We start from the raw sequence: 70,448 nt of genomic DNA, 5'->3' as shown, positions 1-70,448 counted from the left end.
AGCCGGGGGAGCTGCTGCGGCAGTGGGGCGGTGGGATCCCGTCATCTGCAAGAGGAGCTAGTCCCCAAGTGCCTCACCTGGGTCTGTGTTAGCCCCCATCACGGGAGCCGCAGCCCCTTCTTTTCCCTTTGTCCATCCCAGTGTCCATCCCTCCATTCCCGTGTCCCCCTCGCCAACCACGGAACAGCACAGCCCCTAGCAGAGAAGCCCCCAGGGTCTTGGTGGCCTCTGCCGGGTGGCAGCTCTGAGGAGTGGGGTGGCTGAGGAGCAGGGGATGCACTGGCTCACTCCTGCTGTAAATGAAGTTTTCTGTGTCTTTATATGGCCTTGTTACAAGCTCCAGTGCATTGCCACCTCAGTGCCAGCCATGAGAGCCCAGATGATGCCCTGGTTCTCCCACACACAAACTTCCCTCATCATTATCCTGCAAGCAGGCATGCCGCAGCTGCATGCCCCTCTGCTCTGCCATTGCTTCCCAACTGCTCAGCCATGGAAAAAGCTTCAGAGCAAACAGAAAGGAAAACATAACCAAGGAAGTGGTTGCACAGATTGGGCCATTGGGAGCTGGTGGATGTTTGGCATGAAGTTGTTTTTCACTCGTGAGGTGTTTGCATCCTTATAAACAAGCTACTGAGAAAAGAGAGGCTGATCCGCAGTCAGCTCCCGCAGCTGGGAGCTCCTCCTCGGTCTAGCTGCAGGGAGGGGATGGCAGCACCTGTTTTTTTCCAGACTGACCCACGATGTCCAAAAAGTACCACAGTTAAAAGGACTTTGAATCTTTCAGTGACTCATGCAGGTCACAGGCAGTGGCTGTGTCTAAAGTCAAATCTCCTCACAGGCTAAGATGAGCTCTTTGGTGTAGCCCTTCCTTTCTGGGTCTATTGCTTCGAGTGTGACCAGCCATCCCAGCCAAGGTGCAGGGTCTGATGTGGGCTGGGCAGGGGAGCATGGGGGCCTGCATGCACCTACCCCACTGGCCAGCCTGCCTCATTGCCTTCCCTGCCTGCATCCTGTCAGCTGCACCCACAGAGGGGGTGAGTGCAGCTCAGTGGGGCTGAGCTGGGGATCCCAAGCTGAAAGCACGAAACATTCACCCTTGTCCCTGCACTAAAAGGATGTGGCAGCACAGGGGAGCAGTTGTGGATGGCTAAGAGGAGCAGCCACGTGGCAAGAGCCAGGGATGTGAAAAGGCAGAAGCACTAACACCTAGGCAGATCTTCAGTGGAGAAGCCAACACACAGCAACATCCCCTGTCCTGGTGGCTGGGGTAAAGCCACCTCATGAGGGGCTGATGCCAGTATGGACTTATGGAGAAACATGTTGCCATGGGAGTCATCTGCATGTGGCTGGGTAGCGAGGGTTTTACCTGGCTGTGGTCCTGGGAACACAGATGTCCTTCCTCCCTTGCAGGTGACAGCAGAGATTCAGTCCTCTCCTAGGCACTTTCTGAAGCAGTAGAACACCTGGGCAGGCAGCCTTTGGGCTGGCATCACAGCGATGTCAGCTCTCCAGTTCCATCCCTGGGCAGGCTCTCTTACTTCTCTGTCCAGTGAAGCCATCACACCTTGAATTTCATTACCATCACTTTCCTCCCATCAGCATCTTGTGATTGATTATGTCTGGGCGCAAACCACACTCCCACAGCTGCTGACAGAATCTGGCAGGGCTGTGTTCCCTCATCAGACATCATCCTTGCCTCACTGGGGCCAGGACAGTGGGGTGGCATCCCTGACTACCAGCTCCACCCCAGCCAGCTCACACTGTGGGTCATGCCTCAGGCATATTTCCCATTCCAGTTCAGTTTCTCAGATGCTGGTTAACCTGGCTCCAGTGGATTCCTTGCAGGATGGCCTCACTGTCAATCCCTGTGGGGAGCAGCTGACACCTCCTTCCCTTGGTGTGAGCTGTTTCCTTCCTGCTGTGCCACTGGCCCCACACTCCTTGTGTCCAGCCAGGGGCTGGGGCTACTGCAGCTCTGTTCAGCTTGCCTGGGTGGGTCAGGGACTGGCAGAAGTGTCACAGCGCTCTCACCTCCCCAGGGCTCCCCAGGGAGGTGTGAGAGCAGGCTGGCTGCCCTGGCCTGGCTCTCCTTACAAGGGGAAAGTAGATAGGCGCCAGCTGGTCGAGCAAAATTGTTTGTATTGCAGGGTGAGGCATTGTGCTCAGGTTAAGCCAAGCTAAAGGGTCCTAGTGGAGTGGGCTGTCCCTGACACTCTTGACATCAACACCCTTGTGGGCAGCCAGCACTTCTACCCTGCCAACATGAAACCCGGCAAGCAGTGGCAGGGCATGGGGCCACATGGGGGACCATACGTGGGAACCTTCAGCTGCTGTGGAGGGTGGCAAGGAGGCAGGAGTGCCTCATCCCACAACAGGACCAGGTTTGTGTAACCTCATTGCAAAACTGTTTTTGCAGGATGATTCTCACAGAGCAACTTCCATGGCACCACCCAGCCCTCTTCTATACCCACCACCAGGGCAGGAGTGCTCTGCCAGCTCTTTTCTGGCAGTATTTAAAGAACAAAACAACCCCAAGCTGCTGGTGGGACCGGGGACTCCCAGGACACTCCTTGTGTGATAACCAGAGGCCCAGTGGCTCCAGAGGCTGGAGAAACACCTGCTTGATGGTGCTGGGCTCTGGCTCAAAATAGACATTGTGGTAAAAGCACCAGCAAGAGGAGGGCAGCTTTGCAGGGCTGGAGGCTGCAGCTGCCTGAGCCAAGCTCAGGCAGGAACATGCAGCTGCCCAGTGTGTATGCAGCATTCTGGGAAGAAGGTATCATCTCAGCCAAGAAGGTGATTATTACCCCTCTGTGTCTCACCCTGAACTTCTCCTGGCTCCTGGAAAGCCATTTACTGTCAACAAGAATGTTCCAAGCTACTCAGAACCTGAAAGCTCAAACAGTTCAGATGAAAGTTGAAGCCATCAGAGGGCTCTCTGGGAGCACACCAGAGATAAGCTTTGAGTTAGTCAGAGCTTGCTCAGAAAATAAACACAACTTCCAGCCATGCAAAGAAAGCACAACAGTTCAGGCTATGCCTAATAACAGCAGGCAGGGGTTCCACTCCAAGCTGCATGTTTGCACAGGAAAGTTACATTTCCTCTATTTAATGTTTTCCATTATTACTGTTCTTTGGATTTCTTTCCCGTCTTGAAAGGAGTTTGTGACCACATGCTGCTATCAGCCATTCATGGTGGAAATGAAAACACGGGGTAAAAAATAGCAGCTTAAGAATGTGCTTGCAGGTGTGTCCTAATCACAAACCTTCTTCCCATACTGCAGGTCTAGGAAGTGGACTTTGCCTTCAACACCCTTACCTGTGTGTGCTGTGCAAAGCAGGGGAATTTGAGCTAAGGTGCTAGGGATGGGAGGAAAAAGCCCATGAAACTGGAGGTTTTCATTCTGCTGAGATGGCCATCAGTATGAGCAGCTCCTGAAAAACCACATGGATGTCATTTCTTTTGCTTCCTTCTTCCCTTCCCAGCTAACATAACCTCTGCTTAAATCCTCTGTGGGAGGGAAGGAGGGTGTGCATACCTGCCTGGGACAATCCCAACCACCTACCTTACCAGGCTTTGCTGAGGGCCTTCTCCTAAAGCAGGCAGAAACTGTGTTAGCTCCAGCGGTGTGGAAGGAGCTGCAGGCTCCAGCCTCATGGCTGGGAAGCACTGTCTACAGCACAAGGCAGAGCACAGCCTAAAAATAAGCAGATAGAATTTGATCCAAGTGGAATAAATTAAAAGCCAGCTCTATTTCTAAGAGAGCCTTTCTATTTATGGACCTTAGGCAGACTTCCTTCATAGAGAAGGCTTCAGCCCTTCTTGGCTTCTCTGAGGCTACACCAGCTCAAGTCTCCTGTACTCACAGTTTAGTGCTTGAAGCTTCATGTCCACCAGCCTCTGTGTCCTTCCCTTGCTCCATTGAGTCCTGCTGCCTTGCATTGTTCTTCTCACCCCAAGACCTCCATTTCTCTCTCAGGGCTGGTGACTCTGTGCATTTCATCCCTCTGTCCTATGTTCCTGTTATCAGCTGATGGTGAGGATAGCTCAAGGAGAAAACTAAATGCTGGTTTGGGGGCACTGAATGCAGAAGTATCTGCCTTTCTGCCCAGGCCAGTATCTGCTCTCTCAGGACCAGTGTGAAGCAGTGCTCTGCTGAGAGCCTTTTGCCATCTCATGCTCAAAGAACCAACCAGTACTGATACGTATTCTTTTCTTCTTCTCATTAGTGCAGGGATGCTGGTGGCTGGGGGTATCTCTGCTGCTGCTGGATATCAGTTTGCTGGAGACCATAATTACCCAGTCAAAAAATCAGGTTGTTTTGTAAGGGCTGTGGTCTGCAAGGTCTCCCATTCCACCCCTGCCCATCAAGGACACATGCACTTGGCCCTCCTAGGGGACAAGACAGGCACTTAGTCCCCGCTTCTGCTCTGGCCCAGCCTAAAATGCCATGGCTGAACAGCACATAGAGGTATGCACAATTCATGGACAGCTGGGCAGGGGTCCCAGGGAGGGATGGAGGTGACTGCAGCATCTTGCAGCTCTGAGAGGAACAACAAATGTCTCCAGACCAGTCCAGCCCCAGCTGGGAGCATGGACACCCCATCACAATAGTGTCAATGACAAAGCTCCATGCCCAAAACATCCCAGAGAGCAGAGGCACCATGCCACCAAGCACCTTCTGCCTGGAGTGGGGAGGTAATGAGACACGGGGAAAGTAAGGACAGTTCAGAAAATTCTGGTGGTTTATGCTGATTAGTCAGTTCCACTGATCAACATCATCTCCCTGCCTGACTTGGTAGAGTTTCTGCTCCTGCCAAGTCATTACAACCACCCACCTGCAGAAATGGAGCTCTGCTGCCTCCTCCCAGCAGCACACCACGCCATGCTTTTGCCCTGGGCCACCCATGTGCCCCCGCACCCCAGTGCCCACTCCACCCTTGGGTGCTGTTGCTCTCCTGCACATGGTGAGGGCGTGAGAGGACAAGGAGAGGCACAGCCCCTCGAGATTCACCTTCTCCTCTGCGATCAGGTACCTCTGGAGTCCCACCAGCACCTGCTCCTCCAGGCAAATTCCTGCAAGAGTGGCTATTCCGGAGTCACTGAAATAGCTGCTGCCTGTATGGGAGATGTTGCAGGAGCTGAGTTCTCTTGTTTGAAAGAGAAACAGGGTGGGAAGGAGGCAGGAGCAGCCCTTTGAAGCTGCCAAGCCAGTTCATTTGCAGGCTCTGCATCCCTTGTTCCACTGACGCAGCTGGGAGTGCCTCTGCTGTGACAGGGCTTGAGCCTGCCGCAGGCAAGCGTAACAGCAGCCCCCGAGAGAGGGATCATCCTGTGCTTGCTTCACGACTGAAGGCACAAACCCAGCCCAGGAATCTTAGCCCACAGCACAGTAAGGACATCTGAAGCAAAGACCTTGCAGTGAGCCACCAGCTTCATGCGCTGCCAGGAAGCAGGGCAGGGGTGGACAGCCTCAGAGCCTTGTGCAGTGGGCTGGGGAAGCACATGGCCAAGAGCCTTTTCAGGTGAGCAGCCTAATGCCTGGGCTCCTGCTTCATTTTGTGGGCAGGTAAACAACCAAGCAGGGAGAACTGGGTGCCTACAGTGAAAGCCATGGAGAGCTGGGGGTGGGAAGCTGCTTGGCATTAAAGGAGGTCTGGCTGCAGATCCCTAGCAGGACAGTGCTGATAGGGCTGACACATGCCAAGGCTGAGACAACAGAGATGTGGCTGAACAAACCCAGAAGGGGTGAAAAGAGGCCAAGGTGGAAGGAGAGGTCAAAGGAGAGGCTGAGGGATCCCTGGAGCTTCAGCAGCAGCAGAGAGGCTGCAGGACCAGGTCATGGTGTTGCCTACACACCCTTCTCTACCCACCTCCTCACATCTTAGCAAGGAGGATGTTTTGCTAGGGAGGAGTTTGCTGTGGGAAAAAAATCAACTGTGAATACCATGGAATATAAAAGGATGGCCAGGAGTCCTAAGCACTGGTGGCACTGAGGTCTGTCAGCTGAGTCTCCTACTCATTCTCCTGAGAATATGGTGCCCAGGCTCTGGGGCCCCATACAGCCCAGCATGTCCCTCCTCCCCACTGTGCCTGTCAGGTTATCCTGGCTCCAGCAACGTGGGGCTTCCTGCCAAAGCAGCAGCGCCCGGCCAAGGCATGCTCTGCCCGCCAGTCGCTTCTGCTGAAAGCAGAGCTCCCCTCTACGTCAGCAACCATTCCTTCATCTCCTTCCCTGCAGCCACAAGATGACTGCAGCGTCAGAGTGACATCTCCATTATTAATGTGTGTAGATGAGATGCAGCAACAGCTCCTCCACCCGCCCTGACTCACCAGCCTATGCCCCAGCTGCAGGTCTTCACCCCAGGCCATGATGGTGGAGAGCCACCAGTCTTGACACCTTTTAGTTAGACTTCTCTGCCAAGGCTTGGGTCCTGCTCTCTGCCAAGGAGGATCACTGAGACACTCAGCAAGGATGGGAAGGAAACCTGGTCCATGTGGTCTGCTGGGTTGTCCAGTGAGATGTCCATCCAGGCCTCCCACCACAGTGCTGTAGAAGAGGGAGAGAGGAAAGACCTGCTAGGACAGATCAGTTGTTACAGGCAGGAAAGGAAAGACAGAAGCAAAGGGATGTTACCTGTGGAGAAATGTTACCTGTGTCCAGAAATGATCTAAAAAGGGGCAGGGGTAGCTAGGTGATCTGGTTTGCCACCAGCACTGAGTTCTTTAGAGCAGACCAGACAAGGGCAGGCTATGAGGAGCTGCCAGAACCCTTTCCCTGAGTGATGGGACAGTAAGGCAGCCAAGCAAACTCAGGCAAAAGCAGAGCAAATATACAAATGCTAGTAGACAAGTGATGGCTCTGACCGCTCTGACCAGTGCATCTCCTCCCAGGAAGGAGATCTTGGGAGTAATGTTAAACGATGTTTCAAAAATGTCTGGAGAAAAGGAAGCAGAAAATTCAGTGTTGGAAGTGAGTAGGAAAGAAACAGAGGGTGAGAAAGGAAATGCTGCCACTGTGTAAGCCAGGGATGTGCCTACGCTCAGGAGCCTGCACGTGGATTTGGCTCTCCCCATTGCCTCCATCTCAAGAAGGATACGAAAGAGAAGGGAAGCAGGGATGACCCAAGCACTGTAGCAGCCTCTGGAAAAATGATGACAGAGAGGATGTCCTATAGATCTGCACCATCCTGAGAGGCATGTGAGGGTATGGAGGGATGATTACTCATCATCTCTTCCAGTACAGGAGTACAAGCTCCAAACTACCTGGAGGGAAACTGAAAACAAGGAAAAGGAAGTGGTTCTCAGTGCAATGTATAGTTAAACTGTGGAGCTCCTCACCACAGGATGTGACAGATTCAAAATGTTTAAACAGGAACTAGATGAATTCATGGAAGAAAAATCCTTTGGGTTATTAAATACAAAGAACCAACAACTCTTCCTTAAGGTGGGAAGATTGGTGGGAGCTGGGGGACTATTCTCAGGAAGTCTTGCTGTGCCCTTACTCTGTTCTGTAAACATCTGCCATGGGCTGCAGCTGGAGCCAGGATGTTGGCCTAGAGAAGCTGTTACATGGCTCTTACATTTTGTCAAACCACTGCCCTGAGATGAAGCCACAGATCAGGCAGCTCCCTGGGAGCATGGCACACCGTGTCCTCACCCCTGGGGAGCCTGGGCTGCTCCAGTTGCAGGTTCTGCAGGGAGGCAGCCCCACGCCCAGGGCTCAGCCTGGTCTGTGCTGCATACCGGACCAGCCCTGCCACCACAAGATGGTTCTGTTCCCTTTGGTTTGAACAGAACATTTGATAATAATCAGCTGAACTTCACTACTTTTCTTGAAACGTTTTTTGGAATGCCTCAGCACAGGGAACATCCTTCTGCCTGGTCTCCTCTGAATCTCCTCTGGATTTTCAGGCACCCTACAGCCTAAGGACAGCAAACATTTCTGCTGCTAGCAACCCTCTGGTGATGGCCTTGAGACAGAGGAGGAGTAAAGAGCCTGGGAATGAAGGGATACTACAACACAAGTTTTGGTGACAAAAAAAAAGAATCACTTGAAAAAATTCAGTCCCACCTCTTTCACCAGCCCACAAATCTGCCTGCACATCTCCACTCCACTGCTTAAGGCTCACAAGTGTTGCAATTAGCTCCAAGGTGGCAGGAACTAGCTATTTGGACATGGCAGCTGACTCCAGTGTCTTCTGTTTACCCACTGACATGAAGTCTGATGATATGATTTGATCACTGTGATAGCAAGGCAGCCCTGCTGAATTCAGTCTGAGTCTGGAGACTTCAGAACATCATCTCCAGTTCCTCAGGGTGATAAGCAAACCTCACAGCAAGGGCACACAGAGAGATGCTGTCATGTGCCTGGGGTTCCCTGCAATGCACCAGTTCTCAGCAGCTGTGTACCAGGGATGTGACTCCACTGGCTTTAATGGGAAGACCTGACTCTGGTCTGCCTCATCTGTTATTTAGAAGACAGGGTCCAGAAGAGGTGAAACAAGGAGAAATATCTATTTTTAGAAACATTTGTTTACAGGATAGTTTTTCACAGAGTTAACTGACAGGGCTTCATGTGTTCCAGAGACTGAACACACCAGTCACAGTGTGGGTCACTCTGGCAGCTTGGGAGATGAACAGGACACTCTGGGGACAGATAATCCTTTATGAGGTTCCTGTCCCAGCCTGCCATGAGAAACCATCCTGGTACAGCAGCACAGAGATGCTCAGGATATCCAGCACCGTGGCTGGCAGAGAGCTCCCAGCCAGGACCTGTGCCTGTTTTGACTCAGTGCTTTGCTGCTGCAGTTTGTGCTGTGCATCCATGAGATGTCCTGAGTGCATTGCTCACCTTGGCCAGCAGTGATACCAGACCTGCTGTATCCCATGGCTGTATCCCATGGCAGGTCCACCCCTGGGTGAACAACAAGCACTCATTTCTTCCCCTCTGGTCTCAGAGCTTTGTTTGTCCCCTTCAAAAGGGAGGCAGATCTCACATAACTGAATTTTCCTGGGGAGCTTCAAAATGATGTAACTCACCTGTGTCAGACAGCATGTTGGGTGCCAGTCCTAGGAGCCTGGCTCCATCACGCTGGGTAGCATGAGGGGAGCTATGACTCAACCACAGCATACCTTCCCCTCCTTTGGGGACCTGGGGGGACTCTGTGTCCTGCCTACAGCAGGATCACAAGAGACCTTGTGACAGCAGGGGAAGTGCCTCACTTAGGAGAGAGGTGACGAGTCTCGTGCCTGAGTCATATGAGATTTTGATCTGCTCCCCAGGTACCAGTGGTCTTTGGAGACCAGGCCAGCAACACCTCTAATGATTAAACCATCCTTGCTGCGTGACATTCTTGTGCCAGGTGTCAGATGCCACCACACAGATGTGGTCTCACAGACCCAAAGGAGATGGCTGCAGAAGGGAGCCAGGGTATGAAAGCTCTGCACCCAGAGTCTCACATGGTGATAATGAAAATGCCACTATTTTCACTCAGTCTCAGTGCCAACAAGACCAGGCACAGAGCAGTGACTAGCAGAGCTGTGTTCCTGTCATGAAGCTGCACTGGCAGCTGAATCTGGCTGTGGGCTGCCAAAGGTGCCCTCCTGCTCTGTAGCAGGGACTGCTCCCTGCCAGAACCTGCTCCCTTTGGTGGAGGATGATGCAGAGGTAGCTTGTGCTGCTCATGATGGAGCTGCAGTCGGTGCAGAGTATAAAGGAGGATTGCCCCTAGTTGGTATTGCTCCCAAATTTGCATCAGAGGTGTCATGGAAGTACTCTGCTCTTCATGGCACCCAGCTAGTTCCCAGGGCACTCAGGTGACTGGCTCTGCACCTCTGAGCAGCAGGCAGCAGCAGAGTGTGCTGCCAGAAAACACAATGGCCAAAAGATGTCTGTCTGTGACACAGAGCACAGGTTAAGCTGTCCCCACAGGCTCTCACAGAACCACCGAATGGCAGGGGTTGGAAGAGACCTCTGGAGATCATCTAGTCCAATCCCCCTGCTAATGCAGGTACTCCTGGATCAGGTTGCCTAGATTGCTGACACCCAGCTCTGAGCCTGAAACTGGAGTGTCCCTGTGTGGTAGTCCTCACCCTGGCTGGTTTGGAGCTTGGGCACAGCAAGCTGAGAGCTGCCCACAAGATCCTGTAGAGCCATTTCTGTGGCTGCCTACGTGTTGGCTGGAGCATCTAACATGGACACCTGCAAACTATGGCCTCTGCTTCAGGCTGAGCTGCTGCTCAGTGGTGCTAAAGTTAGCCAAAACCCCATCACTAAGAGAGCCCTTGAAAGAGCTTGCTCTCAGGAGCATCAAAGCAGGGCAGCCTGCTCCCTTTTCATCTGCTCACTCTGCTCCTCTGAAGATAAGTGGGACCCACATGATGTGACTGCTGCTCTGGAGATGTGGAGCAGGGCCTTGTGCATCAAGGGGCTGATTGATTTGTTAGTGATATTTCCAGTACTGTGGTGACAATAACATGTGATGAGCCTTTCCCCTTATCTGGCACTTTCCACCCTGCGCTTTTCACAAAAGCTAATGAACCAGAGCTCGTGATGGTCTTTGGAGGAGGGGAGAGAAAAAACTCAGGCATAATCAAACAGTATCTCTCAGCCAGTGTTTGTTTGTTGTTTTGTTTTGTTTTGTTTTTTATCTCAGTGAGAATCAGCTTCTGAATGACATGAAAAGCTGCTCCACTGAGTAGAGAAGATATTCAGGCATGCAGGTGACTGCTGGGAAGGATAAGATACAAGTGGATCCTACCCCTGGGAGGACGTGATCACAAAGGGGCAGGAGCCCCAGGTTTCCAGACATAATTTGTCTGGAATCAGGTGCTCTGCTCTGAGTCCAAACCTAGAATACTTTGCCCAGTAGCGTCCTGGTGCCATGCCCTTGTGTGTGGCTTCTAGGAGATGGGACAGCATTTGGCATCCGTTGGAGCTGGTCTCCTGTGAATCTCCCCCTGGAGAGCCTAGGAAATATCATGTTTAAAAATCAAAGAGACATTTAAAAACAAACTCCTGGAGGGATGAGGCTCCCTTCTGCTGTACCATGATCCCCAGGCTCTCCATGGTGCTCTCAAACATGTTTTTCTTTCCAGTCTTGGGAGGAAGCAACTTGCTTTAAAAAAAAATGGAAGAAACTGTAATGTCCTGACTCCACAGGACTAACTCCATGACCCCTGAGGAGGTGCTGATAAAAGCCACCACATGATGTGCTGTTAGTGATAAAATCACCAGACTCAGCAGCCCTTGATTGGGTCCCTCATCTGCAATCTGCTCGAGTGCTGATCCTCATCCAGAGGCAGCCTCTCATGTTTTAAGATTCAGGAGGTGGGAGGCAGAAGGAGCATCCCTGCTGTAGAGAGGTCTAAGGGACAGAGGGACACAGCATTTACTCACAGCTCTGTGTCATTTCTTGCCCAATCTTCAAAGAGATCCAGAACACCTCAAGAAGGGGGTTATGGGCAACCTGCTGGGATGGACTGAGCTGGGCTGCCTCCTTCCACTGGAAAGCAGCAGCATCCACCCAGCACAGCCAAAGCCTGCACTGGGCCCAGCACTGAGCTGGCCACATCCCGAACTCCAGGCTCTTGCTCTGCTGCTGCAGCAGACACACTGCACCACCTTTAGTTCCTCTTATCTTCACAGACATCCTAAACCACAGCACTTGGCATGTGTAAAACCCATGGTCCCCCAAAACAGTTCAAGAAATTATACTTAGGGGGCAGATTTACTCCCAGGTGTATCCTCCATCACCCACAAGCTGAATCATTTTGTGTTAGAGGAGAGTCACCTCAGTGATTTGGACCTGAGTGATTTAAGCAGTCTCACAGAGGAAATGTGCCTTGGATGCCAAACACCAGGACTCTGCACTTCCAGGGTAATTAATGCAAAAGCACCAGAGAAACTGCTGCTGAAGACTTATCCATACCACTTGACATGCAGTGAATCAGCTGTGCTGTCATTTACATCTTTTTTGGCCCATGAGTTCTTCAGAGTCTCTTGTCTCACCTCCCACTGCATCTGCTCAAGCATGCAAAGCAATTTCAAGTCTGACATCACTGGAAAGTTTGGACCTCAGCTTTGCCCTCATTCAGCAAATTGTCCTTAGCAATTATGCCGAAGGAAAGGAGATGCAGTTTCTCCATCTACCTACAGACACTTGTGGAGCTGCACAGCCTCTTGGCAGTGGATTAGGGGAGGAACCTGCATGAGGAAATCTGGTGGGCTTCCAGAGAGTTGAGGCAAGCTAAAACAAGGCATCCAAAGGGAAATGAGATGAAACTTTTGGGGATCTCATCTCTCTCAATGTTTTAGCCCAGCTGGGTAGTCTGAGCTCTGCAGCAGAGCCAGGGCAATACAAGCAGCCTGCAGACACTGCTGCTTGGCACTAATACGTTCACTAGAGAAACTCTGCAGGGAAGAGTCTTGCAGAGAACAAGTTCATTGGTAGAGTTTCAGCTGTGCACTAACAGCATTTCCTATGAATCACTGAAATTACTTGAAAATTTCCCCTTTCCTGCAGTAGCTGAAGAAAGCCCCTCTCTCCAAACAGCCAAGAATGTCTCAGGCTGCAGAATTCCCCTCTAATTCTCTTGGAAATGGTGCTATTACCTCACAGAGACCTTCTCTTCAGACCCAGATACCTTTGGTTCAATTCAAGTGCTGCAAAAGTGAGGACTGGTCCTAGGCTCTGCTCCAGGCTCTGCCCACTGTGTCCCTTCCCTGCTGGAGGATGAACAATGCACAATGCTACAACCATGTGCTCACAGCTGCAGGTGATGGAATCTGTCTGGAGACAAGATGTGATCAAATGCAAGGGTTTGGCACAAGCAGAGAATGCTCTCCCCAGCCTTGCTTGTCTCTTCTGCCCTTCTGCAGCAGAGATGGAGATGAAATGCCAGGCTCGAGGTCAAACATGACACAGCTGCCATATCTTTTCTGATGTAATAAGGTATGGCCTGTGCTGGCTGTAACCCTGGGCTACAAGAGATGACAATTTCCTGTGGGCTGTGTGTGAATGCTTAGCACAGGCACCCTTGCCAAAAATAATGGTGCCTCTTGCCTTGTGCCAGCACTGGCATTGAAGCTTTGTGCTGAGAGCCAGCCTGGCAAAGGCACCCAGTGTCAGACTACTCTGGAAAAACAGAGTTATTTTCAGCCTGGACCAGATCCCTGGGCTGGCTCCCCACAGCCCAGTGCCTTGCCCTGCCAGCACAGGGGAGGGAGTCACAGGAGGGCAAGGACAAGTGGTATTGGCATGGGTGGCCAGCAGCACCTCTTTGGTGCCTAAGAATGCCCTTTGTGTGGGTGAGTGTCAGGCAGGGCATCACCCAAGGAGCACAAAAGGACCAGATCCCTCCTGCCCCACTTCAATGGCCTGGTGAGCTCCACATCACCCTGCTCTGCCAGAGGCACCTGCTGAGGAAGCAGAGTTTGGCCAGATGAGTGGCAAACCCACCCCATGAGGTGTCTTCAGGCATGCAGACAGGGCTGTCCAAAGGTGGGCTGCCTTACGTGGGGTCCCAGCAGAAGTCTGGTTTGGTTCTTACTAGCACAAGCTGCTCCTCTCCAGCCATTTTCCCAAACACCACAAGCTCTGCTAAAAATAGCTGGATGGAGAATCAGCTAAGGTCAGCACAAAGCCAAAGCCCAGGGGCTCAGGAGGGAGGGCAAAGGCCCCTGTGTGAAGGGCATGCTGATGATGTAATGGTGTGAGCAGGGAATGGGTGTCCCTAGACAAGAAACCTGCTGTGTCTACAAACCTGCAACCCAGATGTAATTTAAACCACAAATCCCTCAGCCGTGACAGCAGCTCACTTGCCCCTCCTGCCAAAGACCAAAGAAATACTGAGCTGACTTTAGCTGCCCAGACCTCAGTGAAACCCCTTGGTTGTGTGTCAGTTGGTTCATCTGCACCTGGGTATTTCCCACTTAAAGAGAGAACCGGGGGCAAAATTGCCATGGTTTCTTCACCTCTTCAAAACAGTTAACACCTTAGAGTGCAGATCAGGCCTCAGGTTGAAGATATGTACTTTGTTTTTTCTTGGCTACACAGAGTATAGCCTCCCTGGAAAGGGGCTGGTGCTAGGTGACTGGAGGGATGAGTCAAAAGACAGAAGACAGTTTTCTTTGTGAAGATCTGGGGCTTCTGCTGATCCCACCTTTCTTATTCCTTTGCAGCAGCTCCAGCTCTGTTGGACCTCACCATGACATAACTTGACTTGTTAGCCTGACAAAACATGAGCATTGTCTCCTGCCAGGTTAGGAGATGCTTCAGTTCAGTGAGGGGTCAGACTGCTGGAGCAGCTGGGCAGCAGTGAGCAGGACTCTGCCGCCTGGTAGGGATGGGATCTGTCAGCTCAGCTCATCTGTGGCACATGACTTTGCCCTTTGTGAAACATATTGCAGATGTGCTCAGGATGTGCATCTCTGGTGCTCCTATGTCCTACCTACAGCAGCAGGAGGAGGAAAGCCCTGGAAGATGACAGCTCCTCTCTGGAGAGGCTCTGAAATGATAATGTGACCTGAACATGAGCTGACCACTCCAGAGCAAAGGAGCTGCATGCCCTCTGACTTTTTCAATCATGACTTTGCTTAGCTTGTCATTTCACTGCTCCTCCCTCCCCAGGAGCCTTTAGACAGGAGCCTGGGATATCCCTGATGCCTAGGAGAATGAGCAGGTCCCTCCTGCTCCAACTTCCCAGCAGCACATATTTGCTGACATTGTTACAAGCATGCAAAAAGGATGCTGCTCCATCAGTGCTGCTTCAAGCACCTGGTCTATTACACTAAAAACACTCCTCTCCTTTGCTAGGAACACATGAAGAGGTTTGGGGATGCTCAGTTGCAACACATGCACAAATAAAGGATGAGCAATGCTGGGATGAAGGAGGGCTGGTCACACTGGAGGCTTGGTCATGCAGCAGGATTTTTGGCCTAATTTCTGGAAAGAGAAGAGAGGAGATGTATTCCTTTCACCTTATCAAGTGATGCAGCTCTAAACTCTTTTACATGGTGTCAGTGTGCCTGAAAAGTAAGGAAAATGATGATGAGCAGGAGCTAAAGAATAGTTGTCCAGTTCATCCCATCATCTTCGGTGGTGGTGCTGCACATCAGCAGTGAATTCAACAACTCTCCTTCTCTCTCCTGGGTGTCTTCAGAGCACCTTTCCAGGCAGCAGGGGATGTTTCTTCAGTGTTCCCATCTGACTGCTCCCTTCTGGTGTTTTAACTGACAGCATGCCATTGTCAACAAGGGACAACCCTTGTACTGTCTCCTGGAGCTCCTTGAGCCATTAGAATCACTAGTCTGGCAAAACATTAACCCAGAGAAAACACCAAGAGAAACCATTTGGACAGATTTCCGTGAGCTTGGAGAGCCAAACCGACCACAGAGGGTCTGACAAGCACCAGAGCTGGGCTTTCGGAGTGGGATGAAGTAGGAGGGGAGAAGGACACACAACTGAAACCACCCTGTATGAGCAGCAGTGAGACAGTCCATAGATGAGGCCAGCTGCTGTGAAACCACAACCTAAAATTCCCCTTCCAACTTACATTTTTCAGTGCATTTAATTGATACAATTTAAAATCCAGTCAGTATCTCTGCGGGGTTTATGTCTGTACAGTTCTTAGTATTATTTGTGTTTGCCTTCAACAATTCCTGTGCTTTCTTGAAGACTCAAGACACAAACCCCAAGGCAGAGGCCATAGTAGGATTTACACAAGGCCAGGACTGCTTTCAGACTGTCACTATCTTCACTGCTCAGCAAGGCAAACCCCAAACATGTGGTTTTCCACAAGGGGAGAATCTTCCTGCACCATGGCATTGAAGATGGAACATCCATTGGACAAAATAAAAAAAACAAGAGCTTTTGTATTGGTGGACTTTGTCCTGACTCCATTTGGAACAATACAGCAGCTGAGACCCACCTCCAGATCTGATCACCTTCTGGACATCTAGGATCCATCAGACTATGAGTCTCCTCCAACCTCATGCTCTGAATAGTGCTATTCCTCCACTGGGTTAAATTCTGCCCAGAAATACACATGCACCTTCCCTCTTCTCTGACACTGAACAAAGCTCTCCTTGCTACTGTGGAGACATAAACAGAGGCCCAGAGTGGCTGAGATGTAAATCTGAGAGGTAGGATCCAATCTGGTGTCCCTAGCTCACAAACATATGTGGTCTGCAACCACTGGAGTAAGGAAATGGGAAACAGGTTGAGATCATCTTGCTGTGGCTCATGGTGGAACACTGGCACACAGGGCTCTCCAGCTCTTCCTTCGTGGAGCAGCCAGATCTGGAGATGGGATGGAGGTTTTCCCCACACTCATTGTCCCAGTCCAGAAGAGTGTTCACAGGTATCCTCCCTGTTCTTGGCCAGGGGTGATGGAGCTGCAGCAGTGTTGGTAGGTCTTTCTTCTCTTCTGTGTCCTGGTTTTAGCCTGGTTTATGATCCAGACTGATCCTCCTTTTAATTGTGCTACTCCCATCCCTCGTAGCGAATGTCACAGAACCTGTAGTGAATGTGTGTTAAAAACAACCAAGACAAAAAAACAAAAACAAAAACAAAAACAAAAACAAAAACAAAAAAAAAAAAAAAAACAAAACAAAACAAAAACCCGAATGCTGGTTGCTGGTCATCTGTTTTGTGCAACACTCAACGAGACTGCAGATGCTTTTGGGAGGATGTGCCTGGGTGCGTCCACATCAGGCTCGGCTTGGCCAGTCCCTGTCCTGTGTGATGTTCTCTGTCCCAAGGCACCGGGATTGTCCCCTGGACGCAGAGCTGTCCCCCGGCAGGCAGGAGGTGGCAGCATTGCATAGTCCAGGAGATCTCGCTCCCCTGCACACCCATGCGTGGTCTATTTACTAGCCAGGAGCTGCAGACCTGTTTTTCCAGCTCCCCCGAAGATACGTGATTCAAGCCAAACGCCTCCAAACGCCTCCAACCCCATCCAGAGCAGCCATTAGAAACAACTAAAGCCCAAAGGCCGCTGAGCGCACGGCAGTCCTAAGCTGTCTGCAGAGCAGCGAGAGGGCAACCGAGGACACAGGGGCTCTGCATTTAGAAATGAGTGTGAGGTTTAAAGATACCTCAATTGCCCTTGAAACTCCACCCCCTGTGTCTGGTGTGTGATGGATCTGTGCTCCTCCGCACAAGATCCACATTCCCTCTGAGTGACAAGGGTGCAGATATTCTTGCTTGCACAAATGCTCCCTGACAGAACTGAGGTGGGAATGAGTTGGAAGCTAGCTTGCTCCTGGGAGCATCGTTTTCATTCTGGTGCATCTGGCACAGTCCAGGCTAATTTTGAATCCTTCACATTTTGTTATTTTTATGAGGGATGTGGAGAGACCTGTAGTAAAACCATAGATTTAAGCTCCTCACAACACAAAGGGAACGTGAAGCTGGTATTTGCAGTTCGGGGCAGTGCTGGTTGCCTGTTTTCCTTTTCTATTCCTCCTGGTCTCTCACTATAGAGTCATCATGTAGCTGACTGAGTCCACCACAGGAAGAAACACAGGCAACTCACAGACTTCCTTCACTGCGTAACAGCCAGATGGACACAAGCCAGGACTTTTTTGTACTTGTGCAGACTGGGAGTGTTTGTACCACAGTGCCTTTACCAAGGTAAAATGCAACACGGTAAGTCCAATATAAGCCTCTGCCACCATGTGGACGTTGTTAAGAGGACTCTACCTTTACATGAACAGCTTTCTACTGATATGTGTTCCTAACCTGGACCTCCTGATCTCACTTTTCTCCAAAGTGATCTTAAAAAATCTGTGCATAGTTCAGTCTTAAAATCAAACTTTGTATTATTCTCATGGCTTTGGGTGCATCAGGCAAACTAGAAGACAGTTTCTCTGACTGCTCCCCTTAAAAGCAGACACCCTGAGTAGGTTTTCCTTCCAAATACATGAGCTACATTACTGTAGGAGCTTTCATTCTCCTGCAGACTGAATCACTTCCCAAATGTAGGCTTGCACAGCAGAAGACGCCACTCTGACAGGGAGTGATGATGACTCACTGGGAATTCACAGTTTCGTGTTCCTGCAAAGCAAAAACTCACAGCACTGAGCAAAGGGGCAAAAGAGATCTCGGTTTTAACAGACAGCAAAGAACAACTCCTGGAGCACAAGCTGCTGGGTCAATGCAATATTGAGGAAAGGAGTGTAAGGGCCATGTGAAGAAGGGGGCCAAAAGATGTGGCCATGATGGATGGTTCTGCCCATGGTACGGTCCTTGTGAAAGGGCCACAGCCTTCTCAGCCTCCTGAATCTTCACCTGGATTGAGAAGCTCGCAGCAAAAGTATATGCCTCTAATTCAGGATCTGCAGTGCTGTGCACTGCAATCTGACTAGGCCATGGCCAAAGGTTGGAAGGATACATCAGAGGGGGCAGGCTCATCAGTGAATGGTAATGTAGTAGATGTCTGTGTGTGCAGGGAATGCACCACCAGTCTCACAGCTCTGCCCTACAAGCTGCCAGGCTGCAGATACCACAGGGCCTTGGCGCTGCCAGGGCACACAGAGACAGGTTGTTGTGGGTTCATCTATCTGTAAAACCAGACCATTAACGTGCATGCAAATCGGGGTTTGGGGTGTGATAAGGACCTTGAAACGGTGTCATCAGCCCACCCACATCCCCATATAATGGAGGCGTGAAGCATGCGTCACGGTGGTGACTCTGACCCGGCCTTATCTCCTGTTCCCTAGCCCCAAGGGCTGCCGCACCCGCCTGCCCAGCCTGGCGAGAAGGTCCCCATCGCGGGAGGCACACAGTTGGGCGGCGGGCAGAACAGACACTCGGAAGCCTCAGCATAAGCCTGACGGCTTCGCAGCCCCGCTGGTCTTAGCTCCGAGTGGGGCAGCCCAGGGCAGTTTGGGTAGAGGCACGCTGGCGCGGGCTACCCCTTTAAACAGCAGGTAATGGCACGTCTGCCGCACGTCTGCCTCTCGCCGGCCTCTTCCGCCCGGCCTCGGGCTCAAGTGGTGCGCATGCGCACCGTGAGCGCGGCTGAACTCTCCCCTCCCCGCCCCCCGGGCTGGGGGCGGGCGGAGAACGACGCCGCTGATTGGCTTGGGGTGCCCTCTCCCCGCCCCTCGGCCCCTCCCGCTCTGCCCCACGCGCAGGCGCGCTGCCGGAAGGGGGCGGCCTTTCTCTGGCGCACGCGCGCCAGCCGTCCCGCCCCGTTCCCAGCGTGCCCCGCGCGGTGAAGAAGCGGCGGCTGCAGGCTGGGGGCATTTTGTGTCCGCGATAGCAGTGGTTGAGAGACAAGATGGCGGCGGCGGCAGCCGAGTGAGGGACCGGCGGTGGCCGGGACCCGGCGGAGCCAGCGGCTTCGCGTTTCCCTTTTCTTCCTCTCCCTCATCTACTCTCACAGCACCTCGGTGGTCGCCTCTTGTCTTGCTGGAGTGCCCCCAGAGCCGAGCGCAGCCCGGCCGGGGAGCGGGACAGATCCGCGGAGGGGGGCGCCCGCCGGAGGGGCCCGGCTGGAGCTGAGCAGCGGGGACCAGTCTTCCTTGTTCTGCCCCCCTCCCCTCCCCGCTTTTCCCTCCCCTGGCCCGTTCCCCTGTTCTAGGGCGGTGGTAGAACCCAGTTTTTTTCCCCCGAGCTTTTCAGCGTCGGGAGGGTCCCTCAGTCGCCTCTCGCCATGGCGAGTAGCAGCGGTTCCAAGGCCGAGTTCATCGTTGGAGGCAAATACAAGCTGGTGCGAAAGATCGGGTCGGGCTCCTTCGGGGACATCTATTTGGCGATCAACATCACCAATGGGGAGGTAAGGGTGGCTGGCGCTTCCTCACCTCCTTGAACCCGTCGGCGCGGTCCCTTTCGTACCTCGGGGGGGAACAGAGATCAGCGATAACCTTCCCGAGGCCAACTTGAAGCGTGGTTTTGCTCCCGGTATCGCTGCTTGCGAGGCATTGGGCGGCCCTGTCTAGCCAGGGTGGCCTAGCCGCCCTCCGCGGGGTGGGAAAGTGAAGGTGCGTACCCCGGGGCTGAGGGGCTTCCCCCGCCGGAGGGCCTTCATTGCTGGCAGGAAGGCATTGCCCTTTCTGATAGCAGAGCTCTACGGTCGTGGGCCCCCACCCAGAAGCTGCATAGTTCGCTTGCGAATGATGGGGAGAGGAGATCACCATTGTGGAAAAACATATTTCGTGTTCGCTGAGCGGCCAGAGTCGTCCCTCTCCTGCCAATCAGCTGTGCCCCCCTCTCTTTCAGCTGGGGAACACTTTATCTCATTTTCATCAACAGTAATAGAAACAAAGAAGATCCCCTGTTTCTTCATTTCTTTTTTTTTCCTTTCCTCCCCCTCATGACTCTGAGCTGTGAAGAAGAAACACCCACGTATGTTCTTCCTCACTTACACGGATCTAAAGACTTTACATCTCTAGCTCAATTCTATGACTTGGGATGGATATTTATGTGCAGATCATCGCGATCGGATTTTATTTGAAGATACCACAAAATGCAGGACATTGAGCACAGAGAGCTTTGCAAAAATTATACCTCAGTGCTTTTGCAGCAGGAATGTGTGGGGTATTTTGAAGTGCTGTGTCCCTTAAGCCTTGGTGGCAAGGCTGTGCTTGGTGGACACTCTGCTCTGACTCCTTGTTCCTTCTCACTGTAGGAAGTTGCTGTAAAGTTGGAGTCTCAGAAGGCTAGACATCCCCAGCTGCTGTATGAAAGCAAACTATACAAGATTCTGCAGGGAGGAGTTGGCATCCCACATATACGGTAGGAAGCACTCATATATGCCAGTACAGTGGCTTTTCTTTAGCCTTGGTGTGAGGTAGGACACCACCATTAAAAAGAGATTTATCTGGGAAGAAATTGGGTTGTCGGGAGGAAAAAATGTTCCACTCCAAGTACTACAGCTAATTCGGTATCCTCTGCACCGGCCCACTGTCCTCTCTTACCCAGACATTCTGTGCTTTGAAAGTGAGATCTTCAGCAGGTCCTGAGTTGTGAGAAATCTTTGTCATGATTAGAACAAAATGTGACTGTTCGGTGAGAGCCAGTGTTGCTGATGGGAGTTTGGAGCCGGTACTGGAAATGGCTGCTTTCTTTTGTTGCTTGCTTGCTTTCTTTTTTTTTTTTTTTTCTTTTTCTCTTTTTTTTTTTTTTTGTTCCAACATGTCTTCCTCCTCCGCTCAGAAAATGGCGGATGGACGTGATTAACCCTCCCCCTTCTCGTGTTGGGACAAGGGACGTGCTCAGGCATGTATCTTTTCCTTTCATAGTTATGTGCTGAAAGGCTTGAGACTGCAGAGAACCTCGACCAGGAATGAAATGGCAGCAGCCCCTCTCTGTTGCCCACAACAGATGCGTCACTAGGATTTTCGTACAGTTAAAGTGCCAACGTTAATCCCTCCCAACTGCTCATTATGTGGCTTCCTTGTTTCATGTTCTGTCTGAAACTTTCAGTGGTGTCTAATAATTTCCTGATCTGGAAGAAAAACTGGTGCAGCAGACTCTAGGAGGAGTTATTTCTCTGGAGACTGAGGTGTTGTACTGGGTTAGTTCCCAGCTACTGAATCTATGCTTCAGAATCGATTAAGTAAAACTTTGTTTTCCTCCACAAAGACTTTGTACAAGAAGCTGTTCTGGTTTTTAAACTTTGTTAATAACTGTTTTTAAAGTTAATGTTTCTTATGTTTGCAGTATTGCATAAAGTACTTTTATTTGAGTTGCAGAAATTATTTCACTATAGATACTAGATCAAACAGTGGATTACATTTAATCTGTCAGCCCTTCCCTGATTTAGTTGTATCTGCACCTTTACCAGTAGTGGGCTGTAGGCCTTTTGTAAGGTTATAATGACGCTATATTCTAGATCATGTATTAATTTTAGCAAAACCTAAATCAAATTTGCACTTCTGAGATTAATAGGTTCCCCTTCCCCCTCACATAAAACTGGCTGTAGCCCTGAATGTGAACTGGAGCTGTATAGTAGAGGACAAAGTGTTGTCTTGGCCATCTGTCCTCATTCACTACAGCCTTTTGCAGGAATAGAATAACCATACCTGAGTTAAACAGTGCAGCTAAAACAGTTGTTTATGTGAAAACGGGATTAATATTTAGACTATGATTTCCTTCATTTCCTCAAATGAGTGCCTTTATTTCAGATCTGAAATGATAGAAATTGAATTTTGGGAAATGTAGTTGTTACATGGTAAACCAGGGATAGCTGGGAGAAGAGCCAAAGCAAGCAGATACCAGGTGTTTCGTCACAAATTCTCTGACTCTACTTCTAAAAAGGCAAACGAATGTTTGGTACTCTAACGAGACTTAAGTGCACATTTTTCAATTTTTGGTGAAACAGAAGTAAACTACTATTGTAAGTTCTTGGATATGGTTAAAATAGCCTGTGAGAGCATTCTGTTTGAAGCTGAAATGCTGGAAGTAATCTTGTATGTTGAGAAACTTGCTTGTAGCTTCAATTACAGCGGTCATATTTGAGTTTTCTGTATTTATTCTTGTATCTGACTTTGTGTAACTGGTAACTGTCTCATCACCACAGGGGAGACAACCTTTCTCGAACACGCATTCACAGACACACACTTCCTCCTCCCCCACAACCCTGCCCCAAATAATACAAGGTGACAAGCATCTGAATAAGAATGGACAGCTGAGGCAATATTTGAAACAGCTCAAACTTACTCATAGACAATTGATTCATTGTGCTGAAGGTTGTGATCTATCTGATGTCAGTAAGTCTTAAAATTTTTCACTTTCAAGTTCTCACATTGTTGATCTTTGTAGCATTTTTTTTTTCCCAGAAAACTTTTTTGAGAATTTTTGGAACGACATTTTTTTGTCTTCAGAAGCAATATTAAATTTAAATCGATTTGTGCCAGATGCTGCTTGGCATGTTCTTTGACTAGGCTTCTGTTACTAGTGGTCTTCTTGCCTTATGATATCTGGTGATGCTTGGAGAAATTGAAAATAGTATTTTTATGTTTATCTTAATCATCTTTAAGAGGAAGCTGAGCATGGTACCCAGCACAACTGAGACATGTTAAAAGATGATATATTTAGTAGAAGTAGAATCCGTGGTACTTGGAATCTAAGGGAAAAGGATTTGGCCTGCCAAATGCCATTCATGGCTGAGGTGCTTAACGAGGATATGACTTTGAATGGGTGACTACAAAGAGTAAGACCAAAGTGAATGTAATTTGAGTCAATTCATTCATTTTTGGCAGTAGGTATGTTGGGAAAATGTATGACTTTGTGCTCAGGACACTTTGCGATGCGTAATTGATAATACACCTTCTGCCATTGTTTTATAATGATATGCTGTCAGGTTGTCAAGCTGTTCTCTGCTTGCTATATTTAGAAAGGATGAATCAAGTTGAAGGAAAGTCTTGCAGTGTATTTGTTAAAATTTCTGTAAGGTGACACCTTCAAACAACAACAGCACAAACAGCATGAGATAGAAAATTAATGAATCATTCTAAGCTTTTCATATTGCCAGGCTGCATAAATTTGATTCACCATCATTTACTTCAGTGCTGCAATTCTGGGAAAACGGCATTCCTCACTTTAGAGTGAGGGACTTGGTCTCTATTTTTCATCTGCATAAGTAATGCAGTGGCCAAGATCAACTTATTAAAAGTTGTGTTATATGGTTTGCTGTACTGAAGTGGTCTGCTGAGGTTTTTTGAGTTACAAAGCTGGAGTAATAGATAAGTTATGCATTACTTACTCATTTTGAGCACCTATTCTTAAAACTGAATTCTGCCCTTTCGATGTGATTGCAGACTCTACAATAAGCACATCTGGAGTGTTGTTTAAATTAACTGGAGCCAAGCAAAATTTGTTTTATAACCTTTAAGATTGATTTGATCGCATTTCTGGCTGACTGCAAGAAAACTAAAGAGCAGAATCTCAGCTTTGAAGTTAGACATTTAAATATTACTTCTATGGGATCAACTGTGAACCTTCACTTGTCGTGGAGGGTGAACAGGGGCCTTGGCCCCCTTGGTTTAGACTTGCAAATTGTTGATTTCACTGCTTATTGTTTCTGGAAGAGTAACAAAGTTTCTGAACTCTTCTGGCATCTCACAAACCTTTGTATTTCTAAGCTGTGGTTTGTTCTTGATGTACAGATTTCAGTTAATTGTTACCTTAATTTTTCCCAAAAGGCTCTTGAACCAAGCTTAACATTCTAACAATCTGATCTGCCTTTCGGACACAATGCAAAGTCCGCAGTATTCTGCTGGGCTTATTCTCATTGTTCTCAGCCATCAGCTGTCACTTTTTTTCTCTCTCTTTTTCTGTGGCAAAGCATTTTTATCTGTAATCTTGTTAACTGGACACTGATCCTGTTAGTTTGGACTATCTGCCTTTATTCTGGAATTCTTGGTTCTGGCTTGGAGGATTGCAACAGAGTGTGTGGTGATTTTGAGTGTTTAGTTCAGTTCATAGTGTAACTGTTAAAGCACACTTGACAAAAGCAATTGTTTGAATTATCTGCAACAGCCACTTTTGATTTTTGCCATTTTTGGTATTTATCAACTATTGTTAGTATTCTTTCAGATGGCCTTTAGGTACTCTTTCAGACATAATTCTGAAAGAAAAGTGAGCTTCAGATTTTTTTTGTCCTGATAATATTATGAGATAGCTTGTTTTTCTTATCAGCAGTTTCAAATGGAAAGCAGCTGTACCGGAACCAGCTGTGGCTCTTGGTGATGTATTAGGTGAAATGTTGCAGTTAGGAGCAGGGAGAGCCCAGTGAACCTTGAAACAGATGCTACATTTATCCTTGTGTGGGCAACACTGAAGAGATACTGTATAGCAAGGTGACTTGAGTTTAGTCATTTGTAAACTTTAAAACCCAGAAGCTACTGACTTAGCAATTTATTTGTTTGTTTAGTTTTCCCTTGCAAACAAGTAAATCTATAAATCCCTACATTTCTGAACTTTTCAGTGCAGTAAGTTCTTGCAAAACATTTTTGTGTTGAGAAATTCAGTATTGCCACCCACATATCACTGTGCAAGCTTCTAAATAATGAAGGATATTGCAAAGTTTCTGGCAGGAAAAAAGAGGCATCCACTGTCTTTGTTCTTTTGGTTGCTTAGTGCCATGTTTTTGGATAATCTGTTAATAACAGGCTATGCCAGTATTCATCTTCACTAAGCAGTTCATGTAATGGAAAAACATGGTCAAGTGTGGTAATCTTGGGGCTGTTCTCACAGTGGACTTTGCCTTGAGCACTTCAAATTTAGATCTCTGTAACAGTACTTAAAAATCTGTAAATACACCTCTCAAAAACCTTCATTTGGAACTGTTTTCCCAATAACTTCTTGGAGCATTTACGAAAAATGAAATCACACATGCACCAAAAAAAAAAAACCTCAACCCAAAACCATCACTAGAAAAATACCCACCAAACCCAGAGACAAAAAACAAACCTCTTGATACTTCCCCCTCAAAAACCCCCAAACAATCTCAAAAGTAGTAGTCAGATACAGTCTGAAAAGTTTTTTCTATCTTCTTTTCATTGGTAAGACTGACACTTTCATCTAGCTCTGAAAGCACTGAGGAAGAAGGTTCTGTTATTACTTAAGGCTGTAAACTGAAGGGTGGAACCACTCTAGTAGATAAGAGGAAGGCTCTTGTTCTGGTAGTTCAAAGTAAAATTGAAAGGTGGTGTTTTAATACATGAAAATGTTTAAAAGCATTCTTCTCTTAGCAAAAAAATCTCCTTCGTGCTTTACAGCAGTTCAAAATTCTGCCTTAACTGGTCTCTGTGGATTTCTTAGAAACATCCAAGAGAGACCACACTTTGAAAACAAATGGTCCATTTTTCATTTTGTTGGCTTTTGCGTTTTTTTCTCCTTTTTTTTGTTTTGTTTTGTTTCTCCTTTGGTTCAGCCATTGCGGAGCAGCTGCAAAAGTAGGAAGTTTCTGTTCAGTGCTACTCTTGTTTGGAACAGGTGATAGCAGAGCTACTACTGAAACACTTTTTCTCCGTGATGTTTCTTGTAGTTACTGTGGATTAATGGCTTACCTTCTGACTTCTGTGGAAGAAATTTGACTTAGGTTCTCCTCATGTCCTACCAGGTGTAATGTACTCCATTAAACAGCCAGCAAAACAGCAAGTCAGCTACATGGAAGTGTATACATGATGTGACACTAAGCAGATGAAATGGCCTTGCTGTGTAGGAGATGAGTTGCACTGGCATACATGTGTTTGTTTTTCTCTCATAACTACAAAAAATGATACAGAATGTTATTTATAGAGTCTATCTAACTTCATAGTATAGGGTGTTCATTTCTGTTTCTTTATTTAGTACTTTGGTGGCCTAATTCATACTCACCATGGCAACTGTTAGATGACATCTGCTAAATATTCCACTTCAGTATTTCAGTCATGCCATATTGTGTTAACTTCATTTACATTTCTCCTAGCTGGCTAACAGGTAAGACGTGCTTTTCCAGCTTTAGGGGAGAAAAACTAGAAATATAAAATGTCAATTTAGACATTAATCTTATGATGGTAGTTTACCTTTCTTGTGTCTTGCTTCAGAATCTATTAGGACACAAATTAATGTATTTTTACAGGCAGACTTTATTTCCTAGTTTGTCTGAAACATCAGTATTTGTCAGGAGATCTCTGTCCTGAGAATTCTAGAAAGTGGGACCAGAAGGGCCTACTTTGGTCCAAATCCAGCACCTGTTCCGGATTACGTGCTATTTCTTCTATGAATCAATCAGGTGTAATGTTAAAACTTCCTAGGCTAGCAGGGCTGTGATCATGATTCTGGTCTTGGAGAGCAAGCTGCTGTGCCTGAAGATAAATGCCTGTAGCCACAGGCAGTCAGCTCCTATTTACTTCCCTTTTTTTCCCCTGTTTTGTTAATAACCTCCTTACTGCAGTCCTCATGTTTCTATAAAGAATAGTTGCATAACTCTGTAGCTGCCTTGCTGAGCTGTTGGAATACATGATTACAGAGGTCACCACCTCCCCATCTTTCTTGAAGTCTCTTTTCTGTCCTTGTTCCAATTTGGATTTCCTTTCCTGAATGTTGGTGACTGGGCTTGCATGTCAGTGCCTTTAGCATTGATACCAATTGCTTCACAGTTTTCTGTGTAGAAAACTTCTACTGCTTAGGATTGCTTACTATTTTTCAGTGATGTCTAATGTTAGAGCTATATGATTATAGGGAGGTCTGTGTTTTCTCTTTAGTCACATCATCTGACTAAAGCCTAGTTCAGAGCTGTGTATATATGACTTAGTGCTTGCAGAAATGGAATACAGTTCCAGAGTGTTCATCAGTTGAGTGTCATTTAGTTTTCTGTAGGATGTCTGAATCCTTTTGTGTTCATGAGGCTTTCCAGACTTGCATATTCACCTTTGTGTGCCTGCTGACTTGTCAAACTTAATAATAAGGTGATCTCAAGTAGTTTTAGTAATAAGTACTTTCCAGCTTGCTTATTCACTATACACTTTTATTAGCATTTTTTAGCCACCTTAATTCTTCTGACAATCTCCATTTTTGTTGTCATACGAACTCTTCCACTTGATGCTTGAAATCCCAGGTGCTGGGAAACCAATTGCATAGGGCTACACAGAGTAGTCAGAGGGTCACATTGTGAATTATGACAGTGGAAAAGTTTATGTAATATTGAAGAAGTCCAAATCTCTTCTTTTTATTGGTGTTAATGTAACTATAAAGGTTTTTGGAAGTCTAAAGATTGAACTATTCAAGTCTCATCACAGAAGCATTGCATTTCCTTGCAGTGAGACACCAGGAGATACTTTTTTTTTTTTTTTGGTATCATAAAAGCATGGTTGCCTGCAGTTCTCTTCATAATTCCAGTTTGCCACAGCCTCCACTTGAGCAGTTGGTGATCAAATTGACAGAAGCCTTTAGTGGAGGATAGGTTACCTGGAAAAGCAGGTTTTGATTGAGGAGAGCTTTCATTAAGCTGGTACAAAATATTCCTGTTACAGTTGCTGTGGTAGTAGGAACAGTTTTTTGTGGGACTGAGCTTGATGTTCTGGTTTTGTATGTGATAAGCTGTAGACCAAATGACTTGCTATTATGCTAATGGTGACAATGCCTTTACTGTCTTCGTGATTTCAGAATGCATGGAATTTGGGACTTCTGTATCAGTGATTAACAGTTCTCCAGTTACCCAGTAATTTAGTTTATCTTAATCTGAACTCAGGATTTTTTATGTGAATTTTCAAAATCCTTTTATTCATGTGTCTAGCTTGCACAGCTTTGATAATCACTCTGGTTTTGTTACCTTGTTGTTGTAATTAAAAGTGTCAATGTAATGGATAAAACTACTGGTTTTCTGCTAAAATTGTCTAAGAGGTACAGTACTCTGAAATGGCCTATGATTTTGTGGCTTGTGTCTGAATTTTGTTAGCTTGTAGCCCACCTCTTTGCTAGTTAACCTAACTCAATTTGACCCTTTTATAGGCAGATACACCAGGTCTGAAGAGAATATTATAATAACAAAATAAAATGTTTCTTGAGTAAAAAAAAAAAAAAAACAAACCAATAAAATAAATGAAAAAGGCAAACAAAAAATCAACCAACAAAACAAAAACCACACACATACACAAATAACAAGCAGCAAATCAAGCTATCAAACATTTTCTCAAATTTATTTTGTCATTGACATTGATTATGAAATACATGGTGGCTGAAATTGACATCATGCCATTTTTGAAAGATGCAGCTCTGAACACAGGGGCTTGGTTAGACATGACTGCAGTGTTTTCTGCTAAGTGCCATATGTGCATCAGTTCTTCACTGGCTTCTCTCAAAGGTTAGTCAAGGGAATTTCAAAGAACACCCCACATGAGTTCAAGCAAACATGCACAATCATGTGATCTGGCATGGAACCACTGTGTCATGTGATTTTGTTGTTCACCATAGACCTACAAATACTGACATCCAAGTGCTAGAAAAATGAACTGTGTGCCTGTACTGGGACAATGTAGCAGGCTGCTAAACATGATTTGGAAAGTTGGTTGGTGAGTTGATCTTTCACATTAGATGAGTCACTGAAGTCACTGTGTTTAACCATGCTTTGATGGAGAACTTCATAAATGATATTTTCTATATTCTAACTGATCTGCAGTAATGTGATCTGTAGCTTTAAACAGATGAGGCAAGGCAGAGTGACGAAGCATTTTCATGTATGTGTGAGCTTGGGCAAGCCTCACAGCTCAAATGAGGACTAGGGTCAATGGGACAGAAACCACTTAGGGAATGAATTAGTTTTCCTAGTCTAATAATTCAGCTTTATGTCTGGAAATAACAGACTGTATGTAACTATACAGAGTCCTGAAGTGAACCATCAAATAGTTAAATCTTTGCTCCACTTTCCACTCCTCTCCCAAATTCTTCCTATTTAAAATGTCTTGCTGCTGTTGTCCCCTTGACTTTAGTATTGGAGAGAGGGCTCCCAAGTGTGCTTAAAACTGGGAAAAGTCCATGGAGCTGACAGACATGTAGCTTATTTGTATTTTGAGGTCCTAGTGTCAGATACAATAGTTGCCCAAGGCTTTGTATGGGTCATTGCTCCATAATAGTAGTTCAAGTTCTGTTGCTGATGCAGCATTAGAACTTTTGATGATCTGTTTGAGACATTTGTACTCTTTTTGGCTTTTCTTTTCCCCCCAGAATTGTGCTCAGTTTCTTGCCATATTGTTTCACACTTTAGCCCAATACTGTTAAGACTTAGATGCCAAAATGCATACATATATGCCATCTTATGTTGATGATGTGAAGATGGGAGTAAGGAGTACTTGCCCATGCTCTTATTTATCATAATATCCAAGGTTTTATAAGAGCCAAGACTTCTAACATTTTTACACAGAGCTGCCAATAGTAGCAGCTACTAGACTTTGAATGGACATGATGCAGCCTTACTTCTTAATCTCATTTTCCCTGGAAGTCTTCCAAGGGAAATGAAAACTTACTTGGATTGTTAGCAAAGTAAATAAAGCACAAAGTACTCCAGTACCTTAGCAGAAGTTTCAGTTGCCAGTACTGAAATGAAATGATGCAGCAGTCATCTGTGAGGTGTTACAGGCAGGTAGATAAAGAGGAAAATTAAATGTTAAAAGGTCCCTTCTTTGTCTTGCAGAGTTGATTCTGCTTTCCACCAGTACAAAATGATCAGGAGATTAAAATTTCCTTGTACGTATGTAGAAATAGGCCACATGGAGGTTGTGCAATCAACCTGAAGTACTGCACTTACTAAGCAGAGAGAGAGGAGCCAAATGCTTTTTTAAATGTGGCTCCCGGGGTAGGCTTCTTTTAATCAGCTTCACTTTTTCTGTAGTGCTGTAACTAAATTTCCTTAGCTCTGCTGAAGATTGATCTTTGATCCCTTCCTTTACAATGCGTTCTCTTGGGCACTGAACCATTACTGTACCGAACAAGCACACTCAACATCTCAATTGGACTTCTGTTTCTTGAAGAAAATCATATTTTGTCTAGGCCTTGATTTACTCCTTAGAATGCTTCAATTCAGCTCATTCTTTAGACTTTCACGCAGCAAACCTAAATTTCGTGTGACAGAATAACTAGTCAGGTAATTTGGTTCAGTTTTCATTACTCTGGATGACCATAATGTTTCATTTTCAACTGTGACCTCTGGAGTTGTTTATAGAACCCTGTCAAACCTAGTCAGCAGTTTGCATGGGTGACTTTGATAGGAACCAATGAGTAGCTTTACAGGCATAGTCAGTAATTCTTGAACTGAGGCTGGTTTGTTGTTGATTAAGAACTTTCTCAACATCTCATTTTGACTCTTCATCTCTGCATTGCATTTTTTAAACATTCTTCTTGCTTGCTCTTGAGGTTGGAACTAGCTTCTGATCACTCCTTAAAAGGGCCTAGCTAGGCAGGTCTTTTTAAAATGCCTACGTTTCATGGCTTGGTGCCAGGTTGCAGTGTGAGTATTAACCTTTACATAAAGGACAGACTTTATCAAATAATACGATCAGCATGCTTTCCTAGTTGAGTCACTTGTAGGTTTTGGGTTTGTTTTTTGTTGTGGTGGTTTTTTTGTTTGTTTTTGTTTGGGTTTTTTTTGTTGGTTTGTTTTTTGGAGGGGTTTTCTTGTACAGTATATATTGAATTAATTTTTTGAAGGCAAAGACTGATAAATAGTACTTACAGTACTGGTATGAACATAAACATTGAAATGTCAATAGTTTTCTTCCATTTCAATGACTGCTTTCAACATTTGTGTTTTCTGCATCCTCTCTTGATCTAGGGCATGAATAAAGGTCCTAGACTGACCTGTAAAACAATGGATATGATCCACAGCTTGTGTAACTGTTGTGAAATTTATAACAGTGCATTACGAAGTGCAAGTACAATTTCTACTGTAATGCAGACAGTGGGACAGCACAGGCCAGTAGTTCCTGAAACAAATCCAAATATAGAATCTTTTCTCTGCAATTTTGTAAACATTTTACTTTACTACTCTGGCTAAGCTTGGAATCCTCTGAGTACCAAGGAATTTATCGGTTTTATCAGTGGTAATGATTGTCTAGACAACTAGGCATTAGCCTCCTGGATTCATTGCCTAAAGTGGAAATAAAATGTCTATACAAATCTTAAAGCCCCCACTACTTACACTGTTTGAGCTTCATACTCTTATGAGGTATATCCTTGTTGTATCTTGTCTGTACCACTGTTCTTGGAAACTTCAAGATTCCTCTGGGAGAGAGCTGGTCAGTGCCTTATCCGGAGGCTGCAGGTACTAGGCCCTTGTCATAAGGACTGGGTGTCTAGCAAAGGCAAAATGCAGTCTTCTGATCCATAAGGTGTTGAATCTTTAGTGATATACTGGTACTCAGCACAGGTCCATGAGGTTTTTCACACACAGCTCTTACTTAACCGTAGATATCTGGAATGTGCAGAAGGACAGTAGAGAATATTCAGGTTCTGTCTTTCAGTGCCCTTTTGAAGTATATAAATTCAGGGCTGAGATTTGCAGAAGTGAAGAGGGTGACTCCATCTTGGTGAAATACTGTGAAATGCTAGACAAGGATTAAAAGGAAAATATGCGGGGGGTGGGGTGTGCTTCTGCTTGTTCCTCCCAGTATTGGTAACATTTAGTTTTTTGCCCCAAATCAGTATCTCTGACACTTAGGGCTGAATATCACTGTTAGGCTGCAGTAACATTTTGCCACATTTGTATTTTTGCTTTTATGAGACTTATGGGTTTTTCCTTTTATGATGTTAAAAACCTGATAGAAGAGCCTTAATCTTCCACTTGGTAGGACACAGAACTTGACTGGCATTTGTTGAATTTGGATGACTAAATGAATGAAGAAATAGCATATGAGTTAGCTTCATGAACTGCTTTGCTCTCTTGCAGAGAAGTTCTATCTGAAAACAAAGCCTAAAGCATGTAAAGATGTTTCTGTGAAACTAAATACAGGAAAGTGGTGGGAGTGGAAGGTTTCCTGCATGTAGACTTTGTACACAGAATGCAGTATGTGGACATGAATTGGCTTCTGCTTTTATTGTATTTTGATTGTCCCTCTTGAGGGACTTGCTGACTTGTGTATTATGTTTTGTCCCTGGACTTTGTTTTCAGGAAAAATAAGATACGGCTAGCCTTGTTTCTAAGTTAGTTTTCAACATGAAAAGTAATCTGCAATGTGCCCTTGCAGCTAAGAGGTCTAATAGTATTCTGGGCAGCATTAGGATTCCTGCTAACACTGGGTAATTTTCTTTGTTGCAGGTGGTATGGCCAAGAAAAGGATTACAATGTTCTAGTTATGGATCTTCTTGGGCCCAGCCTTGAAGACCTATTCAACTTCTGTTCTCGCAGGTTTACGATGAAAACAGTACTTATGTTAGCAGACCAGGTATGTACAAATCTTATCTGAGGGAGTTGAAACCTCTGAAATACTGTGGTGTAGTGTGGTTAAATCATGTGTTTTGGTGTTGTGTACAACTATGTGAACACTTGACCTGCATAGGAATGGAGTGATGATGGCTTCTCTGTGCTGTGGCATAGAAAATGAACATAGACCTGTAGTGAAACACAGCACAAGTACCAACTCCTTGATGCTGCAAATCTAACCAGTGCACCTTTAATGTATTGAAAATGTGGCTGGATTCGCACCCAAGATCAGCTGTCGGGGTGGCATTAGAACATCTGAAGCACTGTCCAGTTATGGTGGTCCTGATATAATGGAAACCCATTGCACATTGTCCAGCTGTGGTGATGGGTGAGCCACATGTAAGTCTGTGGGTCTGTTCTTAGTGAATGTCGCTGTTCTTACAGCCTCCTGTAACTTCTAGTACCAGACCATGACCTAAAAATTACAGTTTTGTTGGTTGCAGTGCTTAAACAGTTCTTAACCGTGTTAGTGGAGATGCCACTCTACCTCAGATTTAATCAAAGCCTCTAAAACTGAGGCACGCTAAGTCTTTTTCTAGCAATTCATGAGCAAGTCATGAGTGCAGCAGTTGAAATGATCAGCTGTGGTTTTTTTCCTTGTGGTTTAATAGATGGCTCGGGTTGTGCTGTCTTTAGCTACTTGAAAGGGTTTCTCAAGTTGAATTTTTCAATGGTAGCTTAAATTTCATCTAATATTATGTAATTGATGTTAGTACCAAGTTGTCACTTAGCCAGATGCTTGTAGAATCCCAGGCTCTTGGCCAAGGAAGCACTCGGCATTTGTATGGAGACAAGGTCAGCAGTCCCTATTCTCGGCTGCCTTAAGTGAGTGGTATGCTTGCTTTAGAGAGCCATTTGCCAGCTCAGTTAGCTAGAGCCTGGATGTTACAGCATCTCCAGGGAATATGCATGGGTTTTGTGCAGTGTTCCTTTGGATTATAAATGCTGATTAGTTGCCATCCGGGAAAACATAGAAGGGGATGTATGATATCAGTGCACAGAACTGCCTTTTAGGGCATTGTCCAGTAGGACAGCTGTCAAGGATATGATGTTGTAAAAATTCAACTTGCTAAAGAGTGTGTGAAAAGTGTTCTAGTATCTGGAAAGCTGTACCACAGAAATGTCTGCTGTGATCTCACATACAGGAAATTGCATGACTGTATGATAGTACAGATGTGCCAGAGTTTCTCTGTGTCTTCGCTGATGACTGTTACTCCTGGATCATGGTAGCCTAGATACAACAGTGCAGGCCACAATCAAGTTGGAACATGCTCTGTGAAAGCTATTACTTGGAAAAGGGATACTTTATGATGAATGCCCAGATAAATAGTAACTGCTGTGGGGGGAGGGAAATGAGCTTTAAAACTGTCTTGTGGTAGGTACAGAAAACGTTAGTTTGACGTAAGAAAAACTACTCTTTAGTGGGACGTTATAGTTAGAACATGAACATTTATGCCTAGGAAATAGTTTCAGGTATTTAATTTGCCGTTTCCTGACCAGGATTATGGACTTTTAACATAAAGATATATTTGAACAGCATAAAATAACCTCTTGGTTTTCATTAAGAATCTTAAGTTGCAGAGGAAAGCAATACTAAAAATTCATGCTTTTTTATTGAAAATTTAGGTGAATTGTATTACTCTGAAATTTTAACTGTTTTGTTGTGGCTGGTTTTTTGTTTTTGTTTTTACAGATGATCAGTAGAATTGAATATGTGCACACAAAGAATTTTATACACAGAGACATTAAACCAGATAACTTCCTAATGGGTATTGGGCGTCACTGTAATAAGGTTAGTCTAAAGCTCTTTGTTTAAAAGATCCAAAGGGAATGGCTGTGGTACTTGATTCATGCTGCAAAACCTTTTTAAAAGCTCATTGCTAAACCTGATGTTTTTGATGCTAAACCATGGTTCTTTGGTGTGAGAACTTGGATTCTCAGTGTCTGCTTCTAAATGCAGTGGCATGCACAGGTGGGTCTCTGAACCTGTGAGATGCACTGGGTTGCAAAATGATCTCTAGACTTGCAACAAGGTAAACTAACCTTAGATAATACTTGGCTCCTTTTCTCAATACTGGAGTTTCATTATTGAGATGACTGTTGTAATAGCATTTTTTCTCTCAATGATGAGGTCAAATCTTATCTGGTTTTGGGGATGGTTTCCCAGGATGAAAAGAATTTGTGCCACCGTGGGAGCTCCTGACCTACCAGTCATCAGGGCATTAAATCTTTCAGTGATAGACTGGTAAAGACCAGCTCTTCAGCCATCAGAATTGTGGATACAACTGATAGCCAACACATAGATCAGTTGCCTTTATAAATAAATGAAATTATGCAGATAATATTGATTGAAAACTGCTGAGTTGCAGAGTGCCTCCATATGTTATACAACAAACTGCTCTCTATTGTTGGGGGGGAAGCAGGGCAGGGGTGGACAGATTGTCGCACTTGTTTGGATGGGTAAACCCAGTTGGAAGTGCATGTTTCCTGTTGAAAACCTTATAGAGACAACTTTTTATTTTTAGTTCTCATAAGTGAAATATACTTAATCCTGCAATTTGTGTGTCGAGCTCGGGCAGACAGGCAGCATTGGCAGTGCATTAAGCATGCTACTTAATAGAAATTAACTACAGGACAAATGTATGTGATCAAGGTGTTTATTGGAAGCAAGATTCCCACTCATCTTCTCTATATGCTATCCAAGAATGCCTCATCTCTTTAGGCACTACTAGTGTTTAAAATGTTTACCTTTGTTTGCCTGTATGAATGCCAACTTCAGGGCCATGAATGTAAGAAGGGGAAAGCTTGATTAACATGAGATAACAGCTCTTGTCTGAAGAGGTGCAGTGCACTGAATGTTTAGGTCCAACCATTGTTGGGAAAGTTTGTAAGTCCAGCTGAAAGGCAGTCTTTATGTAATCTTGTTGCTGTTAAACTTTGCTTGTTCCCAAGTTTCATACTTTCACTCTGTAGAACTCTATTTTTTCCCCTGCTGTGTCGAGCAATTAGGCTCCTTATTTTTCTGGCATGACTTAGAGTATAACTTGAAAACGTCAAATTTTTTTTTTCCTAGTTTTAGTTTCTGGTTTCCAATTGTTCTTTTTGGGCCATTTTTCTATACTTTGCACAGTCATGCGAGGTTGGCATTGCTGCACTCTGTTTCATCTTGATGTGGATTAATGGCCTAGAAATTGCTGCTGTGCTTACTTTAGTGAAGGAACACATTAGATTTGCATCAGCTGAAATGAAAGCCAAAATTGCCTGTAAACCATTATGTTTTTTTTCCCATTAGTAAACTAGTTAGGGAGCCACCCAATGATATGGTGGTAAACACTGTCTGTGGGCATGGGCTTCATTACTGTTGCAAGGTTTTAGGGATTAGGGAGTTACTTCTTGACAGAAGTGCAAATTGGAAGGTTTACATGAACAAAATGAAGGGGTTGTTTCAGTTTGGGACCAAGTGCTGTGTCTAGGGAACAGTTGCCACTGTGCAGTACTTTGTTTCTTTTCCTAAGTGTAGTTTGGGTTTTTTTAGAGATGGCTATGCAGAGTTGAAAGAAGATCAACCATAAAGACTAGAACAGCATGGTAATCTTGTTCCAGTAGCTTCCTGTCAGTTATGTTTTTCTTAAAAAATTAATTGATTTTTTTCAAATTTTAATTCGGTGATTGGGAGAAATTTTGCTCCCACCTTAAAAGATAAATTTTCATCTCTGCTAGAAATAAGCCCTGCATGCTTATGAAAGTAAACTTTAAGGTGACTAAATGCCTTCTACCTCTTCCTTACTGAAGATTTACTTTTTCTAAATGTCTTTTGGGGCAAGGGCAGTTTGTGGAACCAAAGGATGCTTTTGTAAGCAAAACTTCAATTTCCTTTTTTAATAGAGCCAAATGTCACCATTGCTATCCCTGGTCAAGGCAGTGCCATTTTGGAGCGGCTCACAGTTGAAATTTATCTTGTTACATCTTTCAAATTTTCTCCTTGGAAAAAAAAGTAATTAAAAAAATTTAAAAAAAAAGGAAAAAAAAGAACATACATAGTTTTTTTGAAAACTACAGTGCTTGGTGGAAGAAGGATGGCATTTGGCTACCCTGTTCTTTCTCGAACGCCTCGGTGTTGCCTGTCTGCGCCAGCCGTTGTTGCAATGTAAGCAATACTGTTTGATGCACTGCCACCCTCTATTGTTTGTTCAGTGTTTAGAATCTCCAGTGGGGAAGAGGAAAAGAAGCATGACTGTTAGTACTTCTCAGGACCCATCTTTCTCAGGATTAAACCAGGTCTGAACTGTCTCCTATTCCAACCTCAACCCCAAATTCATGTGCTTTATTTTTGTTTTGGTTTTGTTGTTGTTTCTTTTCTTTTTTTTTTTTTTTTCCTGGAGAATGTAGACCTTGCAAAAGCACCTCTTATGTTGGCATTATTCAGACATACTTGGCAAACATGTAACATTACTAAGATGTTTCCCTGTGGCGCTTGTTTAAATTGTGGAATTACTTCTAAACTTGATATTAAAAAGGGCTAAATGTACATGCTTGAGTTCAGATGCAGAAAGAGATTTTAGTTTTGTCCTGTAAAACTGTGTCAAAGGATAGACAAGCCACCCTGCATAGGGCTCTCTGCTTGCCTTTCTGTAGGGTTCTTGCAGTTTCTTTGAATACATGTGGAGAAGTTCTTACTACTGCTTCAACCAGACTCCTTGCCTTGCAGTTTTCCTTCAAAATCTTTCTAAATGTGTAATGAGGACACTCATACTTTCATCCATTGCAATTACAAAATGAAATTTTGTAATCAACAAGCTGTGTCTTGGAGAAGCATGAGCTTGTCTTGTAGTGTTACATGTAGTACTCCTGACTCTTGAAGAGAAGATGAATTGGAGAGAAATGAAAACATATGCCAGTTCTTAGCAGGAAATTGCTGAATATGAATCATAGCTCAGCATCCTGGCCATAGAATCTGTCCGTAGCTTTCCACAGTGATAGTCTTCACGTATTAAATCCCAGGCAGCTAGCTGCTGTATGCAAGCTGACAAGCTTCTGTTGTCTGCTTCTGAAACTTTCTTATCACTTGAGGCAGAGACTTTGATCTACTTCTATAGTTGCTCTTGGCAAAAATTTTGCCCTACTTCTCCAGTTTCCTGCTGATCGTGCAACAAACAGAATTGAGGTGGTATGAGGTTATCTGTGGGAATACATCTGTGTTCCTGCTGGCTGGCATTGGTACGTTCTGTCCTCATCCAAATCAGGTTGTATCTTCCAATTTAACTCTTTGCAAGATGGACTTAATCCTTTGCATTCCACCCATCTAGAGTGGGAAATACAGATTGAGTGTAAACTAAGGAACCAAGTAAACTTCCCTAGAGAAATCAGTTCTGTAAAATATTATCCACTTACTTGTCTAGTGAAAATATGTCTGTGCTGCAGAATTGATTCCTTTTTTGGGTTTTTAGGAGTTCTACCCATACCTCCTGAGAAAATGCAGAATCACCTCATTCAGGTCTAATATCCAGAAATCCTAGCAGTGGTGGAAGAGGCAGTGCATCATTTACTTTTCAAAGACAGTAGTCTTACCAAGTCTTCCAAATAGGAAGCTGTTTGTTAGAAGCACTCTTCTGTGTTACCTATTTTGATTCATGAGCTGTGACTTTGTCCCTTTGTGCCATTAACAGCAAGATCCTCAGGATTACAGAAAGCACATAAAGACTTTGAGTCATTTGAAGTGTTTGTAACTAAATGTGCAGTGAAAATATCCCGACTGATGTATATAGTGGTTGGTTCTCCCTTCTCAAGGCATAGTACTTTGCTTAAACTAATGGGTAAAGGCCCTGCAAAAGTAGCAGTTGGAAACTATACATCAGAGGTTGTCATCAGATTGGATCAGATCGCAAAACAAGGGATTGCATTGGAGCTCAGGCTTTGCTTCTAGGAAAGTTGCATTTGCAGTATATTAATCACACAGAAGCTTTTATACTGTCTGCTTTAGGAGTTTAGTATCAAAATCGTTAATTTCCTGGTAGCTGGGGAACATGTCCATGCTCTAAGTGAATTACTACCTCTAGTGGTAGCTGTGGTGTGTGCAACAAAGACCAGACCCCCATTTTAATAAACTAATGAATGCATTTGGTTTTAAAACTTGGGTTTATATTATCTTGCTCAAAGCATTCTGGCTTTTCAGAGTGACTTTTGCTAGAACACCAAATGTAGAACTGCTGTGCTTGTGTATAAATCACAGCCAGACTTCAACTCAAGCTGTTCTACTCAGACATCTAGTTTAAGAGGGTTTTTCTGTGGTTTTTTTTGTTTTCCTTTCTAGACTACTATAGTTAGAAAACCTTCTTTAACTAGCATTCTAAAACACACCTACCATGCAATTCAGAAACTTTCAGTAGCTTTGATACTTCCACCTTGAGTGTCACAGCACTTCCAGCATGTCAGAACAATCCTTCCTTTCAGTCTTGGATGTAGGTATATCTGCATATTAATCTCCAGTACTTGTTTACATCTGAAGCTGCATCCTCTGTTCTGGAATCACCTTTAAGATGATGCCGAATAGATTTCAACTGAGAGCTTATCAAACCTTGTGTCTTCTTTCCATCATCTCCTTCCCCCACCCAAGTTACTTTTACAAAACTCATTAATCTGCAGGAGTTGTACTTTCTGATCCTGTAGCATTAATTCAGCATTGGAATCAGGAGCTCAGCCTGATGGTTTGTAACTTGAAGACTGGTTGCTAGAATTTGGAATGTTCCCTATGGTCTTCTGTCTCAGTTTTCTTGCCTAGTCCTGAAATCTTGTCACAAGAAGGTACAGTCAGTCTTTAACCTTTGTAGATAGGCTGACTGTTAGCATGCTAATTAGCACACACTCATTTGTTGCTTAGTATCAAATCATCAGGCAAACTCATTTATTAGAAACCTGAATTGGAATCTGTGTACTAGGCTCTAGCTTCCTGCCTGTATTAATATCATCAGCAAGTGTGTCATGCTGCTGTGATAGTGTTCTGGTGGTCCTAAATTGAGCGTATGATTGAAAGCAGGATGTCTTGTTTGCTGTGTGAAGGTTTTGGCCTTATGCTCTGCGGAGTGGCCAGTGTTACTTTGAGACCTAGAGAACAAAACAGGATGTGCACCATTTGCATTACGCTGCTGAGCTGCCATTAACGATCTGTGTGTGTAAGGTGCTGCAGTGTGAGTGGGGTTTTTTGGAGGGTGCTTTCCCACATACTAGTTTTCTTCTTAAATTGTGTGCTGTAGTTATCAAGCTAATGTGATACAGACTACAACAGTAACATAAAATAATCATAGCACTAAGTTACAGATGCTGAGTAGCACAATCTAATCTATTCCACTGGATTGAGAAGGGGCTTGAACTAATTCACTGAGTTTTTTGAACTGGCTAGTCAAAGCTAGTTGTGACTCTGCACTGTTACTTTGCTTTCTCTTAACTGTAGGCTGTTATATTTGTGTGGATGTTTTACAATGTAGCTAATGCCTAGTGAAAGAAGTTGGTGATTTCCTTGCACTGTATAGGAATATAATCTATTTTCATTTTTCTTTAAGTTATTCCTTATTGACTTTGGTTTGGCCAAAAAGTACCGGGACAACAGGACAAGGCAACACATACCATACAGAGAAGACAAAAATCTCACTGGCACAGCTCGATATGCCAGTATCAATGCACATCTTGGCATTGAGCAGAGGTGAGTTCAAGGAGACTACTGCTGTGCTTTTTAAGGCTGCCAGATGATCTTATTTGTAAGCTTCTGATGTGCCTGAACTAACTTTATGTGAATAAGTGTATGTACCCCTTTGCAAGTGCTTTTCTTTTTCACTGCCTATGCAGGCTCCTAATTTGCTTCTTGAAGAGAGTCTCAGTCTTGCAGGCATGAGGTAGATGTTCTCCATGCTGTTTGGCTTTTTTAAAGGATAAGCTATACATTGATTGTGAATCTGTCAGATCATTCACAAATAAAATGGAACACTTTCCTGGTTGTGTTGATACCTATTGATGCCACAGCTGACTAGCTTGAAATACCATTCTGTAGCCAGGAAGGATATTCTGAAGCTGGTGTGTGTCCTGCTCTCTCTACTTCAAGTTAGCAAACCTTATCCTTTTGCCTGCAAGCAAGACTGAAGAATCTTATACTTCATTCATACTGGGTTTCTGGTATACACAGCCATAGTTGTGACCATGTGTATGTGTTTGGATGTATTTATATGTCTGAGCTTTGTTTAATCAACAAACTTTCATTAAGGTTCCTTAAGTGTAGTTTGTCTATTATTATTTAAGCCTACTTGACCTATGGGTCAAGAAAGGTAAATAACGGGTCTCATTTCTGAAATAAGTGTGTTTCATAGAACTCAAGCTGTTCTGGTAAGGAAACAGATGTGCTAGCACCTTGCAGTGAAGTTGGGGAACCGCAAAGAATGATTGCTGTTTAATCTAGTTCTTGTACCATCTCTGCTGGTATTGGGGATTCTAATATAGCTAGAAATGTGCCCTAGTGCATGCTAAAAGCTATTAAACATCTAGATCAAGACAACAATGAGGCAAACAGTTCGGGAATCAAGAGAAACCAGTCTTGAAATTTATGGCAGAATATTTCAGCTGTTGGTGCTGTATTTCAACTTAGGAACATACTTTCCTCTTCAATGACAGCTATTCTTGATCCTTGAGAGGACAGCAATCTTTTCCTTGGTTGTAGGAATGGGGAGAGTTGTCCTGTGTTTCCAAATCCTGAAAATCACTTTTATCAGTATGTGCTCAAATGTAATATATCCATTACAGATTTACAGAAATAAATGCTTCCTGCTACAAAGTTGTGAAATTAAGCATTCAGACAATGAACTGGATGGGGGATGGAAACTATTCATGCTTTTATTGCCTCTGAATTTACCACTGCCTTCTCAGAAAATGTAATTTCATGTCATGGTTCCATACTGGTTTGCTGAATCCTGTTGATTAAAATCTGCAATTCTAATAGACTTAGCAAGTTTTTCAGGCTGGAGTTTGTGGTCTTTGTGTCGTTTTTCATCCCTCTGTCTTTGTCTGCGGTTTCATGTTCCAGCGGAGATCAACTCAGAGCTAGCTGCTGTCAAGAGGAATGAACCGATCTTTTCTTCCCTGACTCCTGGGTGCAGCTAGTGCTTTTTTGGCCTTGTGGTGAAATAGTTTAGGGAGCCAAGCTGATTTTCTTCTGGGATAACTCCCTGAGCTGGTTCCCCAAGGGCCAGAGAACTGTAACACCAGTTGAGGGGGTGACGGGCAAGCATTCTGGTGAATATTAGTAGTTTTATGTTGGGTTGGCTATAACATAAAGTGTCATCTACTATGTCTTTCGTATCAAGAATTGAAGGTAGATCTGTTCAGGTTCTTACAGATTGTTCTCACTTAAAGGGAGCTGGTATACCCTCACCCACAGGTATAATCCTGTTTACAATACCACTGTTAGGCTTTTGCTCCCTGCTAGGGTAGCGGGTGCATAATCTTCTCTTTGACCATTTAAAAGCTTTTGCCTAGATGGCAAAGCAACAGCAATACCTGTCAGGCTCTGCATACAGGAGCTGGGAGGAGAAGATTAAGTTATTTTTGTTTCTCATATTAAATAGATGTCAGCTGCAGAGGGGCAGTCAGAGGTAAAATCTGATTCTACCACAGCTGGGAAGAGGTAACTTTGCCAAGAGGGAAAAAAATTGTGGAGTATTTTTTCCACTTCAGTGAACTGCACTAGCTTTAGTGGTTGAGAAAGCTGAGTAGCAAAGTATTGTGCTGTTCAGTGTGGCTGCAGTGTAAATCTGGAGCATATGCAGTACATACGAGAGTTTCTGAGAAAATTCTCAGTGAAGTCTACGGATGGGTAACTTTGGAGTTCTTTAGCAGCCTTGAAACAGGCTTCTTGTAGGAAGAAAGTGGGGGCACCTCTTGGCTTGGTGCATACACTTTTTTATGTATTGCTTGTCTTCTAAAAATCATGGAGACAGTTGAGGGTTTTTTGACAGAAGTGAAGAAAAGTTACAACCTTGTGGGGCTAGGTGTTCAGTATTGGTCCCAGACTGAGACAAGGCTAAAGAAGAAGTCTTTTTAATGAGGTTAAGATTGATGTCATGTATCTCTCATATAATATACTTCGTAGTTCTTGCAGGTAAAACTTTAGTTTCTATCCAAGCTACTTAAATAAATGGGAAGACATATAATGTTTCATTTTCTATTGTCCAAAGTTTTTGTTTCCCAAATTACTCTAATGTAACTGCAGCTGGTAACTTCCCAAACACAATGCCTGCTGAAATTCCTTGTCTGAAAACTAAATAGGATCTCCTTCCTGTTTTTGAAGACTTGTTATCTGCCTGCCTGTGGAACCCTGAACACCTAGATGTCTTATCTGTATTAGAAATAGACCTTCCTTTGCACCAAAACTTAGGGTTTATTCCTTAATTTTTGTTTTAATTTTGGAATGTTTGCACTATTTGGAATCAAGTATGAAATGCCAGAATTTATAATTCAGTGTGTGCTTTTTCTTTCTGCAGTCGTCGGGATGACATGGAGTCTCTAGGTTATGTATTGATGTACTTTAACAGGACCAGTCTCCCTTGGCAAGGATTAAAGGTAAGTTATGTTGCTTTTTCCCCCCACCTTTTTTTTTCTTTTTTTCCCATGTTTGGGTATTGCCCTTCCTGCTAGTCTGGATATGCAGTTGTATAGAATGTTTAGCTTAGTTCTACGAAGCTGCTTTTCCTGAGGCATGATATTTATAGAAGGTAGAAGACAAATGATTATTTTTTTCCTCTGCTTCTTGAGCAGCAGGCAAAATATGTATTGTCTGATTGTCTTAAATTTATGGTAAACAATATCTTGCATCAACTTTGTAAATTATTGGGGAAGTAAAAAAAATCACATTGTTGGTGGCTTTTTGAATATAGAGAGTGTGGAAATAATCTCTCACCTATGAGGTTCATCTTCAGTGGTACCTTCAGTTTGTGGCACAACAGAACAATCATTAGCTGCAACAGAGTTTTTCCAAGTCTTTTCATGTATGGTAGCCAAGTACTAGCATGGAAATATTTCTTATTTCTTTAGATAGACTTCAATGGTTTGTTTTCATGTTTTAATTGTTCTTCCTTCATGTGAGAGTTGTGTAACTCAAATGGTGTTGCAGCTGCAAGTTTTCTAAAAAGACAGGCAGCTTGTGAAACACTAGAACTCTTCAGCTGCAAATGAATGTAATGGCTGCTTACTGAAACATGCAGGCAGCCCTTGAATAGGGCACTGAGTGGGAATTAATAGAACTTTGGCAAATGTAAATGCAAGTCTGGTCTGTTTAATGGACAAAAGCAGCAGCTAGAACTACACGAGCTGTGCCATGTGATGGAAGCATTAGACTGCGACAAATGGTATTAAACTGTGTCCAAATCTTAATACCAGATTGACCTTCATTCTCTTTGCAATAAGTGTGTGGGACTTGGAGATTTCACATAAAATACTTATGGTTGACCAAAGGATTTTTGTCTTTTTTTTTTTTTTCTTCACTACTGTCCTTGTTAATTTGGTGTTGTGCAATATCTCTTATGTTGTGACCTACATGTTCCACAGGCTGCAACAAAGAAGCAAAAGTATGAAAAAATCAGTGAAAAGAAAATGTCCACTCCTGTTGAGGTTTTGTGTAAGGTAAGAGTTTCCAAATGATGTCATACTGTGAAATGGAAGTTCTGTTCTTGGGAGTTGTTTTTTAAACTGGAGCCAATATATTAGGTAGCCTCACACGCATTTGCTGCTGAATAATGTTTCCCTGGAAGTCACGGGTGCCTTGTGCTTGGCCACCCAGCAAGACTGAATGTAACAGGGCAGGCATTTGCTGTTGTTGCTTGGCATAATTCATGCCACCATCATTGCAGTTCTTGGTGACTGTTGGCTGTGCAAGCTCTCCAGCTGTCTTTGGTTAGGCTTGTTCATTCCTTCAACTTCTACTGTGGAAGTTCTACATGTGGCCTTTTGGACAAATAAAACCCAGGTAGAGCTGTATAGCTTGCCCATATATGCTTGTTTCTGCCTCTTCAAGATTGTTCATACTGTCTTCTGTATCTGAAAGAGGCTGTAGTAGAGCAGGGTGTCAACTGATCTTTAAAGCCATGTTGCAGAATTACTTTTTTCCAACACTGTCCTTCAGGTCTTAAGATTTCTCTTGAACTGTGACAGCCATATGCTTATTAACAAAGGTTCTTGAGAATGCATGGTATGTTTTTGCACATTGAACAGCAGCACCAAGGACTACGCTTTCTAGTCATGAATATTTATATGTCCTGACAGTCTGACAGCATCTTCCATACTCTTGGATTATTAAATCCTATTTTCTTCTTTTTTTTTTTGTAGTACAGCAGTATGCTGTATGCTATTAACTACATGTAGGCTTTAATATAGCAATAAATACGCAAAGTAGGGAATCTTTGAAAAACATTTTCATGTTTTAAATCTTCACATTTAAGAGTGGTAACTAAATTTTTTTCTAGTATGCTCAGATTATCAAGGAAACATGAGTTGGATCTTTAAAGAGACAATTACAACTCGTTTCAGAGACCTGGTTAATAAGAACTAGGTTTAATTAGGATGAATGAAGTGTTTTAAATGTATGCTGAAGGTTTTGATAGCAGAGAACTTGTGACTGCAAAACATGCATCAAGTAACAATTCTGGAGAAGGAATGTGTACCTGGTAACTTGCTGATGAAATCCACTTTCTGAAACACAGAATAAACGAATAACTAGAGGCAAAGTGGAACTTTTACACTTCAGAACCTTCAACCAGTTTTTCTCTGCCATTATAGTCAGAAATAGAACTTTTTGCTTTCTTACAGGATTGTTAGAAGCATTTTGCTGAAAGGCATGTTTAACATTGATTTACAGGGATTCCCTGCAGAATTTGCCATGTACCTGAACTACTGTCGTGGCCTGCGCTTTGAAGAGGCACCAGATTACATGTATCTGAGGCAATTATTCCGTATTCTTTTCAGGTCAGTCTCAAAGTGGAAAAGTACAGAAACTTGTCAGTGCTTTACTGGTTGGCAGCTGCTGAGGGAGACTTGCACTGCAGAAAGTTGCTCCATATATGTGTGATGTAGGCAGTTCTACGGCTTCTTTTATTTCAAAATTTGAAAAGCTCTTTTAAAGACCTGAAAAATACTGTTCAGTGTTAAACGTGAAGGAAAAGATTCCCTTGTCTTTACATTGAATGGTCTGGACACTAATGCTAGAGGATTGAGCCCATGCTTCCAAGTTCTTTTGCCAGAAATTAACCCCTTGGTAGGAGTGTTTAAAGCTTTTTATGTTTGGAGGTTGGTGGTGAGACTAGCAGTGATGCCCAGGAGAGGGATTTCAGTGGAAGGGAGTAGTGCTGTTTCATTGAGCTTGTCAGAGAAACCAGGACATAAACTCAACTTTGTGGAGTGAACAGCATCTTGAAAAGAAGAGCTGGTACTGATCTCTCGAGAGTCCCTTCAGGTTTCTGGAATTCAAAGCAGTTTTTATTTGATGATGTACAATACTGCAGTCTTTCCTTGAAACTATACTAAAAAAAAAAAACAAAAACAAAATGCTGAGAACCTTAGTGCAGGCAGTGGGTAAGCTGGGCTGTGAGCAAATGCTGCTTCTAAAGATGCAGATTTTTGCATAAACAATGAAGAAAATGCTGCCTTATAGTATTTGGGCTTGCTTCAAGAATCCCTTTAAGTTGGTAATACTTAGCACGTAGAAACCATTCATAATCTCCAAAGCAGCTTACAAAAAGAGCTAACCTCTAGTTCTGGGGTGTCAGCAGAGGATTGGTATTGGCAGTAAGGAAATTATGATGTGTCACAGTAAAGTATTTCGCTCTTTTCTAGGACCTTGAACCACCAATATGACTACACATTCGACTGGACAATGTTAAAGCAGAAAGCAGCACAGCAGGCAGCCTCTTCCAGTGGGCAGGGGCAGCAGGCCCAAACCCCCACAGGCAAGCAAACTGACAAATCCAAGAGTAACATGAAAGGTTAGTAGCCAAGAACCAAGTGACGTTACAGGAAAAAAAAAATTACACTAATTTGGACAATGTCAGCAATTTAAGTGTTAGATCAAGGAGGTGGTTTAAAAAATATATTTGGCTGTTAATTTGAAAAGCAAAACCAAAAGACGTCCTTGGAGAATTTGACTACTAACTTTATACCAAAATGTCCTTGTTCTTCATATCATTTCTTCTGGGGATATTGGGTCATTTTAACCACTGCATCTTTTGCTCCTGCATTAACCACTTTCCAAAAACCAGAAACTGACTTGGTGTTGGGAATGTGACATTTTTTTATTTATTTTTATCTCTATATATACATATATATATTTATATATATATAAATATATACTACAATCCAAAATCCTAGACCTAACACTTCTTAAGGGGGAATTCTCATTAACTAGGCAAGGATCTAGAGACTTTGGGTTCTGCTCTGTCCCAGCTGTGTGAAACACAGTGCTGTGGGTTTGCTTCTGTTCTGTATGCTTCAACCATTGGGAACAGAAAATTGTGAATCATCTGGCTTCCTCCAGTGGGATTACACTGAGGCATTTGGTCCAGAATTAAAAGAAAGGACCACTGAGCTCAAAACTTCTTGCCTGAATGAAGAAGTAACCTCAAACTGCTGTGGACTGCCAAGTCACAATTTTCTGAAGTATCTGGATGTTCTGGGGTGGGGCTTCAGGTTCTTCACTATTTTTACTATTTCTAGGTTATGGTTTAAAAGGGAAATGTTGTGAAATGTTCAGGATGTAATTGTGTAAAACTGCAAAAGAAGTTCTTGAAAGCCACTTTAATTTGGTTGTTTTTTTTTTTTACACATTCTAGAAGATTTTTACTTTTTGGGGGGATGTAAATCTGACGATGTCATGAAGCTGCTGCAGCCAGTGACTGTTACAAGCAGGTCTTGTAATGAAACGTTCCTTAAGATGGGCCATGGATAAAATTGAAGCTGATGAGGCTGTATGAATAAGAGTAGAGAAGCTGAGTTTGCTATACACTGAGGCATTGCTAGTACTTGCTACTTTTCAGTACATTCTTGTCTTGACATATCATTTTTATATGTATAAACCAAAATGTTAAGTTACCATGGCAGACCAGGAAGTCAATGTAATGCAGAGATGTTTTAAATAAACTAATCAAAACATTGTTTTTTGTATATTGTGGCAACATTGAAGCATTACCAGGTGGCTTTAGTCAAAATAGCTATTCAAAAATACAGTGCTTCATCCGGAAAAATGAAGTAGTGAGATACCTGCTAGTCTTGCTAGTTTCCTAAAAAAAAAAAATCCATAGAGTACCATTAATGGCAGATTCTTTGAGGCATAGAGTCCAACTTGTTTTGCTGGACCCAACAGGTGTTGCAACACTGAAAGCTGCAAACCAGTTGCTTCAGCTGAAACACCAGTACGTAGCAGAGTTTGTGATTAAGCACCCAGGCTTAGATTGCTTCCTGAAACACAGGACCCACTACTGAACCCAGCCCAGTGCTAGGGGGTGGAGAGATTGGCTGTTAGAGCAGGAGGAAATCTAAGCAAACACACAGTTTTCTTCACAGCATCTTGTACCGAAAGCAAAGTTCTTGAAGGAGGTGATCTGTACTGCCCAGAAGATCGATTTGTATGCACTTGAAATACTGTTCTGCTGGTGAAGTATTCTAAGGTTTAATGTGCTACTCTTGTGACTCAGGCGGTCTCTGACCAAGTGCTATACCATAAGTACAGAAAAGGTCATTCTAATGATTATCTGCCTCCACTTTATAGTCATGATTCAGTGACAGAGTGCAACTGACAAATACGAGTAGCAGGGAAGCTGGCTTACGCTTGCACCTTACAGATCATTTCTGTATCTTGGTGGAGATTCCTCATTGTACTGTCCTTTGGTACTAAGGCCCATTACTATAGCTATGGAGAAGCTGCTTCTGGCAGAACTTTGTTGGCTCTTTCATGGAATAACAGCCTTCTGGGGGAACTATTTCTTCCTCTTCCCTCCTCATCATGAAGAAAAGTTCTTGACCTTTGGATTGATCACACTGTTATGTCAGCAAACCTTTAAAGTAGTGCTTGTCAAACATCAGAGGACTTCCTCAGCTTCCTAAAATAGCTCTTCATCAAAGTGAAGACTCTAGGTTTCTAAAATCCTCCATACACCTTTTTGTGGGGAATATTGCCTGTTAATACATTTTCCTGAAACCAGCTAATTTCAAGCAGGAGGCTGTAGAGTTCATGTGTTGCTGTCACATTGAAGGTTCATGAAATACCCGGTTATTTTTTCCAGAGCTAAGTTAAATTCCCAAGCAGTGCTGTAGCAAAGCCTATGTTGAAGTGGCTTAAAAGGCTTAATCAAATTATACCCCTTTGGTAACCATGTCCAGTTTAACAAGAGTACTGGAAATAGCAATTTACAGGTGCGTTTGATTGGTTAAAATCTTAGTGTACTGTATGAATCGGTGAGGAGGGTGAGGAAATAGTGTCCAGAGACAGGCTGCTTGGACAGTATGCTCATTTTATAGATATTTCACATTAAGCTATCTCACTGAGTCCTATAGATTATTCAGGCTGAATATTTTCTTTGGTTCCAGGGTAGCCTGTTCTGTCAGTGGTCTTTCTTTATATTTTTTTCCTGTCTTTCTCTGGAACCCCATGCAGTGTATTTTGTAACTGCAAGATCAGATGGGTTTTGAACTTGAGAGAGGTGAATTGTTTCAACAGAGCTTCTCTGCTGACTCTGGGAAGCTTAGCTCTCGATCTTGACAGTGCAGCAGTTGTTCAGGTGTACTTACTAATGCTTACAGTCAGCTTCCTGCAGTCATAAAACTGACTCAAGCAGTCAATCTCTAGGGTAAAGTCTATGGTTCTGTTTGAGAGAGGTGTTTTGAATTCACTTCAAAGTAGGGTTCTGTAAGCCTGTAAGAGGTCCCACTAGCATTCACTGGTCACCTGTGATCATGGCAGTGTTTCTTAGACTATTAGTTCGCTACTTGAGATGTAGCTAGTTGACAACTAAATGCTTTTCACTGCTTGCTTCTGCAGCTACTTACTAGAGGAAAAAGTTTGAACACTTCTCAAGTAGAGAAGCTTCTTTGGAGTGTGACAGTACAGTTACTCTTCCCTTGTTGATCACATCTGCAGTATGGTAATAATAAAGCAATCCGAGTATCCCTCATGTAGCATAGAGATTGTATCAAAGTTTTGGGTAACGTCCTGCAGGGACAAGGAGTGATGAATGTGCAGATTTGAGCTGGCCCTGTGTGTAATGAAGATCTTTTAGAGAGATGTCACCATAAACTCTTCATGTTTTTCATACTGGCAGTCCTGTATGCTGAGTGACTGTTTCAAATCTCACTGACAACTGTGGTTGGGAACACTCCTGTGTAGTCTTACACGGACACAGTAGGGATGTTGTGGGTTGAATCCCGTTCCCTGTTGCTGTCTGTAGAACTGGGCGTTCTCTTGCCCCATAATACCTTGGATTTGAGGTATCCTCACAGATAACAGCCTATCATTTGTTAGCATGTCCTTTGTCCTCAGGTTCAGGATCCCCTTTTGATTTGAAACATCCGGGCTTCTAAAGCAATGAGCTGATCTATTTCTTTCCACGCTGGGAGCACACTCCTCTGTTGTTGACTCAGTTTTGGCTGCTTGGATGGAGAAGGTGGCTCAAATGATGAGTCAGTGTTCGCTGCTGAACACTTAAGTGGAAAAACAGCATAACCTCTGGTTGGATGCATCAAGTAACCTTTATGGACAACTTCATGCCAATGGAATGAAGAAATCACTGGGGCCTCTGTGAGAATTAGCTCTCCACTGGGAATAGCTGTCTTAATTCTGGTGCAGGATGTTTTGTTGTTGGGGTTTTTTGTTTTTTAATACGGAATTGCTAGTGCTGGATAAAGAGTTGTCCTTCAGTGCATTAAGGTTGAGCTCAAAGCTATTTAGTCTCTTCTAAAGTATCTTCAGCCAGTTGGGGAAGAGTTGAAGCTGTGTTCTGGGTGCTATCCAGATACTTTTTTTTTTTTTTTAAATTGAATGTCAGGCTGTGTTTAAAACTTGTTTGCACTTGCTTCTCTGGATGACAGCACAAGCTATAGCTGAGGTCAGCTTTGTCTGCACTTCACTGTGGAGAGATTTCTGTTGCAAAAACTCAGAGCTGTTGCTCAGATGAATTCGTACATCAACAGAATACCATGCTGTTTGGAGGGCATCCAGAAGGGAAGCTTGCTTGGCAAAGTAATCTTTGCTTGAGACTCCTGTTAGCTCTGTAAAGCACAGTGCTACTACCTGAATCACCAGAAAGGAGTGTATAAGCAGTCACATGAAGAGAAGACTGGCTTAGCTTGCAGTAACTGGTTGAGATCTGTGGATGTATTCCTTCACTCTCCATTTTCTACAGTGTCTTGAACTTGTCATTTGGAGTGCTGAACTTTAAAGAACTGTTCTTGACACCCCATCTCCCCTGTCACATGAGTTATTTCACTTGTCCTTCCAAGGACCTAAGGCATGCTGGTTTCCCAGTCACTATCAAAGGTCCTTGCTTCTGATCTGGTTGTCTGGTGTCATACATGTGGGCATGTAGTGAACACCAGTTACTGTAAGGTAAGTTACTCTTGTTCCTTTTCCTTCTGTGTGACACTGCTGTGCTGCCTCTCTGAGGAGCACCACTGCAATCAGATGACAGCTTGACATTCAAGGATATAAACATGAGACACTGCAGACAAGTAGAAAACAATCCTATGAAATTACATCCTGCTTCCTAGTGGCAATAGCACATCTTGTTTTCAAACTGTTGGTCTGAATTCCTCTTTGAGGAATGTGGCATCCAGCTGGTGCATGAGCCTGCTTACCAGTGCAGCTGTAGGTGTGTGTTTGAGCAAAAGGGTGGTGGCAGACGCTGGTTAGCTTTGGAAATGGGCACCAGGAACCCTGCAGTTCTGAGCTGGAACAGCATTTTCCCCTTTAATGTCCATAACTGATGTTTAATTCTCCTGCCATGAAGGCTGTTTTTCATTCTCCTCCCATATCAGTAAATTGCCCTTGTGTTTGTTTTGCAGGTTTCTGAGCATGGCGAGGATGGGACAGAGCAGAGCAGATCGGAGCAGGACTTGTCACTCCCCAAATCCTAGAAATTTTAGTTCATACGTACACTTGCCAGTGGCTGTGGGCAACCATTTACTTGGTGTAAAGAACTTAATATCAGTATAAACTGGCTCTGGGCAGTGTCAATGATGCTGCACTTGGAGTTGTAGCAGCTGTAATTGTGAATATTACTGAGATAGTGAAACATGGTGTCCAGTTTTCTATTGCATTTTTTTCAAGTGGAAAAGTTAACTAATGGTTGACACACAAGTGGAGAAAATTGTGCATATGCCAATTTTTGTTACCTTTTTACTTTGAACTACACTGCTTTATGAGATCTCATTGTTTTGGAAGAATGGCATGAACAGTCTTCGGCAACAGTTGTGATAATTGTAAATGCTCACAATTGTGCACTCTTTTCTGGTTATTCCTCCCTGGGTTTTGAAAGTTGTACACTTAAAACATTCTTAAAAGTTGTTGGCTTCTATGTGCAACATACCAAGCCAGCTGACATGGTAGTAACCAAAGATTCCAGTTTTTAAGCGTATGAAAGACTCTGCCTGCTTACCTGTGCTAGAAATAACAGCATCTAAAGTGAAGACTTAAGAGAAACTTAGCGACTACTAGATAATCTTTAGGACTCTGCATTAACTCTATAATGTTCTTGGTATAAAAGGAAAAAAAAAAAAAGCAGCATATTTGTCACGAAATTTAGTTAACATCTTACAACTGAACCTGTATGTAAGTTGCTTAGATAAATGTAATCACTGTAAACATCTATATGATCTGGGATTTTGTTTTTATTTTGAAGCGGGAGCTTTTTTTTTTTTTGTTTACAAGTTCATTAAAAACTAAAAACTGTTTCTGTAAGGAAATGAGATTTTTTTTTTTTAATTTGCCTTGTTAATTCAGTTTTAAGAAATCTACATTACCCTGTTTTTAAACCAAGGTTTGAGGCCATTTTGTTAAGCAAAAGAAGTCATATTTCTTTTCTAAATCATTTTAGATTTAGTGTTGTAACTCTTCCTCATTTTGTTTTTAAATAAATTTTGTATTTTTTCCTTGAGGGGGAAGGGGCAGTCTTGCATTTTTATAACTTTGTTGTTTGAGACCAGCCCTCTCTGTACTGAGATTGGATCTTTTTAAAATGAAATGGCATCTTTTGCAGGCCTGGGATGAGCAGCCTGCGAGCGGTGCCATGTCATGCCTCGGCTGGACTGACTTGTGATTGCTAGTTTTAAGAAAAATTTGAATGGAGTATTTGGATGGTTTTAAACCAAGGCATTTTCTTTCAAGTTCTTGTGAAGTGGATATGACCAGATTTACTCTTGTTCTTGGGGACAGCCTCGCACCATGCAGAGTTCACATTGGTTACTGCCCCAGGCTGTCTCCCTTCTCACTCCTATTCTAGCCCAGCTGAAAGAAAGAAATACTTTTATTGCTGGTAATTCTTTAACAGTGTAATTTATTCCTTTATAGCATGTCAGAATAAATTAAAAAAAATGTCTGAAAATGCTGCCAGATGCCTATTGTGTAATGTTGTTCGTTTGTTAGCTTTTTAGACAGTTTTCTTGCATGTAGCAGATTTCCTGCTCCCAGCTTCTATTTTTACTGTTTGACAAGGTTTTTTTCGTTTTGAAAGCTGTTTCTTCAAGATCATAATACTTGCACTGTGTTCTTATCACACAGTGGTAATCTGGATCAAGGCTGCACTGTTGTGCAGTCACTATGCATACACTCTCTTTACAAGAAGGAATTGCCCTGAGAAGATGTTAAATTTTAGCTGGAGAACATTGTGTGCTAATAAATGTTTGCATAGATAATCTAGGAGCACAGGGAGGCCAAAAGTATGTCAGGCTTCAGAGATATTGGTGCACATTTGGTAACTTCTGAGTCAGAGAGCTCTCTGTTACTTGGAAGCTGGAAGAAGTGTAGCTCATTCTTCTGGCTAGGATGTTTTTCTAGGCTCTTAAGTATTGCCCCATCCAAATAAGGATGCTTTACAAAGCAGTGCCTCATGAAAACTGCTATGTTTCTAAGAACTGGTATCTGAAGTACTATGTTGTGTCCTTATACATGATTTCTACTGTCTAGGCAATGCATCTGACAACATGCATTGGCAGAAGGGAAATGCTTTCTTGGCAGCTGTTTGTGGGGTGGCTGCCTGGAATTCTGGCACAGTTTTTCTTGCTTTGACATTAGATATTCAGAAGTCAGAGGAAGTTGGTTTCAGAAGAAGAAACTATTTCCTCCATCCATGACTTTGAGAAGGGTTGTAAAATATTAGGAACAACTGCCCTTGACAAGCACTGTAAGCAAGAACAGTTCCTAAGCTTGGGGAGTCAAAATGCAGTGGCCTGTAGTTCTTCACTGCAGGCCTTCTATGCAGGAGTGTGGAGTCCAGTTAATCTTTCAGACACTGTGAGCTTGCTTCTGCACAGAAGTGTGAGCTTAAACTGACAGATGTGGTGCTGCTTTGCAGAATACCAGCCTGCACCAGTTGTGCTGACCAATGACCATGATGGCAACCTTCCTTTAAGAGATGCTGTGATACTGACATCCGTTTGCTGTATAATTTACTTGATTTGTAACAAAGACTTAAACCTGAAAGCATTAAAAACTGTGTGGATCTTGACTTCTGGTTGCAGCTCTGCAAAGGTTTTGTGTTGGGAGGATTATCTACTGTCCTGATGCAAAGTCAGAAACTTCTGCAAGCAATCTCAGGCCCTTTGTAAGTAATTGTCATTGCCACAGAGTCCATGAAGCTCCAGAACTACACCCTCATGCTCCCTGGAAAGTGCTAGAATTCAGGTAATGACGTTAGACTGTGACAATGGCTTCTTAGTCATTTTACTAAGCTGTGCACAAAGTTTCCAAGCCATTTATTAACCTTATAACAACTCTGAGAGGCATCGTAAGGCCACCTTAAGATGACTTAAATTAGAGCATGAAGTGCTCATGTGCAAACATGCTGGTTCATTACTTTTAACCTATTTAAGCCATTCCTTGTTAAAAGTGATTTAGAGCCTTTTCATCTTTCAGAGCCTGTTATGGAAGAAAGAGGCTGGTCTAGGTCTGGGCTCTTGGTAATGTTGCTCTTACCACCTTGCCTCCTGTGTTTGGTGCTGGGTATTGGTAATGAGGCAAGCCCTGAGGAAAACTGTCAGCCTCTGAAAGCTAGATATGCTTCTGGTAGGTGTGTCAAGCCTGTCCAGTGTCTGCCATCCTAATCATGCTTTGCTGACTTCCAGTGAATTCTGTTTGAGGGGAGCTATTTTTCAAGCTTGGATGTCAGCTTGCTCTGCATTTGCACACTTCTGCCTGTTGTCAGCTGGGTTTTTCCAAGTTCCTTGCTTACAACTTGTGGAAGTTGTACATACTTGGTGTGATGTGCTGTGCTTGTCCTGAAATGGATGGCAGCAGAAGTGAAGGTGCTCAGTTACTGTCTGGAGCAGGCTGAGCAAGGCACCTCCCTGCACCCCCTTCTACCAGGAATATTTCTATAATCCCAGGCTGGTTTGGCATAAGGCTTTTTTTCTCTGACAGCCTTCTCCAGTTCAGAGAATCTGTTGCTTAGTCAGCAACATCAGCCCCATCTGCTCCTTAATCACAGTTAAATCATCATGATTTCATGTCAGCTTGATGTTGTAATACAAGTTTATGAGCATGGCAGACAAAAAAGGGAAAATGGGCTTGGGAGTAAGAGCTCTGCTCTGAGCACTAATGCCTCTGGAAACATGAGGTGAGGGATGACACAGAGGAAGTACCCTCCCTTCTAATGGGGCCTGAGTGGAAGGACTGTGTCCATGGCATGTTCTAATCTGGAATTGGCTCTTTAATGCAGTCCTTGTTAGCCAGGGCTAAACAGGAAGTGGGGGGAGGTACCAGGTCTGTGTGCAGAGAATTGAGATTGACTTGTGCTCAGACACTGGGGTGTTCATCATACTGGGCTGCATGAACAAAGCTTTTCAGAGTAGTTCTGGGACTGTGTTGTTCCTAGCAAAGAAGGAAATGTGTTGGTGAGGGAAGGCTGTGTCCATGTTTTGGAAGGAACCCCCATGGGCTCAGCTGTTTGGCAAAGCTCTGTGGTAAAGGTGTGGAATCATTAACGTGCTAATGACTTTGCATTGTGAGATGTTCTTAGATGTGACTAGAGCTAGTGTTAAGGTTTCCAAATATGTGTCCCTAAAATAACCGACAGTGGTATAGCTCCTTTCAGAGAACGTCTTTTTCATTTTGACATGAGGCTGCTTCTGGAAGTACCCGAGCAGATTCAGTCCTAACTCTTCTAGGTTTTTCCTCAGGAGCCTTTTGTTCCTATTGATAATGGCATTGTTTGTTCTAAATGCAGCTGGTATTAACTTCATTTCTTACCCTCCCTGAGTCTGAAGGATAGCAGCAATAAGCCTAGTTGGTGGAGAAGCTCTTTCAAAGCTGCTCTGTGCACTGGTGGTGTCCAGAGAGCAGGCTCCTGGCTCCCTGTGCTGCCTGTTCATCACCTTTGAAATAGCTAGCAGTGAGCCATGAGCTATGTTGCAGGTTGTGGACTTTGAACATTCTGAGTGAAAGCAATTTCAGAGCATCGGAAGACCATGAAGGAGTGTACCTGCTGACAGGGTAGACTAGGTTCTGAGCTTTCCCTGTCACAGCCAAAGCCTCTGTATCTGGACCTTATCCTTTACAGCCATGTAAATACACAGGGCAGGTGCTTTGGCTCTGCACAGCTCAGATAACTGGCAGAGGTGGGGCAGTGGTTTTTGCTTGACTCACTGCTTTGTGGGAACTCATTATCCACTATACCAGGGGCACAACAAACTAATCTTCCCCTTTCTCTTCCTTGTACCTTGGTGAGTCAGCCATGTATTGCTGATGCTAAAAAAGCACAGTGGGACTTCTCCAAGTGAGACCATAAGATGTGTTTAACTGAGAACCCCTGGGGTTTGAGGCTGGTCATCTTCTCAGCACAGCTTGCCCTGATGTCTGTCTGGCTCACCCTTGCTGCTGCACCTGCTTTTCTCGTGGGTTTTGTACAGCAGCTGCTAACTCTGCTTCTCAGTAGCATGGGTAGTTTTAAAGATCCTCAAGCCCATCTCTGTGTGACTGCAAGGGCTGGTGTTCCATAATCCCTCAGTCCCCAGGTAGGTACAGTGGTCTATACCTACCAGGACCAGCTTGGGGCTTGCAGCTGGCTCTGCTGTCCAAAAGCATTTTCTCATAGCTGGACCAAGCTGGCTGGCCTTTGCTTATGGGATCTGTCACATCTTCATCTGCTTGCAGCTATAGGCAGGGTGTTACCTGGGTCAGAGAGGAACAAGGAAGCATCTGCCTGCCTTTCTGCAGACAGGTAGACTCAGGCAGTGGGGGAGGAGAGCAGAGAGGTCAAGCTAGAAACTGGTGGACGTCCTTTGAGCTGAGGAAAATCACTTAAGCAGCAAATAGACTCATACTTGCGTGCCAGAGGCTTCCTCCCGGCACAGCTCTGACTTGTGCTGAGCTTGTTCCTCCTCAGTGGCTGCCGGTGTGGCAGCAGCTGGTGTTGGGCCAGGACTGTTGTCAGCAGGCATGCCTGGGTCAGGGTTACCTGGTGGGAAAAAGCCTGCAAACAGCATCAGCAGTGTGTACACTGGAGTGTGTTCATGGTCCTTTGGGACTGACCCTTGGTTTACACCAGTCGGACCTCTGCTGCATGACATTGAAAGCAGGAATGGCCAGAAATCCCTGCTGGCTCACCTCCTGGAAGCACTTGCCTGCCTTCCCAAGACCCCTTTCTGCTGGGGGAGGAAAGACACGGAGCGCGGCTGCGGCCATTCTTCCCTTGGGCTGCCCAAGAAGTATGAACTGTTGGCTTTCACTGGCAGGCTCAGGCTGCGGCGGCCGTGCCGCGCTGTAACCCAGGCGCAGGGGTCAGCCCTGCTTGCCTTGCCCCCCGGCATGGGAGGGGGCCGCTGTGCACAAGCGGAGCTGGCGCGGCCCTGGCCACCTCCCGCCTGGTTCGCCTGAAGCTGTTAACAAATCCCATCAAGTGATCATGGGCGTAAGTCAGTGCTCAGTGACCTTTCTCTCTCTTGCTGACAGCTTTTTACATTGCACCTCTTGACCCTCCCTGTACCCGCTGGCGGGGAGCTCGCAGGTGGGATGTGAGCTGGGCACAGAGCAGCAGCTGGGGCTGGCTCGTGTGCCAGCAACCAGCAGGCGCTGCCAGAGTCTGGCAGCCTGTTCCCAGGAGCAAAGCACAGGCTTGGGAACTTGATGCTGATTGGAAGTGGCTTGTTTTTACTTCCCAACATGCAAACAGCTCGCAGGACCTGATCTGTGCTGCACTCAGCCTTACCTAGTGAAGGCGATTGAGGTTTGTCAGCCCACTGCTCCCACTCCTGTGCTGTGCCTCTCAAAACGGCAGCTGTGGACAGGGGTGGCTGTGTGGGGAGGATCCCTTTGGTGGCTATGGAGAAGTGGAATCATGACACACTGGCTTAGTTGTGGCCAGACAGCCTTTCCTGGGCTGGCTTTTCCAAAGAAGCAATTGAACCTGAGTGACAAGGGATATCCAGGCAACCATGGGCCATGCAGTGCAGGGTGTGTTTAAATGTATTTATGGTCCTCCACAGGGCAGGACACAGTGGGAGGAAGCAACTGCTTCAACACAAGCTGGGTACTGGTGCCAAAATCATGTAGGCAGGTGCCTGCTCCTTGTTCCTAGAGGACTCTGCTGTGTCCCCCTCACTGGGAAGTCCCAGGGGTGCTGCCCATCCACTCGTGAGGAAAAGCCTGGTATTGCCAGCTTGCTGGCCTCCCATCCTGTGCCCTGTTTTGCTATTCCTGGCTTTCAGCAGCCAGGCAAGCTGTGGAAGTGGAGCTGCAGCCCTGACCTGCCCTTGGCAGTGTTGCTGGGTGGCGTAAACATGGTGAAGGCAGCATAGGGGAGGACTGGCTGCCCTTTGCCCTGCTTCCCATAACCAGGGCATAGCTGTGCTTGGTGGAGCCCTTCAGGCTGGGGTGGCAGCGAAGGACCCAGCTTGAAGGGTAAGTGACCCTGTGCTTGAGGCATGGTGAGCTCCAGCTCATGGACAAGGGCAGCCAGCCTTGCCCTAGCCAGGCGTATGGCACACCTTGGTGACTGTCAGCAGGGACCCAGGGGGCTGCTGGCTGTAGGAAGGGGCTTGTTTCTTACCCTGGCATTCAGTTGGTGCTGGAGCAGCTGTGCTGAGCCTCCCTGGGGCTGGCCAGCCGAAATACAGCATCAGCCACAGTGCCTGTCAAACACTGGTGTTGTTGGGCCGTGGTGTTGATGAAACACCCAGTTCACAGCACCTTTCCTGGAACCTCTGGGAAGAAGTTTGGAAATAGAGAATACCAGAGCAAGCAGGGAACAGCCATGCTTATTTGCACACTTGGCTACTCCTGGGCATGACATGGGGGCTTGTGTAGAGCGTGGTGGCAAGCCTGCAAAGTTCTAGCACGTGTGGGGCTGTTGCCAGTGCTGGCAGGCTGTGCCTTTGGCAGGTAATGGGAGAGGAAAGCGGTGCTGGGAGCAATCCTGCTACTCTAAATAGCTTTCCAGCTGCTGATGTTTGTTAACATGGCTGAGCTGTGGTCCTCTGGGAATATGAGGTACTTGGGATCAGTGCTGTGAGGGGAGCTTTGTGGGATGGGAAGGAATCCCAAACCTCAGAGATGACTTTCCAGGAAAGAAGTCTTGTGCCCAAATCCCATTTCTGGAACGGCAGGGCAGGCTTCTGTGTGTATCTGTGGCTGCTTTTATTCTCACTGTGGTAACTGAGAGCTGGGGCTGAAATCCTGATCTCAGCCTTTCTGCCAATATCCTTGGAGTTAAAGGCTGAACCAGCTCCACGTCAGCTCTCTTGACAGCTCTCCAGCTGCCCTGGGGCTGACTGCTGGCGTCTTGAAGCTGTTACCCTGGTCTGGAGATCTGCATGTCTGCCCTGGAGTGTGTTCAAAAGCATTGGCCCAACCCAGAGCTCAGTTCTGTCTGCACCCTGCTCATTTCCACTCCCTTCGTGCTGGTGCCCAGGGAGCAGCTGAGAGTGTTCTGGTTTTGTCAGGGCAGCTTTCCTGGAGGAATGAGAGAGGGATGATGTCCTCTTCAGGGCTGGCTGGCTATGGTTCGCCTGTTGTCCTTGGACCTGCAGCTCTGAAATCAGCAGCCTCCTTAGGGAAAGCCCTGATTCAGCTAACATGCCCATGGATGGTCTTAGGTGAACACAAAGCAACTGAAAAGATCATCTTTGTGCCTGGCTGCCAGGGCTGTGGCAGTCTGTGGAGCCTAAGTGAGATGGTTTGTGGAGGACCTGCCATATCTTTGCCATAACAGAAAGGGTCTTTACAGTGCTTTGTCTGAGAGCAGAGGGGCATTTGAAAGTGCCACTGTGCTAGGCTACCAAAGGCACTGGAGGCTTGCTGAAGTGTCTTAAACAGCTCTTAAACAGCTCTGCTGCAAGAGCCCCTACAGGAGACATGGGTCTGCATGCTCTGCAAAGCATGGCAGAGCTGGGTTAGGTCACCCCTGTCCCTGCATGCTTGGCTAGCTTGCTGCTGCCATTTGGAGCATGGGCAAATGCCTGTGATGCTTTGCAGTAGGTTCAACATGAAGTACTGAAAGAGACTGAAACATGCTGGATACCGTGGCTCAGTCTGGCTGCCCGCTCAAACCCACCCACCCAGTTCTTGGGTCCCCGCAGTCCAGCCTGAGAAATAACACTGCTGCTCCTTCAGATGAAGAGAGGATAAGCTGCTCACTGCTTCAGCTTGCGTCACGAGGAGCGTGGTAAGTCCCTAGTGCCTGGTCTGGCCTTGCCTGATAGCTGCAGTCCGGAGGTGTTGCTGATGGAACGCTGAGTGCAGCGTGGGAAGCTCTTGGCTTAAAAACCTGTGAGCTGCCACCCAGTCTCCTTCCTGCAGAGAGCCCCCAGGTGTGGTGTCTGCTCCTGCTGGGGTTGGGCTGGGGCAGTTGGCTTTCCCAGGCTCTGGAGCAGGAGAGGAGGCTGCGGGTTTGGGGCAGTGCTGTCTCTAGAAGGAGACACACACGTCTGACTCGCAGGTCCTGTTAGATAAGCACTTCTTTAAACGTGTTGGCTGGTTAGGACCAACGCCTACCTCTCACAGCTGCCAACTGAAGTGAAACACTGCTCCTGCTGTCAGCAGGATTTCATCAGCTGAACAGGTACTCTGCTCCTCCACCCACCAGGGATCGTCCACTCCTGCACTATGACAAACCCCCACCTGAGAGCATCTCCATGGGCCCTGGCAGGAGAGGGGCTGAGAACCTCCCTACCACTGATGAATGTTCCATGCTCCCATCCTGTACTTCTTTCCAGATCCCTCTACCTGCCTTTAAGGCACCAGGGCTGGCTGAGCCCAAACTGGTGGCAGAAAACATCCTCTTGCTGTTGGGCTCAGGAAGGAGGCTACAGTGTGAGGTTGTTTCCAGACTGAGTTTCTCATCCCCACCTGTAAAAACTTCTAAGGCATTTCTCATCATGCTCTGAACTGCCTTCTTTGTCCCACACAAATCTGGAGCTCCTACGCTTGGCCTGTTTTGTACCATGCCACCCTAAGCAGCCACCTCCAGCTCCTTCATCCCACTTAGCCCAGATTTTCTTCTAAATAGGTCACTCATTAATTGAGGACAAGTACAAAGTTGCTCTGTTTTTTCTAGTCTTCCTAGGCTGGACAGACCCACTTCAGGAGCTGTGAGACCCCGGGCAAGGCTGAGTGATGAAATCCTTGTTGGCTGCTGCAGCTCTGGCTGGATTCTCCAGCTCCAGGACTTTGATCACTGATGTGTGAAGCCGGGGAGAGCAGGTTGGGGCTGACTCTTAACAGCCTTGCAACAGCCCAACCTTCGCTCGTTTGCAGGAAGATCATCTTGTAAAAGCAGGAGTCTGGGCTGTGGCTGTTCGGAGGGAGGAGTCCTGCTCTGGTGGGGTGGGGCTGTGTGCCTCCATGCAGAGAGGAAAGAAGTGCAATGTGTGTGCTCCTGCCCTTGAAAACCGATAAGCAAGGGGACACTGTGCCAGGCCAGGTGCTGGGAGAGGTGACAGTGTGGGTGCAGACTCCATAAAAGGCTCAGTACGGGGGAGAGAGGACAAATATGAGCTTTGGGCTTTACCTTCCTGGTGGTGTATGTTGCTGTGCTGTGCAGACCCCACAGGTGCCCCAGCTGTAAGGGGATCCTGGGGCAGCTGGGCACCACAAGCTGGGCAGTCTGTGGGGCCTATCCCAGCAGCTGCCTGCTCCTGCCCTGTGCAGGCTATGACTCCCAGCCCTCTGCATGTGTGTGTTTGCTCTCCCTGCTTGTTTCCATGCAAACAAGAGCAGATGGAGGGAACCAGCTGCTGCCTCTTGTTTCTGGCTCCATGGACCAAAGTTCAGCTGGGAACACAGCCAGTTTGTGGCTGCAGGACCCTTTGCTGCCCAGGGAGGGGTCTGCTGGAGCAGGACAAGCCATTGCTCAAGGTCCCACCCCCCTGGTTATGGTACTACCATGTTCCTGAATGGTCTGGGGTGGCTGAAGCAGCCCCAAGATGTTTTATCCTGCACAGGAGCTCATTTCCTGGCCCTGGGAATCATGTAGCTTCGGGACCCAGTGCAAGGGCTTGGGCTGCTTCTCTGGCATGATGAAGCAGGAGCCTGGCCTCTGGTGCTGACATTGAGGTGTGCCTCCATTAGTATTGATTCACAACAGCCCATGGGCAATCGTGCCAAGGGGAGCAGGGTAGGCAGCTGCTGCCCACCTGCCCTCTGTGCAGTGAATTGGGTGCAGTCTCTGCTCTCAGGGCAAGGCCAGACAGAGGAGGATCAAAGCCCATCCTGGTCCCAGGCCCCAAGGGATCTCAGGGAGGAGGGAAAGGCAGTGGGAAACTCCCCTGTTGGCAACAGACTCATCTCTCCCTGGGTGCAGTTTGCTTTCCCAGGCTGCCGGGGGGGGTGGGAGCAGGACAGGGTGAGCCAGCCCTGCCTGGGTGCTGTGCCAGGCCAAGCAGGTTTGGAGCTGCTGGGCAGGCTCACCGGGGCAGGGAGGGCTGGGAGCTGCTGACAGAGGGGCTTTGGGGCAGTGCATTGGTCTGGAGTGAGAGTGCAGAGCTGTGCCTTCTGCCCCGGGGCTGGGCTGGGCATGGCTATAGGTGCCAGCGGGTCTGCTCCTGGGCTGGCAGGGCTGTGCTGCAGGGGCTCCCACCAAGACCCCTGGTGATGCCCTGGCTGGGCAGGGGTAGGTGGGACTGCTGATGTGGGGGCTGGCAGTGTGCTGCCTGCTTTTGCTTTGCTTAACCAGGGCAGGGCTGCTGAGATCCTGCCCTGCAGGGGTTTAGGCACGCTGGGCAGGCAGGGCAAGCATGGCTGCCACAGCACCTTCCTGCGTGCTGACTCAGCAGGGTGGGTGGCTGCAAGCCCAGACTGTGGGTGTAGGGCAGGCTGAGCCCTTCTCTCTGTCTCCTGCAGGCCTGCACTCCTGGGGGGGCCATGCCTGTCCTCTCCCTCTCCCACACCAGCACACACTAATCCTGTCCCACTGCAGCAGCAAGAGCAGATCAGCCCTGGCCTGGGTTTGCAGGCTCTGCTTTGAAGTTGGGAGCCCTGGGCTACTGAGAGCCCCCCAGGATCTGAAGGATGCAGTTCTGCCTGAATAGAACTGCCCGAGCCTGCATCCCCATTGCCAGCATAGCATTGGGGAGTAGAGGAGCTCAACAGTGTGACCTTGGGGGCTGCTCTCGGGAGCCAGGGATGTTGCAGGTGGGGCATGTGCTGTGGAGGGTCCCACAGGGGCCATGCAGAGCAGGCAAGACAGGGGTGCGTGGGCAAGTTCCGTAGGGCAGAGATGGGCTCCACTGCTTGTCTGCCTCTCACCGGGTGTGTGTGCCTGTGCACGCAGCCTGGCCCTCCCCCAGCCCTGCTGAGCTCTTCGAAAATCTGCATATGCAAAAAGCCTTAGTCCTGGGAGCCCTTCCCCAGCTCAGGGCTGCCTTGCCCTTGGCAGGAGATAAGCTAGGGTTCTCCAAACCACCCTGGGACCAAGTGCTGAAGCACAGGGGTACAGTACTGCAAGGGCCACGATGCTGAGCATGCTGGACACTAGGCTGGCACCTGGGCATTTTCATGCTCTGCCAACTTGCAGGAGTTTGGAGGGCAATGAGATGCCCTGCCATGGGTGCTGGTGAGAGCCAATTGTGTGCAGGCACATGGATGTCAGTGGCCATCTGAGGGCTGCCACACCAGCACCCTTCACCTCCTTGCTTAAAATCACCCTGTTTCCCTGCAGGCCCTGGCAGTGGGTGGCATTGCCCAGCCCCCACGAAGGGCTGTGCCCAAGGCCAGTGCAGGACATGGGGATTAGTTTTAAGCTGATTGCTGCTGCCCATTAGGGAAGCACAAAGGTACTCAGCTGTGGTTGCCTGTGTGGCTGGGGGATCATGGAGGGAGTGCAGCTGCAATGAGGCTGGCACTGCACCCCAGTGGGGCAGGATGAGATTTGTCCCTTCTCCAGTCCATTTGGTCTTGCCACGATGACTTGTAAAGGCTCTTCAGCCTCAATGGCCTCTAGGAATGAGGGTGACCAGCCCTTGTCCTGTCCCAGCATAACGGCCTGCAGGGACAATCACCTTCCTGCCCACCTGCACCCTGGGCAACTGTGGGCATGAGCCTCCCTGTGTTGGGACAGGATGGCACAGATGCTGGTGTTTGACTTCCAGCACAGTGCCTCTTCTCTCTCTAGCTAGGCCATAAGAGACCCCTTCTTATTTTTTTTGGAGGGCTAGGGCATGTGCCACAGGCTCTGGGAGAAGATGGAGAGGAGGCAGGGAAGCACAAGCAGACAGTCCCTACCAACACAGGAGGATTTATGGCCACCCACTTTCTGTAAAGATAACCACCATGCAGGACTCTTAGAAAGAGTGGAAGGCAGAAAACTGCCCCCAAAAGGAAGTGTGGCAGCTCAGCTTCCCCTCCTGGGTGTTTTCTAGAGAGCAAGGTGGGACTCATCCAGCCAGGCACAGGGGAGGAATGGGCACATCTGCCTATGAGCCCAGTGGAAGCAGCCACATTTCAGCTCCAGCTCTGTCCTCCATGGTAGGGCATGGGCCTGTGCAGCTCCCAGGTGGAGCTGTGCCTGCTGACTCAGGGCAAAACCCTTCCCAGCACCTTGGGTTGGGCACAGGCCAGCAGTGGCACTGAATTGGTGGAGACTGAGCTGTGCAAAGTGTCTGAGCAACTCTATACCAATGCCACCTCAGTAGGGAAACTGAGGCAGGGAGCGTGCAGTGCCTGTGAGTGATGCCAGGGTGGCATCTTGCCCGGGGCATTGTGCCTCCCCTTGCTGTGCCTGGCACACAGCAGCATGGCTGCCTGCCTCAGCCCACCCTGCAACCCTAAAGCCAAGCCTCTCCTAGAGATAAGGCTTTGATCTCCTCTCCCTGGCCATCCTGGGGTGGGCAGCAGAGCCCTGGCCGTGTTGTTCTCAAGGCAGGAGAGGTGGGTCAGTGCTCCAGGCTTTATGCCCAGACATGTTGGATCTCCTTGTAACCCTCGAGCACAGGGCTAGGAGAGGCATCAGTGAGTTCCAAGAGGGATATTTGCAAGGCTGGGAGTCCCCCCGTCTTCCTCACAGCTGCTGCCACCAGGCTGGGCTCTGCAACTGCCTGGTTGGAAGCTGGTAGTAAGAGGTGGGGAGCTGAACCCCAGTCCTGCTTTGGAGACTTTGTGCTTCAGCACAATGGCTGGGGCACCTGGTTCCCAGAACAGCTGGGGGCAGGTCAGGAATTCTTCAAATAAAGGGCTTGGTTTTGGTCAGAAATCACCAATAAATTTCTCTCAGGGACAATTTATCAGCCTTGATACGTTTTCTGGCTGAAATAAAGAGGGGGAAAGAAAGAAGGAATCAATCAAAGCTCTTAGAGCTGGCATTTCCTGAGCTAAGTGCTGTCTTTTTTTCATTTGGGTGTGTGTTTCTATCCTGCACCAGCATGTCTTGTAACCCCCACAGCAACCACCATCAAAACAAACTGCATGCAAAGGGTTGAAAAGGGGTGGTTGGAGCCACAGCAAACCAAGAAGTGCTGTCATGGGGTGGGGAGGCTGGGTTTGAATTTTGGTTTGTCAGCTGCAGAGAGGTTTTCTGATTTCCACTTCTCTTCTTCATGCAGGGTAGGAAGGACTTCCCCTATTCTAGACCACTCTGGGCTCCTTTTTGGAGTGGTCTCTCTGGGAGGGGCCTTCTTGGATTCCCAGCCCCATCTCATCCACCTGCTCATCCCAGGCACCCCACCTCCCACTGGGAGCCTGGGGAAACCAAATAGCAGCAGCCCAGTGCCCTTTCCAGCTCCTCGAATGGTCTGCCAGCCTCTGGGCCCTGGCAGAGAGGGCAGCAAGCTGAGCAGGGGCAGCACCAGCATGGTTTGCCTGGCAGTTCCCTGTCAGCTGGGAGGAGACTGCCTCGGGGGAGGGGTAGGCATGGGGTGTGTATCCATGCGTGGCCCTGCATCAGGAGTGAGACCCACTGGTGGGCTGCGTGCTGCCAGGTGCTGCTGCGTGCTGCCAGCTGCACCCCGCTGAGTCAGCAGGACAGATGTGGGGGTGGTTGGGCCCATGGCATTACAGCACAGTCTGGGGATTTTGAGTGGGCTGGGTGGGAACTGGGCTGCAGGAAGTGTGGAGTGTGCCATGCCAGAGCCATGGTGGCTGTGTTGGTGTCACATGGCCATCCTTGGGGACCTGTTCTGATGTGGATGTCTGTCCCCTTGTGGGTGGGTCTGGCTGCAAGTGGGGGTGGCTGGAGGATTATGGCCTCTCACCTATCCTGGCTGGGAGACAGGGACCAGCCCTGCCACCCTTCGGTGTCCCCTGGCACCCAGTGCTGCACCTTGCCCGACACAGCCGTGGGGGCTCATCCGTTGTGTCTCCCACAGCCAAGGCTGGCATCGGGGCAAGCAGAGTGTGAGCTGGAGAGGGGACACGGGGCCAGCGGCGTGTGGGGAAGGAGGGGACGCTGCCTGCTTCTCCAGTGACGTGGGAACGGTTCTGCTGCTGTACGGGGTGGGAGTGCCCGGAGCGGGGCCAGGCAGCCTCTCCCCGCTGCCCGCAGGGCTTGCCTGATGGGTGCTGCCCTTCCTCGGGCTGGCAGGGGGAGCAGGAACGGGCAGGGCGCGCAGCCCTTCCTGCCTGCTCCGGCCGAGGCTGCACTGCCACCTCCCGTCCGCACGGCCTGCGCCTGCTGCTTACTTGCTGCCTGCCTGTCCCCACCCTCCCGCTGCTCCCGGGCTGGGAGTCGGGTCAGGTCGGCGAGCCAGACGCTCCTGTGCTGGCAGGGATGTGGTTCATGTGGCGTGGACCCGAGTGCGCGGGAGACTGCCGGAAGAGATCCCGGCCGAGGCAGCCACTGCATGGGATGCTCTCAGGGAGGGGGACAGGGAATGGGTTCCTTTTACAGGAGCATGGCAAGGCCAGGAACTGGGACACTCGTGGTGTAACAGTGCAGGCATGAGAGTGAAGCTCCCCGGGGCTATGCTGCACGGGGGACTTTTTTCCCTCCTTTCCACCCCAAATTGTGCTGACACCAGACTGTAGGCTCCCATTTCTGAAGAACTGGCCAAGACAGAGTCACTTGGAGCTGAGACCTTTATTGACCCCAGGGTGGTTAGGTAGCATGTGTGGGGCTGGAGCAGTGCAAGGCCATCTGCCCACCAGCCGCATCCTCTTGCACTGAGCAGTGACCCATGGTGACATCCACCACCCCCCAGCATGGGGCAGCCAGGGCTGCCTGGGCCAGGTTGCCCATCCTCATGTTTGGGGTATCCAGGGTCTCCCCACCCCACTCCCCCCATTTGCAGCCCCCCCAGATGGCTCCGTACCTTGGCCAATGGCTTTTCCGCAGGCTCCCTGTGGGCTGGGCTGTCTCCAGCTGCCGAGCCATGGCCCCAAGAACAGTATTTCCAGGAATCCCCAATGTAGTGCCTAAGGGATTCCTGGGAAAACTGGACCCTGAGGGCACGGCTTCCCGGGCTCTCCACCAGCCCTGGATGTCCTCACCGCCAGCCAGGCTCGTGTGTGGCCTGCGGGGGTCGCCACTGCCATGTCCCTGCTGTCCCCCTCACTGCACATGGATCTTGCATTTTTGTGCCACCTCTCCTATTGGTGCTCAGCACTGGGCCGGGGATCCCAAGCAGACACAAGAGTCCTCTTGCTGCAAGGAGAAACTGTCCTCTTCCCCCTTGCTCTTTGCAGGTATCTGGAGCTTTGGGGTGAGCCCTTTCCTGTAGCCAGTGGTCAGGTACCTTGTGTTACTCATTCTAGTGGGTGGGTGGGCCTGGATGTCCCCAGGATGCACAGTTCCTCCCTTCCCGAGCTACAGTGCTTCATCTCAGACTCCCAACTGACCAGAGATGCAGCACTGCACCTTGGGCTGGGAGACATGGAGGAGCCCACAGTCACCCTCACTGCAGCTGGCATGTGTTCATAGGTTGTGCCATGGCATAGCTGTGCGTCTGCCTGCCTGGCTGGGTGCAGGCAAAGAGGTCTGCCCCCTCCAGAGCCATGTGCCAGCACCTCAGGATGGCATGAGCTGTGGGTATCACGCAGGACATCCCTCCCTGTCCTCTGACCCTTCCCTGCCTCAGGGGAAGAGGAGCATGTGAAAGCTCCTGCTCTTCCTCCCCACCTTTATCTCTGTCCCAGTCTTCATCAAAGGGTAGCCTGCAGCAGGCTAGCACCTCAGTTTCCCAAGTTCAGACATTGGTCTGATCCATTCCCAGGGTGGCAGGGCTGAGCCCAACCCTTCCCGTGGGCAAGGACCTTGGGCTGTAGGACAGATACCTCCTGGACCTTCACCCTCAGGACTGGATGAGCTTCAGTCCATCCAGACCAAAGTGCAAGGTTTCAGGTGGAAGCAGGAGAGGGAGGATGAAGGGAACAGCCAAGCCCCAAAACATCCTTTGCAGGCAAACACTAACATCCTGAGCAGAGCAGGAACATGATAAACAGACTGTCTGTCACAACTGCCTGGCCCCAGCAGCATCGGTGCTGCCAGCAGCCTGACAAGAAGCAGATGGTGCAGCTGTGGTGTGAGCCTCTGCATCCAGCACCAGCCCCCTGGCCTGGCTGCACCCAGCTGGGCACAGGGGTAGAACGTGCCTTGGTGCAGTGTACTGGGTTCCCTTATCTTCTACATCCAGTTCTTGGTAGAAAAGAGTGGGTAAAAGAGCCCTGTGGTGCCCCAGGCTTGCAGCATCTGTCAGTTGGGAATGAAGTTTGGGAGCAGCTCTGGCTGGTACATGGTTATCTCCAGACCAGCTGTGGTCAGGCCAGCCCTGAGCTCTGGCCAAGTGTGGGAATGGGCATAGGAACCAAGAGCCAGGGGAAGTGTCACAGCAACCCTCCTGCCACCCTATGCCTTTGCAGAGCCTCTGCCCTACTGCTCACCCCTCTGGGCACTGTGCACACTCCCAGAAAGGGGCTGCCATGCTTTCAGCAAGAAGCAATGTGTGGCACTGTAGTGTGCCCTGGGAGCCAGCACCTGGGAGCCCCTCCCCTACTCCCCCCTTTTCCTGGGAACAGGGGCAGGTTTCCCCACAACATGTGTATGCCTGTGCCCAGGGAAGGAGCATGTGAGGTGCCTGTGCTGGCACCATGCTGGCTCTGCCCATCTCATTGCTGGCCTTGTTTCTAGGGCTGTATAATCATCACATGGCTTCAGCAGCTTCGATGTCCCCAGGGACTCCCACGGCTGACAATTCTGTAAGAGAGAGTATGGCAGGCAATGTGGTAGTGCAGGGCTGAGTCTGGACTGGTGTGGAGCTGCATGCTCTTGGGTCCCTTCCTGCGCAGCTGCTATGGTGCCCTCTTGGATGCCCAGCACCTGAGGACAGCAATGCCAACAACTCTGTGCACACAAGAAACACTACAATAGCCACTTCGAAGGTCTCCTTTTGATTGCTTGAAGCCACGTGTGTGCAAAGCCCAAGGGTGTGGGGCACATACCCCTTTCCCAGTGGTAGCTGGCCAGGACCCCAGGACACTGTAGGGTGTCCTACAGTGGGGCTTGAGCATAGCCCCTGTCCTCTCCCTGCCACCATCCTGGTCTTGGTGGGAAAAGACAGGGCAGAGCCTTCTCTCCCCCTGTGTTGTGAGGCTGGCAAAGCTCAGCTGCAGTCCCTGGGGAGGTGGTGGTGGGGAAAAAACACAGAGACAGGCTGGAGGAATGTACCAGGCTGCACACCCCACTGGGCTGGAGGTAAAATATCTGCCACGGCTTGCCCACCCTTGCCCAAGGGGAGGTCTTCATGGTAAGAGAGTCATCCCCATCCTCACTTCAATGTCCTCACCACATGTCCCTAGGATGGGCAAAAAAGCCAGTGCTGCCAGGGCCTGCCCAGTCCCTCTTGCCTCCACTCCTGGTTTTGTCTCAGTTTCCTGAGGAAAGGAGGC

The 70,448-nt window shown here is 46.6% G+C and overlaps 2 protein-coding genes across 5 annotated transcripts in view; one reads left to right on the top strand and one right to left on the bottom strand.

Annotated features, from left to right (window-relative positions):
* ARHGEF37 (Rho guanine nucleotide exchange factor 37) overlaps window positions 1-1,426 on the bottom strand; it is a 13,698-nt gene extending 12,272 nt beyond the window's left edge. Inside the window, exon 1 of the mRNA XM_054389270.1 lies at window positions 1,367-1,426. The gene's annotated coding sequence lies outside the window, so the exon portion shown is untranslated. The remainder of the gene's footprint in view (window positions 1-1,366) is intronic.
* An 18,127-nt stretch (window positions 1,427-19,553) lies between these two features.
* Window positions 19,554-52,850, top strand: CSNK1A1 (casein kinase 1 alpha 1). Of its 4 annotated transcripts, none has more exons than XM_054389323.1 (11): window positions 19,554-19,789; window positions 20,642-20,748; window positions 32,750-32,876; window positions 34,608-34,706; window positions 37,109-37,192; window positions 40,471-40,610; window positions 43,435-43,513; window positions 44,498-44,572; window positions 45,804-45,910; window positions 46,778-46,890; window positions 51,992-52,850. In XM_054389323.1, the coding sequence occupies exons 1-11, from the start codon at window positions 19,667-19,669 to the stop codon at window positions 51,997-51,999; spliced, it is 1,062 nt and encodes a 353-aa protein (XP_054245298.1). In that variant the 5' UTR covers window positions 19,554-19,666; the 3' UTR covers window positions 52,000-52,850. The 4 variants fall into 4 exon arrangements, with proteins under 4 accessions (XP_054245298.1, XP_054245295.1, XP_054245299.1 ...); XM_054389320.1 differs by having other exon boundaries at window positions 46,778-46,926; XM_054389324.1 differs by lacking the exon at window positions 37,109-37,192 and having other exon boundaries at window positions 46,778-46,926.
* Window positions 52,851-70,448: the final 17,598 nt, after the last annotated feature.

This window comes from Indicator indicator, chromosome 18 (assembly GCF_027791375.1).
Source record: "Indicator indicator isolate 239-I01 chromosome 18, UM_Iind_1.1, whole genome shotgun sequence".
Classification (NCBI taxonomy): domain Eukaryota; kingdom Metazoa; phylum Chordata; class Aves; order Piciformes; family Indicatoridae; genus Indicator; species Indicator indicator.
This window is presented reverse-complemented; position numbering and strand designations above follow the sequence as displayed.

Bases quoted from the DNA above. Each gene is read 5' to 3' on its own strand.
- CSNK1A1 (XM_054389320.1), top strand. From the start codon at position 19,667: ATGGCGAGTAGCAGCGGTTCCAAGGCCGAGTTCATCGTTGGAGGCAAA. The intron at 34,707-37,108 runs GTTAGTCTAAAG...TTGTTTGTTCAG, and splicing joins TTGGGCGTCACTGTAATAAG to TGTTTAGAATCTCCAGTGGG. The intron at 45,911-46,777 runs GTCAGTCTCAAA...GCTCTTTTCTAG, and splicing joins TTATTCCGTATTCTTTTCAG to GACCTTGAACCACCAATATG.